This window comes from Xenia sp. Carnegie-2017, unplaced genomic scaffold, assembly GCF_021976095.1.
Source record: "Xenia sp. Carnegie-2017 unplaced genomic scaffold, XeniaSp_v1 HiC_scaffold_13, whole genome shotgun sequence".
NCBI classification, from domain to species: Eukaryota; Metazoa; Cnidaria; class Anthozoa; order Malacalcyonacea; family Xeniidae; genus Xenia; species Xenia sp. Carnegie-2017.
In genome coordinates this window covers 109,359-181,447 of record NW_025813436.1, presented here as the reverse complement: position 1 = coordinate 181,447, position 72,089 = coordinate 109,359, and the positions used below count along the sequence as shown (strand labels likewise).

The window sequence follows — 72,089 nt, the reverse complement described above, 5'->3', positions numbered from 1 at the left end:
TCTTCTACTTTGCCCGATCTTCAAAAATCTCTTCCCGAAATTCTCAGACCAATTTTGCAAGGATTAGCTTATCTTCATAGTGCCCCACATCCCATTCTTCATCGCAATTTAAAGCCTTCCAATGTTCTCCGAGACTCACGAGGCAAATTTCTCATAGCTGATTTTGGCATAAAAACCATGGCTAATGTGGGAACTGAGTTTTGGATTGCTCCTGAATCATATTGTAAAGAAGAAGATTCGTTTGATAAAGCTCGTTACAAAACAAAGTCGGATGTAATGGTGAGTGTGGGAACTTACTGCATCGTCAATTTGATTACTTTTTCTTAAGTTATTTTAGGAGTTTTGAGAAAATGAGAAAAGAGCTGATGTAATTTGAAGAACAGCCAAACTTTTATTTAACATCGTATATCGAAGACTTATTTAGGCGTTTTTGATTGGTAAATTAACTTCGGAAATAAGTAGCTACAGATCACACCAATGAGCAAAAAGTAACATTCGGCAAAAGTACCAAAATTGAAAAAAGACTAGGAAAAAGTTAGTTAGTTACCTGAAGATAAGAAATTAATCGCATGAATTTAATCTCGGACAATAGATTCTTACTGTTACATTTTTAATTGAAAAACTGAAATTGTTCTTACTAAGTTGTGCAACCGCCTGTTATTAAATATACTGAAGTTGTCGTCTCTTGAAAGCTATAATTTACGATGCAGAAATTTATTTTTGTTCAATTGAACTCCAATTATGTTAATGCATTGCAGGCTAAATTTCTAAATTTTATAAATAATTTTATGGTATGAACTTAAAATTTTGATTTATTATATCGCTTGTGTTATATAAGTCTAGCACCATCTAAGAAGTCTACAAATTAATTTAGTTACTTATTGGCTATTATGTGTTTATCCTCTTTAAACAAAGGCTTGAACTTAGGCTAACTATTTTAGAATGCAGGAATGGTGGCTTATTATGTTGCAACAAAAGGGAAACATCCTTTTGGAACTAAACCACACAGACTGATCAACATGTTGAATGGGAAACCTGTTGGCATGGATGAAATCAAGGATGAAACATTAAAAGACCTTCTGTCGTGGATGTTAAAACTACAACCAGAAGAAAGACCATCTGCCAACGAAGCCTTGAAACATCCATTTCTTATGTCGGATGACGAGAGATTTGAATTTTTATGTAAAGTTGGAAACCTACAGTCGACTAAAACAAATGATCCCCAATCTAGTATCGTCCAACATTTTAATGCTGCTGTCAGGTCAAATGATGAAGTGAAAAACTATCCAGGACTTAAGGGTAAGCATACTAGCTTGAATTTTCACATTTTTGTTACACTTCAATTATGTGATCGTTGTATAATAGCAATTTGATTGCATAATATTTTTACGTAATATTGAAATCATTTCTTTGCTTATCAGTCTTTATTTATTTTAATTCGAATTCAAAAAGATATTGCACGTTCGTAAATGTAAATCGTCCAGTTTGGTATAGTTCTGAGAAAGACTCTTTTTGTTGTTGTTGACTGACGTTTCGACAACCTTGGCGGTAGTCATCTTCAGAGTCAAAAGAAACAACAACAACAACAAAAAAAGTCCTTCTCAGGACTATACCAACCTGGATGATCTACATTTGCAAACATGTAACGATACCTCCGGGCTCAAACCATTTACTTTATTAGAAAAATATTACGCAAAAAAATATTCATTACTACCATAAATATATGTTGTAAAAATTTTTATTACAAAATAAAAATAAAATATCTAAAGCGTAGTTATTCTCTCTATAAAGAATGAGTGTTGAGATTTAATTATAAGATTCAAACGGAATATTCTATTTTTCTTAATAAAAATTTCTTACCATAGAAAAACTGAAGAGTAGTTTCAACTGGAAAGATTATTTATATAAACGCTCTATAATTATACTAAGGCACTTAAAAGGCCCGAGAAGACCTTCACTTAACCTATTCGCACGTCCTTTGACTTTTTCAATTTGAAAATATGTTCGTACTCTCTTGATTTAACCTTTTTTGTTGCAGTGAAGCAGATCCGTTACATTCACTTAACAAAAAGGCCAGCAATTTTTCAAAAAATTCACTACATAAAAGGTTAATATGACGAATTAAATCGACAACAAAAAGCAGCAGTATTTTATGGTTTTAGTTGATATATCTATCACCTTTTTTTAACAAAAAAGAACTGAAGCGACCTGCATAGCTACCATATACTTTCCTCGAAGTTGGCGGTCACTTATCGTTTCAGTTGCTATTATAATTTATATGATTTATTGTTTTGGTTTCCCTCACTTTTGACTAAATGTATAGTATTTAGTATCATGTATAAAATAAGAAACATACTCCGGGGAAAAGGTCCATTTTGACCTCATCATTTGAGAAAACAAACGAGACAGTTATTTCATGCTGCTGTATATATAATTAAATTATTGGCTGCTGTTAGCCGTTTTATCACACCTTTTGGTAATAAGATATGCGTTGCACGAAAAAATCAATGGAGTGGCTCTACTGTAAATTCACTACACTGTGGCTGTGGTTATGTACGCAATGTTCAGAGTTTCTAGGTACCACGTGACATGCAAAATATTACTAGTGTTTTTTAAACAGAGCTTCCTTGTAATTTGCAGCAAGATTGTCCTAAATGTTGTTGACCTTGCTCCATAGAAATAAGGAATGAATATTATTCACAGAATGCATGTATGTACTTAAATGAAAAAGACACAAGAAGAGCACGTTTCAAGAATAAGAGGTAGACATAGAGTAGAGTAAGGCCGTGTTTACATGAGACCAGAACAAATTCAAACCGCGGTACCAGCTTCTATCGGTCATAAAATTATTTCCAGTTGATGTTTACATAGGACCGTTACGAAAATAACTCAGAGCGGTCTGAAGTCACACTGCCTGCTGTACTCATCCAACTGAGTTCAGAACGGTATGAAATGAAACCGACATCATTGTAAACTGAAATTACTGTTCCGACCGGTCTAAAACGGCATCAACGCATGCGCACGAAAGCAAATTACGAAAGGAAAATGGCTAGCAAGCGTAAAATTAGCCTGGAAAGTAGGAATTACTCGAATGAGAATTTTTCGTAATTTCGTGCCGGTCCCATGTAAACCTGCAAAAAATTATGATTTTCATTCCGGTTTGACTTCGTTCCGGTCTCATGTGAAATGGGCCTACGTAGATAGGATGAAGGCAAATATCAGTTAAGTACATAGTAAGAAGGGTGGAGAAAAACCAAACAATAAGAGGTGTATAATTACAATGAAGGAAGACAAAGGGAACCTCTACATGTTTATTGTCATAAATGACGAAGTCTTCGCTTTAGTTAGGAAAATGCTCATTTTTTGTCAGTTTTCTTACAAACACTATATATTCATATGGTTTGCGTTAGTTATATCTTCCACTATAAATATATACTTAAGCATAAGAAATAGCTACATGCTTCAAAAACTTTAATTTCTCTACACTAAAAATAACTTTGTAAGCATTGCGTTGTTTACACGAAAGTGCTTTATTAAATTAAAAACAACATTTTTCTGTATCGCTTGCCTTTAATCTTAACAAATATATGTTTGCACGATTAATAAATTTTTGACAACTTTAATGATTGGTGCTAGGATTTTACAAAAATTTAAAGTCGTTTTCCAAATTTTAAGTGTATTTGAGTAAATTTGAGGTACCTATTCTTATGAATTTCATTAGTTTTGTTGCACTCACCTCTGAATGTAATACTTTTATGCCTTTTGAAGAATCGCAGTTGCAAGAGTGGAAATATCTTGGTCATTCAAGTCAGCATAGAAGTCTGTTGTCAGAATTGTGTTATCCCGGAGAACACATTAAATATGTGGGCAATGTACGTGTAATTTTCTCGGAGAAATTTTCCCTCGGCCAAAGAAGTAATGAAACCCGTGTTTATCTTGGACTGACAAAGGATGGTTACGGTAAAGCAGTGAAACAAATGCGTAGAGATAACTACCTCCAGCCTGCAAAGCATGAAAAAAAAATTTTAAATGAATTCAATTCAAAAAAGTCGAAATTTGTTGTGAACTATTACTTCTTTGAGGAAGATACTGAAACAGATTATGTTTATTTGATCTTAGACTTATGTGAGGAATCACTGGAGAAGTTTGTAAAATCTTCTTATTTAAGTGATCTTCAAAAAGCTCTTCCCCATATTCTTAGACAAATTTTGAATGGATTAGCTGATCTTCATAGTGGCCCAGATCCTATTCTTCATCGGGATTTGAAGCCTTCCAATGTTCTCCGTGACGTAGACGGCAAATTTCTGATAGCTGACTTTGGCATTAGTCGAATGTTGAAGAATGGATCTAAAACATACAAAAGCAACTTTAATAGGGGAACTGAATATTGGATTCCTCCTGAATCATATTGTGAAGACGAAGAATCAAATGAAGCATGTAATGAAGAATTAAATGAAGGACGTTACAAAAAAGAGTCTGATGTATATGTAAGTGTAAGAATGTTAACATTTACAAAACTCACAGCGAAATTTAATTTGTGAGAGTTTATATTTGCTGTTAACGTTACATTTCTTGTTATTTTAGAATGCAGGAATGGTTGCTTATTATGTTGCAACAAAAGGAAAACATCCTTTTGGAACCAAACGGTTTAGACTGGACAATATGTTAAATGGAAACCCTGTTGGCTTGCACGAAATTAAGGATGAAACATTAAAAGACCTTCTATCGTGGATGTTAAAACGACAACCAGAAGAAAGACCATCTGCCATTGAAGCCTTGAAACATCCATTTCTTATGTCGGATGACGAGACATTTGAATTTTTATGTAAAGTTGGAAATCTACAGTCGATTAAAACAAATGATTCCCAGTCAAGTATTGTTCAACATTTAAATAGTGAATCCTCAGATTGGAAAAGTCAAATGGACAATGATACTTATGATTATTTGGTAATTGGAAGGAAATATGGGCCTTCATAGACAGAATGCTTGAAACTTATTCGAAATATTGGCGAACATTGGTATGATCGACCACGGCCAAGACCACAACCAGAACCATTTTATAAGATTGGTGATCACAAGACATATTTTCTCAAAACATTCCCTAATCTTCCTGTTCGGGTGCACGTAGCTGTCAGGTCGAATAAAAAGCTTAAAAACAATCTTGAACTAAAGGGTAAGCATATTGGGCTGAAATTTTCACCATAGCTAGTTAAATTATGTACTTGTTATATAATACGTTAAATTAAATAATGTTTTTACATTAACACCATATGTTGGTTGATCATTTTTTATTTAAGTTGTGTTGAAAGATATTTATCCTCATTATTTCGTTAATTCTTGTCTTAAGTTGTAATTATCGCTATCTTTATGAATATCTTTGCTATATTATCAGTCATTTGTCATTCTTGTCCTTATTATTAGTTTTACTCTTATTCTTTAGATTGTATTTGTCTTGAACTGGAAATTAACACTCAGCATTGTGTATATACAGAAGAAAATCTAATTTTTATTACAATATGCTCATTATTTTAGATAAGGATGATCATGACAAAGAAAACATTAATACGTATGGGAATGAAGCGTCCGCTATTTCAGATGAAGAAACTTCTGTTATTGATGATTCACATATCGTCGAAGATATGGATGAGGCAGGGCAAGGTGAAAACAAATTTTTTTTCTTGATTTTAAGTGCTCTAAACTCTGTTTAGTTCTTACCGTCTCGTTTAACTTTTTTGGGAATTTGTTGGCCAAAATTTTTCTTAAAATGAAAAGTGTCGGAACGTCTTTTTGCATTTTTTAAGGAGTTTGTTGTTCTTTGTCCCGTTTTTTCCCCATCTATTTTGTTTTTTAAATTCCTTTAGTCAAATTGTTGTCTCTTCCCCTATTTCAACATGAGGAAGATAACTAAATGGTAAGTGGAGACCTTAGATAGCATGAACAAATTTGATTTGGCTGATTCGATTTTTAATTACAAGTGAAAACAGGTGCAATGAGGGTGAAGATTTTTCGTTTCAGTGTACAAATTCAAATATTTTACTGAGAACATTTTGAGGCTAAGTTCATATTAAATAAGCACCGTGTATTGGACAATGCTTATGTATGGACATTTTTATGTAATCATATCAACACAATTAAAACATTTTAGTTATAATATCAACATATTGATTAGTTTTAAGATTTGTCGCTGAATTGCATCTTGTCTGTGCTGCACTCAGGCCACGTTTGCACTATACCGGATTGCTATCGTAGCACGTTAAATTTTCTTTGTACTATAAGGCAGTGAAATTGTTCAACGTCAGAAACACAATCAAATAGACTAAATCTATCAACTTCATAAGTTGTTAATCTAATTTTACTGAAAGTTTGCATTGTAGGAGTAAACGATTGGGCTAGGTTTGCTACTAGCTATACTTTATATATATTTCTTAGTATTAAACTAGTACTTTGCCAAATAAAGTCATAAAGGTCAATGTCGCTTCCACAATATGAAAGTTTTGATCATATTTTTTGGGTTGAGGGAATATTATTATAAGCATGATTTTCCATTGTCCATGGCGAAAAATAAGGCACAATCACTAAGCCAAGTAAGAGTCAATCTGAAAAATGCTGGCTTCAAAGCATGAAGTCCTACTCAAATAAATTGTTTTAACGGATTTTAACAAGAACATGTCAACCAGGGACTTGGGAAGCCAAGGGCGTATGGGTCTGCAGACACCCACAGAATGTGCAAGTACTTGTTTGAACACTTCAACTTAATAAATGGACCTTTCACACTGACATGACGCAGTTTAAGAAAATACCACTGTTACAATCCATGTTTTAACAGCATCTTTTAACTGCAATTATATTTTACAGCCAACCAAAACTTCTTTGAATGTAAAGTTGGAAGGTTCAATCAAAAATTGGGATGAAGCTGTCTTAATGTATCTCGAAGAGTGTAAATCTAATACTGACAATGGGAGTTATCTTTCTGTCTTTTATAGTAGCTAAATGCATGTAGAGTGTGCCATTTACAATTTGCAATCAGTTTCCAGCAAGATCGGTCATAGAAGGCTGAGTTCTGACAGTCAGCCATAAAATTGCAAAAAAGGGATGTTTCCAGCTTTTCTCCATATCCTACCATGTTCAGCATCACAAATAATCTATTTTCTAAAGGTTTCATGATGGTATCATATTTTGTGCAATCTTGTAACAAGCTTCATTATGTAAGTAAGGTGCTGAGTAAATGTATTGTTTCCTGTCAGAAAGTTTTTATCTTGATCTCTAAATATAAGCTCTTTAAATCTTGCAACTAGTGACAGGTTAACTTAACTAGTTACACGTAACTAGTTTATAAAAAAGAAGGATATAAGTTTTTTTAGTCATTTTATAAACCATTAGTAAAATATCTGCACACAACAGTGAAAGTTATAGTAGGGTTTCATCATTTGGCATTGTCGATATGCAGTAACACTTTCATTAACAAGCTATCAAACTGTATTAACTCAGGCTTAGATATGCCACTGGAGATTAGGTATTTTTCACAATATCTGGGTTAAATGCTTTGGTAAGTGTCTCACCAAGTTCATTCACACAGACATTAGGCTACTTTAACACCCACCAACCCACACCACCACAGTAGTCTTGGGTTTTTTAAAAAGAGGCGATTTACAGTTAATTAGCACATCAACAATACATAGCATTGAAAAAAACAGGAAAGCAAAGGTATCAAGGAGCAAGACATCATGAAGTTTTTTTACATTGTTTATCATCTTTCGAGTCGTTCGTAGTCAAATACTACCAAAACAACCTTAACATTCCTAACATCCCACCTAACCACAACCATCAGTTTTCAACACCACCCAATTAAGAATTACTTTCAGATAAAACATACATAGTAGGTACTTTATATACATATTGAATATTCAGCAAATAATCTTGTATCGCTCATTAGCGTTTTCTCCATGGGGAAATCAGCATATCTGACTCCCATCTATAATAAAGATTCATGGGAACCAGCAGAGAAAAATAGACCCATTTTTTCATTGCTTCATCTTTTTATGATTTCATGATGGTATATCCAAACTATTTAGCTCTTCCAAAGATTTTTTCTTCACAATTGCTTCTGTGAGACCAGCTTCTATCTCTCCTTCATATTTCTTAGAAATCACGTACCTGAACTTTTCAAATGCCTAGGACTCCGTTCACTATGCGATGCTTTAATTGAAAAGTGTTAGGTATGGCTAAACTGGACTTCTTTCATGTTGGTTTGTGGATTGTTTAATTGAAATCGAGTTGTCGTGGATGTTGAAAGACCTACGAGTTCCCTCGTATCGACTGGAGCGCCAACAGGAAGCATTCTCGGACATTCCTCGTTATCTTTTATGTAATAAACTTATAGTATATTTAAACCTTTTGTGTAATAAACCATTAAACTGCACAAAACGCGAAATTGCACTTCGTTTTAATCCTTCCATGAGCTTCTTTTCAAGTTTATAACTTCTAAACTTCGAAGAATTTCAAAGTTTTGCAGTTTTTTGATGCATATGTAGCTACACCCATGAATATATATTGAGTTTATTGAGTTTAATGTCTACGACCACAGCTTGGTAAAATTGACTACTGATTGACGTTCTCGTCATCGATCTAACTAAGTCAGCCTATTTTTGACTTGCAATCATTCCATGCAGATAATCAGACAATGCCGTTTGCCCACGTCCATTTGTGCCCACAATAGCATTGATAAAATATTATTTAAAATAAGACCACCAATTCTTGATTTGCAACCACTCTCTTGAGATTTACCAAACAATGTTTCTCGCCAATGTCGGTTGGGGGCAATAACATTGACGAAATATCCTTTTGTATTAGACCACCAACTTCGCTGAATTGCAGGTCAAGAATATGGTGACCAAATCAAGATTTCGAGCTGTTGTTTACTCGAGTAATTAAGTGTGCTCTTTTAAAATTTCTGATTATGAATTACGGTAAGTCAACCATACACTATTAAATTTATTTTGGCGATGACGGGCAAAACATTTGCGTCACAGTATAGAGAATATATAGTAGAGCGACTCCATTGAATTTTTTCTAGCCACGCATATCTTATTACGTATGTAATAGTGGCAGCCAATCAATTGCTTTTTTGACCAATAAGAGTTATGAAATGGATAACGGCAGCCATTAATCTAATTAAATATACTGCAGCCAATTGCACACAAAGAGCACTTACTGTATATTCATATACTGTGTTCGTGTTCACTTTACATGAGTGAGTTATATCATTCAAGCTAATGTTATATGCACCAAACTAACAAATAAAGGAAATCAAAAAAATATGGTCAGAAATTTTTGCAATGGTTTTAGCTCATTGGGATGTACTGGGTAGTCTTCTCGAAATACAGCTTTACGTCTTGATGAAATGCTGTTAAAAATACAAGTTGTTTAAATCCCTCTTTAGAGGCTAAAGGAATTTTGGAACGCATGAAATTAGAACGATGATTATTGAAAACGTGCCTGAGGGAAATATATCTTGATTTAGATGATTTCCCACAAAAACAGGTATTTGTGTTGCATTTATGTACATATTTATTTTTAATGGAAACAGTTCAGTAAGGTTTCTGAGTTCACTAAGGTTCATTTTAAGGGTTTTGTGAATTTGGAAATTCAGAGCATAGAGAATTTGCTTAAGTAGGTTTTTTTGTGGTGAAGTAATTAATCTTTTCCAATTGCCAAAAAGATTTGATGCTTCGCTGAATCCCAGCTACCGGGCTTATTTGAACAGCGCTTAAGACGCTCTTCATGATTTCTGAGCATGAATACTAAATAAATGACTTTCCTTGTTCACGTTTAGCTGGCAGGCAGATTTGGTCGAGTGCTTTTAGATAAAACAAGCAACATTGTTAAACCTCCCTTGGGATTAATTTATCTGCCAGTAAAATATGAGCAAGCAAGTCATTCATGACGTAAGACAGGTTAGACAACTTAGACAGGTCTCTTCCATCACATCGAGGCTACAACAGAAACATTGAAAATGACCGTACCGGAAGTGTTTGAACTCTAATATCGTGCGAATTAATTCAACCATTGTGAAACAAATATAATGCTATTGCATCACTTTATTTTTACTTTTTCTCCTTATAAAATTTATTGCTTTGACGATCAAACTTAAATGACCAGGCAATTTGTTCGACAAAACTTTGTATAAATTATCATAAAACCATGTAATTCTTCAATGTAGATCGGGATTTCAGTTTCCATGCTGAAATTAATACAAATCATCCTATGATAAAGTTATTTCTAAGAGGAGAACAAATTTTAGTAGTTCTCATGAAAAATTAGGACATGATTTGGCCTAAACACAGTTAACACTTTTTACAAAGAATTGGTTCCTTTATATTAGTTTGATTGTTTTGCCTTCGTAATAAACTAATTAAACTTTTCCATGCCTCTTTAGAATTAGACACAACGTCAGCAATCTTTTTGAAAATGTTATCTTATATTCAATTTCTTAGTTCTATGTTATGTTTAATATTCGTTTGAATCCAGATTTTTCCCATGAATTGGATCGTTTTTGGTGTCGTGTGTATAAACTACCGGACGGTTTGTGGAACATAGAAGCTTCTATAAAAGACGGGCCCGACCAATGGATTGATCTTAATGTTGAATATAGTGGAGTTGATTGCATTCAGTTAGGTTCTCCTTTTCTTAATACGGATCTTGAGTTGAATGAGCGTGACGAGCAAGTGTTAAAAGAAAGACGTGAAAGTGGGAATGAAAGTTATGTTAAAGATTATTTAGATTTGCGGGCGAAGTATCGTGCTGATGGCTTTAGTTGTTTGGCTTTATCTCCTGATGCCAGCCTTCTTTTGGCAGGAAGTCCTGATGGCGAACTGTTCTATTTTGACGCTGACAGTTTAAAACTACTACAACGTGTTCGTGTTTACGATTATTATTCAGCAGTTAAAAATTGCTGCTACAATCCTGCATTTGGTCATGAGGAACTTGAAATATGTGATCGTTACGGGCTGTTTTGTGTGTGGTGCGTTTTAATTCTTGACGATTCTCAAAACGTCCAATTATCACTTCGAAAAAGGTTGGCTGTTCACCCAAAACATCACAATTAATTCAATTTGCATAATGATATCAGTTATTCTCCTGACGGAAAACTTATTGCTGTTACCACAGCTTGTCCAATTGATTACATTGTTATGACATTCATTATTGGCTCCCGTTCTGGTAATTTTTGTTACACGTTGGATTGCGTGGATGAACCTGATTGACAATGTCCGAAATTTGAGTGTCTGACCTCGTTCTATTGTACTTTGTGTCAAGTTTCTTCAGTTACAAGTGTGCATCCTCGCGTTTTTTTCTGGAAGTTACCTGTTGTCTACGATTTACAGACATTGTGTTTACTCACAATCAAAGCACTTATCTCTTATAATAATGTTGAAAAACTCAATATACCTATTTGCTTAAAACAAGAGTTAAAATATCTTTATTCTTAATATACTTCAGAATGTCAAACAATCTTCTGTTAGACGTTTACATTAGTGATATTGAAAAACTGGAATTCTATTGGTAATATTTCGTAAACTTGTTCACTTACTGACACAATCAGAGAATAAAAATCGCAGTTATACATTTAAATATTCTTTTTTTATACAATGTTGGTTCAACTTTTATTGTGATTAGCTAAGAGCCTACAGATAATTCCTAACGAATTTTCACCTTCAAACCAATGAAAATTATCTGTGTTTGACGTCATTTTTAACGTGACAACTGACAAAACAAAACTTATTTTGGCGGAATCTTGCTTGATATTGTCTCTTGTTTTTCAAATTATTTTTTCTTGATTTACTAAGACTAACGAAGTAAAAACTTTTGAAAAGTTTTACAAATATCAGTCAAGAGTGTTTTCATTGAAAATTTACGGGAAAAAGATGAAAGCATACTCAAAAATGATTTGATGTTGAAGCACGTAAAAAATGCTTTAGTATTTATAGCATAAAAGCTAGCTTCTGCTTTTATAAATGTATAACGAAACTTTTTCTGAATTCGGCTTTTGCACGATTTCAAGAATCATGAGAAAAATTTTTAATAACGTGCTCAACTCATCAAATAATTGTTAATTATTCAGTGATAAGCATCAGTTAACTTAAAACGGCACACTTTCATTTGCTCAGAAAGATTTTTGCGAGCCACTTCTCTCCAGTGATAGATTTTGCGCTTCGTTAGCCACGGCAGTGGGAGTGTTAATAAATGAATGTTGTAAAATTCGCAGAAAACAATTAATTTTAAATGAACAATACAACAAAGCTTTATTAGATGAGTACCCCCCGGAAATTATCGCACTGTCAGCTACCGTTGACTTTTATTTCCTTGTATAGTAGTCACTGTCACTCGTATCAGTTTGAAGATAAACAAAAATTATTGACTTCTTTAAAATGTCTTCATTATATTAATGCCAACGTTATCCCTTTTCAGGATTTATTTTGGGTATTTATACCAAGAACAAAGAACCAATGAAAAATCGCAATGATGCATTAGTGTGTTAAAAATTTTAGAGAATTTTTAGAAACTAGGCAAAATACATACTTTAAGACAATACGCTACTTTTGCAATTACCTTAAGACAGCACCGGGATTGAGTCATAAAAGTAATAAGCTAGTAAATGGGAAATGCTTTTATATTTTGAAAAAGCATTCTATTATTTCTAAATGACAAAATGTCAATCCACTTTGTTTTTCCCAAAAAAGTATGTGCTTTATTTTTAAATGCACATGAAATGCTTTTTCCAATGCCTTTTCAAAAAACAATTTTTTCAAATTTGTGAAAGTCTTCCATAATTCTTTTCAGAGCACGCTCTTTGTTCGCATTTCGATAAATTCATGAATGCCCTTCAGTCATTTTCAGTAGCAAAAATAAAAAGTCAGAAATATATTGAAACACCGAGAATTCATAATACGAAATTATTTTTTGACATGGGTATAATCAAAAAGAATATATGATGAAGACCTGTTCATACGCCGAAAAGACAGGATATCTCATGTAGATGAACGATGGGTTTTCATCCAAAGATTTTCTGTATCAAGGAATCGTCGTTAAAATAGTCAGCAAGGATCTGTCTTGTTTACTGACAAATATAAGCTGTTTATATTTGACAGCTAAAGAGAAATGAGAATGGTGCTTCTTCTAACTTCTGCTTTGGTGTAGCCATCAAAATAACGTAGGAGTTGTACTGTCATTAAAAGCATAGAATACAGGTCCCACCGTAATTCCTCACCTATCGCACCATAAGAGAAGGTTTGTCTCCAACACTCCACGTTCAAAAAACAAATTTTTCGGTCGCAGAAAACAGAAACTTTTTTGGACGCCTGGAGATTTAGGCAAAAAAGTTTTTTCTACTACATGATTTCTTAATGAAAATAATTCTGGGCGTAAAAACAGTGCTAAATCATTTTAAAAGAGAAAATATCAACACAGCTGCAACCTGAAATAACTTATTAGAAAATTGAATGCTGTAATTTTTAAAAAATTAAAAAATTAAATTGGCCAATTGCAGTTGAGAGTCTTTTTGATAATAATGGCGTATGCACAACTTCAAGGCATGCAGCATGGAAACAGAAAAATTTTTCGAGCAAATTGAAAAGTTCACGAATGTTTTTCGGCATATTATCGTCTTTTTTAAAAGCTAAGTATGAATTTATGTAGAAAAATGATCCTATTTTTTATTGATATAATTATTATTTTGAATTCATGTTTGTTTTTTAGGTATTTTTACTTTATATGAAGGTATGTGTTCGTAACTGCGAAGATAGTTGCCTATCTTTGGTAAATATATAAAATATACATAGTCAATTAATACAAAATTTGCAGCGCACGGTCTGTTACAATGGAATGGGCCGAGTTTTCGTTTGTTTATACAATTTTGTGATTTATTGGGCCGCCTATGGTTGTATCAACGATGGCTAAAACAAACTCAATTTTTGGACCGAAACAAGGATATATCACTGATATTTGCATCTTAAAATATTATATAGGCATACATATATTTATCTATAATAAGAACTGCGAATGCTTTGTTTCCTAAAGCGTAAAAACAAACAAATAAACGATGTGGAGCCTGATATGATTTTGGGAATTCGACCTATATGTTATGATAGCGTTTTGAAATAATCTGTTGAAACAAGCCTGATGAACAAGAAGAAAGCCTTCTTCTTGATAATGTTACTTTGCTATTCAGCCACTTTAAACCTACTGCGTATGCAAATTTATGCGAGATTATTATGCTTGACGTCAAAACAAGGTAAACAAAAAAAATTTGCCAAATGTTTAGTAGTTTGAACATTTATAATCATGTACTGTCCCGGTGTGGGGCTGCAACAGCGATAGTAAAAGACAAAAAAACGGAAAACATTTCTTTCATTTCCTAAACTAAAAAGCAAGGAGGAAAGCAAAAGGCTAAATATTTGGATAGTGTTTTGCAAGCATAAAAAATTTCGCCCATCAAAATGTACTTGCTTCTACTCCCTATATTTTGCCCCTGATGCATTTCTTCCCGGACATTCTCCAGACTTTTAAAATCAATTAATTTTGTCGGATTTTGTCGTAATAACTCATCAGAAGCAAAAAGATCAGCTAGTTCTCTTTCATGAAAAAAAGTGAGTACTTTATAAAAATGTGTTGTCTTTATGACCTTAAAAAAAAATAAGATACGAGCATTTAATTTGATTTTGGTTTTGTTTGAAAGAGGGAAACTAGTAAATATTTCAAGTTTTTTTTTTCAGGAGGTTAAAAGTTTAATTTCTTACGCTGTATGTATGACCGTATTAGAAAGAATCAATGTTACAAAGAAGATATGGCAACTAATTGCAAATGGGAAATTGGCACAACAGTGCAACCCAAGATTCATTTATGGGTTAACAAACAAAACGCTATTCATTATGCGTTCAGACCATTTTTGGTAGTATCCCAATGATCATGATGAAAACTAAGGCTACCCAAACTTTTGTCAGTTCTGTGTCGCTAGATAGTCTTTTCACCTGGAACAAGTCATCAACATCTACTTAAACTGATTCGATCAATAATTTTGAAAAATACGACAAAATGGAAACAAAAACAAAACTTTCTGACAGACTGTCCCGAAGAATCGACGTCTGAAAATCGTGAAAACGCTAATATCTTTGAACATCGGGACATTTTGCAAATACAGGAATTTCTTGGTGAAAGCGAAGAAGAATACTTACCATCCTCAAGTGAGGAAACAGAATCTGATAGAGAATTTAATGAGAATGATGAAAACTGCTCTACAAAAATAGTGTTAACAATTCACAAATCTTTTACAGATCAACTTAAATTCGTAATATGCGCAGAATCAATAACCAAGACGTTTTCTACTTGCTTCAAATGTTGGAGTTTGTGTATTGTAAATGATGGAAGTGTAATTGGTTGTTTTTGTAAGATTTCTATCTTCTATTCTAGAACAACAGGAAAGGACATTTTTTGGTCTGCAATGCCACTTTCAAATCGTTTACCTGTTTTAAATCTGCTTGTGACAACAAATATCCTTACCACTGGATTGGAGTGTAATAAGACATTGCGTTTTTTCAAGTCGCTGAACATATTACATTGAAAAAAATAAAATTCGCGAACATCCAAACTCTCTATGTAATCTCAGCTGTTATAAACCTTTGGAAAAAAGAGCAACAGCAAATACTTTCTGCATTTAAAGGAAAATCTATTAAAATAGCGTCAGATATGAGGGTAGACAGCCCAGGCTACGTTGATTTATTTGGAGTGGGTGGTACTCTTGATTTAGAAAGATAAAATACCAGAAAAATAAGAGAAGAACCAACCTATAATAACATTTTCAAACTTGATTTACAAAATAAGCCAAACAATCTTCCGCATATCAGAATATTCTTGTCGTAAAGACGAGGTAATTATGATCGAGGGGACTAGTCAGGTACCCTTTGGGAGTTGAGACGGTCATCAAATCGTAAAAAGGATCTTTAGTACACAAATTCATCACCCCCATTTAACTTCAATGTTGTTAGTCTTACCACATCCAAGCTTCGGTCATCTTTCAGTGATCATTGATGACGAAATTTTTATTTTTGCTGGAGAAATATTAAAAATAAAATCGTTTCTTACCAGCACTGTCTATTCGTACGGCTTTGGCAATCAGAAAATAACTTATCTGCCTTGTTTTCCATATCATGCAAGTAGCATGGCATACATGGGAAGCAGGGCTGCACTAAGGTTTCCCTGGCCCTTGGTTACTAAGGGAGTCGGGGGCCTTCCAAATAATTGCTCTGTGCTAGCGGATTTCATTCTTGGTCCACGTTTTTTTTAGGCAGTTGCAGCTGTACTTTTCTACCACTGATTCTATTTATCTAAATATCACTTGTTTTCGTATTGTATAGTTGTTTTTTTAAAGATCTCATTGTGAAAATGAAAATATTTGGGCCTAAAATAGTTTGGGGTCCAGGGGTGCACGGGATCATGCAATGGCCCATTTTTTAATGTAATACTGACGAGAAGTATTAAGTAACAAAATATTAATTAAAGAGAAAGATCAGGAAGAGAGTTGTAGTGTAATAAATAGTATATAGAGAATTAATAGAAAATTTAGTAAATAGTTTGAGCATAACAATAAGTTTAATGAGTATTATTACGTAAATACTTGTATTAGAATAATATGTCTGACGTAGTAAAATTGTATAATTACATAACGATATTCCCATAAAAAGGCAATAAACTTAGAGAAGATGGTTCAGTAGACCTAGAACTATAATAATACCTACTAAAATTTAGAAATAAAAATTATATAAAAAAAACATTACAGAAAAGTAATAGGTATATATGGACAGCAGACAACTGCATAACTAGGATACAATTATTTTGACAAAGTAGCAGCTAGAGGAGCATGATATAAGATGGAAGAGTATTTTGAGAGGTTGATGAAAGTGAAAATAGTATTTGTTTAGTTTTTGATCAAGATGTTCAATATATTATTTTTAAGAATATGGATGAGAACTTTGTAAGTATTATATTTAGTTTTAAAGAAAAACGCGAATATGCCAAGTCACGAAAAAACGTTATGGGAATAGTAAGTAAAAAACGTATACTAGACAAGGGACGCTTTGATTTCAAGAAAGAGTACTCTAAAGTACTATATATCCCGAAGTTGCTGAATGAAAATTACGAAGCTGCTGAGCCTTTGATAATGTATAATCGATATCCATGCTGCTGAAAGAGTAAATAGGGTATTGTATGAGTTTGGATTTTGTTCACCCTATATGGAGGAGGGTTAAAAAATTAGGTCGATTTGTGCATTTTGTTACGAGCGTCCCGACTAATAATAAAATGGCCGCTTTTGGTTCAATTGCTCGTAACAAAAGGAGTAAAACCTACTGGAGAAGTTGCTGGCAATTCTTAAAATATTTATTTAATATACTAATTATTTTGATATAATCGTTATAATATAAATGTTTAAATGTTCAAACCTATCTATGACAACTGCTTTCAGTGACTCTTTCGTTGATGGATTGGATATATATCTGGATTCTTTGGTTGTCTTCGTAAATAGTTCGTTTTCTTTTACATAAGTCTTTCTTCTGATGTGGACTTCTACTAAGCACCAACATGACTACAGCTTTCGATTCTCGGCTTATATGTGATTGCACAATGACGTACGATTAACCGCTTGTGCGTAAACTGTGGTCAGTTGATTACCCATTTCCTGTACGTTGTCTGTGGTCAGTATGTTGACCACGTCCTATACGTAAGCTTTTCCTGTTATTGTGGTTAACATACACATGCATGTATGAGTAAGGCATTTTACAAAGAGCACTAATTAGTTAACTAATAATATATTTAAGTATATAACAATAATAAGTATAATTTACATGATTATGGATTATCATGTAACAATTCTCTAGCCATAATTTCCTCTCCCTCCCCTATAGTGACTGCATGCAGTCTAGAGAATGTTATTCGATGTGAAAGTTACATTGTTTTAAAGATAAGCCCAAACTGCTTTTTGTTTTCCATGGTGATAGCAGACTACCAGAGAAGGTTAGACAGGAGTCCCTATGAGCTCAGATGATTACAAATTTCATAGTGATATATATAGATATCAAAAATGGGTAAAGAAGTGTGTGCAGTGTGCAGCCTGGGTGGATACTGAAATAAAATATATTAACCATTATATCATAGGTGAATCAAAGTCATATATACATAAAATATAAATATTTGCAAAAGTAACGATTTTAGAAATAATACATTAACACTTAACTATATATGATGTAATTTTGAAGGACAAGCAACTAATTATTGATAAACTGTAGGAGCAAATTTACATTATTATTTTAAAATATTTAATCTCCAAAGCGACAACTTTTTTTCAAACTGACATTGCAATATTATTTTTCAACATTAAAACAGAAAATTTTGGTATTGTAAGATTATTATAATATCTAAAATAAGATTGATGACAACAATTCTGTCGTTAAAATATAGACGGGTTCAATCATATCTCTGCTCTGCAAATAAAACACCCAAAGTTTATCAGCAAACAAAAAAGGCGCATGAATTACAACAGAACGAGCTTGATGTCTATCAGTCATCCTTTAAACTTAGCAGGTATGATTTTATCTTAATCCTGCTTCACTTGTTTACTGTTTTATCAAAATGTGCTTTCCGTATCCAAATGTGTGGACTTTGCAGATTTGGGCTATATTTATGTATTTTAGACATTGTTTTCCTTACAATTATCCCCTAAATGCAATGATTTTACTTTATTTTAAAAATTGCAGTTGCATGAGTGGAAATGTATTGATGAATCTACAAAACATAGAAAATTGTTGCTAAAGTTGATTGAATGTGGACGCAATCCGTCGAGGTTGAACATGTAGGTGATGTACGTGTAATTTTCTCAGAAAAGTTTTGTATCGGCAGAGGAAATAATGAAACCCGTGTTTTTCTCGGACTGAGAAAGGATGGTTATTGCAAAGCAGTGAAACGAATACGTCGAGATAACTGCATCGAGCTTGCACAACAAGAAAGAATTCAAACAAATTTAACGCATAAGACATGTAATATGTTGTGAATTATTCCTTCTTAATAGAGGATACTTTAATGGAATATGTTTATTTGATATTAGATTTATGTGAAGAATCGTTGGAGGATTTTGTGGATTATTGTACTTTACATGATCTTCGAAGAGCTCTTCTTGATATTCTCAAACAAATTCAAAGAGGATTAGCTAATCTTATAAGCGGTCCAAATCCTATTTTTCATCGGGATTTAAAGCCTTCCAATGTTCTCCGATACTCTCAAGGCAAATTTCTGATAGCTGACTTTGGTATTAGTTGACTATTGAAGAATGGATCAATAACATAGGAAAGCAAAGCTAATAGGGGAACTGAGTATTGGGTTGCTTCTGAGTCATAGTTTGAAGATTAAGATTCATATGATACAGCACGCTACAAAAAAGAATCTGATGTATATGTAGGTGTAGGAATGTTAACATTTGCATATCATATATATACTCAATTTTGTTAGATTTTTTTGTTTCCATTACAATTTTTATATTATTTTAGAATGCTGGAATGGTGGCTTGTTATGTTGCAATAAAAGGGAAACATCCTTTTGGAACCAAGCGGCATAGATTGGACAACATATTAAAAGGAAATCCTTCTGGCTTGAATGAAATCAAGAATGACAAATTAAAAGACCTTCAGTCGTAGATGTTAAGTCTACGACCTGAAGACAGACCACCTGCTAATGAGGCGTTAATACGTCCATTTCTTATGTCGTATGACGACACATTTGACATTTATGTAAAATTGGAAACCTACAGTCAGTTTAAACAAATGATATCCTGTCAAGTGTCGTTCAACAATTGAATAGTCGCTCATCAGATTGGAAAAGTCAAATAAATAGTGATGTGTATGATTATTTTACAACAGACGAAGCGAATGGAAAAATTCATTAGAATGCCTCTTCTTGGACTGATTGCTTAAGACTAATTCGAAATATTGTCCAGCATTGGTACGATCGTCAACGACCTCAACAGGACCATTTTATAAGATTGGTGATCACAAGGCGTATTTTCTCAAAAATTTTCCTAATCTCTCTTTTCGGGTGCACACTGCTGTCAAGTCAAACGACAAATAGAAAACCAATGCAGAACTTAAGAACTTTTTTAATTTCAACGAGAGCGAACCTTATAAATGAATAATTTAAGGCAAGCAAAACCTGGCCTGTTTGAAGGAAGGAACTTCGTATTTGAATGTGAAGTAGAAACATATTTTATGACCATATTTTCATTGTAACAGTGGCGTTCCTTAAGCCTTGATAATAGTGTGAGTAATATTTATATATACTTGTTATAATTTGCAAAGGACCATTCATTTCAAAAGAACTTAATTAAATAAGTGGTGACATGAATTTATGAAGAATATACTGCACTGCATGCTAGGTAACCACATTTCTGGTGAGTTTAAATTAACTTTATAAAATATATAATAATTAATAAATATTTTTTACTCTTTGTTGATTTTCAGGATAGATATTGATTACACAAACTTATTTTGAAGGAGTTTCAGCACGAGTTCTCTCGATAGTAAAGAACTTACGTTTTTAGAAATTTCAACGCCCAGCTGCCAGCTTTGCGTACAACTTAAAGTACTTTGCTTATTACCCTCTTACAACTTGTTCAAAGAACTTCTAGAAAGACAATTTTTATGCACCCTTTATATTGCCTGTCTACAATCATACAGTGTTAAGTAAATGCCATGAAATTACTTGATTTTACTTTGCGTTATTTAGCATATAATGTATTATTTAGGTTTATATATAACACATATAATGTATTAATGAGGTAAATAAAAATTGGTTCACAAATAATACATTTTTTGTAAAATAAGGAAACATTATTTAAGAAATAAATTACTACGCACGCCAAACGCCTAATATGAAAAATATAAAGACCATCCAAAATTATTCCACTTTGGTTTAGCATTGCAATTGCTGAAGTGACAGACGAAGTGCAAGTCAAGCAGATGCATAATGCTTTCTTTGAAGCTTAGTGTTGTATCCAATGTCGTAGCAATTTTGATAACTGGGGGTCATATTCATATTTGAATTTCATAATCAGCAAAACATAATGAATTTCAGAAAAACTTGATACGGTAAATCATGAATATATGGATATACCTTCTCCAAATTAATGAGTTTAATATTCTATGTTGTTAGTATCAGCAACATGCAAACATTCCATATTTCCTAGTGAATTCCCATTACATTTATACAGTGATCATTTAATTTATCTGTCTTGATTTTACTTTGGGGTAAAGACTGACGACGTAGGACATTTAAATATAACTTTCATATATGTAGAAATTCATGTATAGAAATTTACTGCATTCATTAAGTATATAATTAACTGTTTTACTAAATAACGTAAATGGAAGTCTTACACGATGGATTCGTCATTAACACAGATAGATCAGTATTGTCCACAATTATTGTTAGTTGAAATCAGGTTTAGCAAAAATCACTTAATATGCAGTTTTTGAAAGTAGATTGAGTTGAAAACGTCACTTCTTTGGTGCAATAAGGTCTAGCTTGCAAACTTTGTAAAATCGTGTAAAAGGGCAAAGTATTAAGAAACTGCAAACTGTAAGACTTTGTGTGCTTAGTCAAGTCACAAAAGCGCTAAGCTCGTTGTTAAGGTTGGCTTAGTTCGTGGTGCCCCAAAAATGTACTCCCTCTCGTTCCACCCACATCAAATCTTTTACAGTTACATTGCAGGAAAATCTTTGGACAAGCATCGTATCGTGAGTGATTTACATTATTCTTTCAAGTGCTGTGTACTTGTGTTTTATCGAAGGTTGGCGCAGTTAAAAAGGGAATTATTTGATATATCGATCGTATTAATCTTTGATTACACAGCAAATAATAGACACTAAAACGACCATTTGTCAGAAAACTACACAAAAGGAATGAATGATTCATATATAATTCATTCATGGACAGTCACGAACGAGAAACCACGATCTTTCACGATCATAAGAATGGAGTAACGTATTATACATATATTATGATAAGTTATTATATATTTGTATTTTTGCTGCCTCACTCACGCTCGGCACCACACTAATCGTGGGACGACTCAGCTTAGTCTTTCGCCCGACTGAGATGCTGGTGAAATCTCGATTCGTTTCTGTGTGTCTGTGGATTTTTTCAGAAGGTGGATAAAAGTACATTTAATGTGTTATTACAAGTAGACAATATATATGTATAATTTCGTAAAAGCACTATAGCCAATACACATTTAATATAAACGACAACTTTTTTGAAAATAGACATGTTTCGACATCTCATGATGTCATCTTCAGTATGAATGAAATAATAGGTGATATAGGGTTTATATAAAAGTAATATGATACATAAATTAGAACAATAAAAAGGAAATAAGATAATATAATGAGGAGCGTCCGAGCGTATTATAAACTAAATATTGTATTGAATTTAAAAACTTGAACATTGAGGTCAGGGTTAGTTTTGTTAATGTGGAGTGCTTCTTTGATTTTAAGGGTGAATGAGGTGTCGGCAGTGTCGATGATTTTGAAACAAGAGGGTGAATAGTTGGTTTTGCATGAGTGAGATTTAAGAAGGTGTCGGTAGATGTGAGAGTTTTTGTCTGTTGTGGTATGTTCCCTGATTCCGGTGGATAAATGGCGCGAAGTTTCGCCAATGTATCGGGAATTACATCCCGCGCAATTGAATTCATATACCACCATAGATTTAATTGAATCAGGGATTGGGTCTTTAAATGAAAAAAGGTTTTTGATTTTGAATGATGTGAAAATTAGTCGAATGTCAATATCTGTACAGAAGCGTTTCATAATGTTTGTATGTCTGGAAAATTTTATGACCAGACGGACGGTGTTGCGATGGGCTCTCCCTTAGCACCCATACTAGCTAACATTTTCATGGGCTCACATGAACGAAACTGGCTAAACAACTACAACGACACTAAACCACTATTTTACCGCAGATACGTTGACGATATTTTTTGTGTTTTTACTAACGAAACTGAGGCCATGAAGTTTTATAATTACATTAACACACAGCACGCAAACATTAGATTTTCTTATGAAACTGAACAACAAGATCAACTGCCATTTCTTGACATTTTACTAACAAAATCTCACGACAGCTGTACAACATCTACATACCACAAACCAACGTACACAGGACTTCTGACGAACTATTTTAGTTTCACACCACTTTCATACAAAACCGGACTTATACGCACACTAATCGACAGAGCATACAAACTTAACAATACGAACAATGGCTTTCAACGAGACATAAAAAACATCACATCCACTCTTTTACGAAACTCTTTCCCACTTCACTTTATTAACAGAACCGTAAAACGATATCTCGACAACAAACATAGCAAAAACCTCAACCTAGACACCGAAACTCCTGACACGACGATCACAACCAACACAAATGAAAATTCCAAAATAACAACTCTATACTTCAAACTACCATACATCGGACATTACTCACGACACACACAACGCAGACTTACAAACATTATGAAACGCTTCTGTACAGATATTGACATTCGACTAATTTTCACATCATTCAAAATCAAAAACCTTTTTTCATTTAAAGACCCGATCCCTGATTCAATTAAATCTATGGTGGTATATGAATTCAATTGCGCGGGATGTAATTCCCGATACATTGGCGAAACTTCGCGCCATTTATCCACCAGAATCAGGGAACATACCACAACAGACAAAAACTCTCACATCTACCGACACCTTCTCAAATCTCACTCATGCAAAACCAACTATTCACCCTCTTGTTTCAAAATCATCGACACTGCCGACACCTCATTCACCCTTAAAATCAAAGAAGCACTCCACATTAACAAAACTAACCCTGACCTCAATGTTCAAGTTTTTAAATTCAATACAATATTTAGTTTATAATACGCTCGGACGCTCCTCATTATATTATCTTATTTCATTTTTATTGTTCTAATTTATGTATCATATTACTTTTATATAAACCCTGTATCACCTATTATTTCATTCATACTGAAGATGACATCATGAGATGTCGAAACATGTCTATTTTCAAAAAAGTTGTCGTTTATATTAAATGTATATATGTATAAGCTCTCAGAAGTGATCTTGTAATCCTAGAAACAATTATTTATAATCTAGTATATCTGTTTGAGAATATCAAATGGTTTTTGGTTTATATTATGTACGTACGTGTAATGTGATGGCAAGAAATACTTGCCACGTGCGAGGCCTCTGCGCTCACGAATTTAGGCATACATTGGTGAGTCTTAATCTGAATAAAATCGTCAACAATAAGCAATATAGTCCTACCAAAGTAAGAAAATACTACATTTGCGCGGCCTGTGTACCTAAAATTAGCTATCACCACAGTGCAATGGTGACTCTTGCACTTAGGACACAGGACGTACGGTTACACATTGTATGGATTGTATTAGAACCGATAAAGATTCTCTAATTACGTAACTGTCACTTCCGCTTGTAAAAACTATATAAAAGTTTCGCAGCCTGCATTGTAAACTATTAGTCTGATGATGTCTTTGGAATATAGACGAAATATTACACCATCTTTTGTTTTTAAACTCTTGTATTATCTTAAATATCAAGAAAACGAGATGTCCGTTTTCGGAATTTGTTTTATTTGCATTATATATTGTAAGGAAGAAGAAAATTCACGAAAATTATAATTTCATCCCGAAAAAACCTGTTTTGTAAGTTCTCACTCTTCCGAGGCACCTTAGCTATTTTATGTTGTTTTAAATACCTCGTTTAGATAGTAAAATGAGTTTTTTGGCTTAATTGGACAAAGCCAAAAAATATTTTCATTGAATCCTATTTGTGAAAAAGCTCGGGAATGTTATAGGAATTGTAAAGGATTTCGCAGGAAAATTCAGGAATTTTATCTTTAGTTCAAAAACATTAAAATTCATTTCTGGAAACCCCCTGCTCATTTTTGCATACATTTCCAATGGCAGCATATAAGAGCAAGTTGTAAAAGTCCGTGTGGGCTATCTAGCTCTGAAAATATTGGGAATTTTTGGACAAATTATGTCATTCGAAAGACCAGTGGATAGACGTGGGAAAGTTTGTTTAGCAAATGGTGAATTCTTTACCATACAACAGACGCCTGAGTTGCGTGTCAAAGTATGTAAAGCATTGAGACATCGTAGCTACATAATTGCGCGTGTTTTCAATGAGAAAAAATATAGTTTGTACAGGGTATTCCAAAAAATATCTCCCCTATACAAATTACTCGACTTTTGTTGGACGTGTGTTATTATACCTGCGACAAATTCATTGTAAAATGGATTTGGTTGCTTGCATCATCGCGATAAATTTGATACTTAAACGAATTATTTCCTGTTAATTTACTACTTACACCATTCATGTGCAAATCAATTCAACTCCCAGAGGTACAATAACGGTCAAGAATAATTTGTATAGAATATGTTAGTTGACCTATTTGAATTTTCTCGCTTAATAGTTTATATTTTACTTTCTAATATGAAGGATTATTGGCTAAGTAATACATTGTGGTCATTTCAAGAATTTTAAATAAAAATAAACAAGACAAGACACTGCAGTATGTACATAAGAGATCAAGGTTTTCATCAGATTACTCCTGATCAAGACACTAGACTGCAGTACCTATATAAGGAATAAAGTTTTAACATTATATCAATCCTGATGATGAAGACACTAGACTGGAGTAAATAAGAACTCAAGTTTCAACCTCAGATCTTTCCTGATGAAGACATTTGAATGAAGTATATAAAGACTTAAGACTCAACAACAGATCACTTCTGAGGAAGACATTAGACTGGAGGGTGTAAAAATTATCAAATAATTCAACATCTGATTGCAATCAAGACTTTGAGAAATCAACTAGGTTTCTTTCCAATTAAGAATTTTTTTAACAAATGCCTCAATTTTTTGTTTTATTGCATGAATAACTTGCATATCTTTTGAAAACAGGATGTATGCATTGAAATTTGCAAGAAATTGGACATTGCTTCTATGGCTTTACATTTCTTCACACTTATGACAACAGACTGTGAACACTGCCTTGACATCGAATGCCAGATAACAGAAAAATGTGACAGACAAAAGATCATTATTATAATCCGAACATATATTGGAAGACATTCCCAATCAGGTCTTTTCTTTCGGCTTGCATTTAGAGCTGTTGCTGGTTCCTATTTAAAAGCTGTGAATGTTGCTACATTTGAATACTTTGTCATGCAGGTAACAACTGTAATTTTGTGTATGTATTTTCAAAAATAACACTCTTTGCTTGCCTTTGTGCTGGTTTGAGGTCATTTGCTGGCTTACCTCAATTTGTAAGTGTTATTGATTTTGGTCACCTTTCTTATTAGCATATATCATCAAATTGTAAGTGACTTTATGTTCTTTGTTGAGTTATTTAATGACAAATGCATAATGATTATCACTAACCTACAGTGTCGATGGGATTACATCAAGCAAAGAGTGGACAACTTGTCCTGGAAAGATCATCTCACTTTGCTAGTTCTTGAGTCAATAATCCAAGCTCACGAAAAAAACATAACTGCCAAAGAAGTTCTTGACAAACCGTAAGTGGTACATGGTTATTTTATTTTCATGTAACTAGTTGAGGTTGTTGAGAGCTTTCTTTAGAAATTGGATCCACTTTTGAAATGTACTCATACATTATGAACTGTTTGTTTTGTTGTTTTTTGAATGGCCATCAGGGCTAGCAATGCTGGTGTATAAACTCATTCAGACGTGAATGGGGTTGAGCTGTAAAGAAATACTTTTATCTATAAAGTATATATTTGTAGGAAATGCCATGGTATTGCTCATTTGTTTGTGAGTAAAGACTACAAGCCAAAAAAAATACGATCTCATTTGAAGACACAACTCCAACAGTTCAAAACTGAACAAGCAAATGCAGACAACGCGAAAATCTCGTTTTTGTATGTTCTTGAGCGTGTTCCTGATTTTGGTGTTATGAATATTCTTGTGAAAATGGTATCATCTTACTAATACTATTTCCTGCTCTTAAAACTATTTTGAATATGTCTATAATTATTGTTTGTTTCAGTTTTATTACCAAGCTCCTTCGGAAGATAAAGTCTTGCCTGTAGAATGTGAGATTCTGATATCACCAAATGGCGTTAAAAAAAGACGTACTTACCAGAAAGATAAGGTACGTGCCAATACACTGAATATAGGATATTCTGTAATGTGTATATTTACCATTTTTTCACCAAAGGTGGTCTGTCAAAAAACATTTCAAATAATATAGTTGATCGATAGAAAACTTTTGTACTTTAAGAGATGATTGGTTCAAAATATGCAAAATGTTGGGATTTTTAATCATGGCCGGGAGAAAAGAGTCTGAGTACGAAAGCGCTTTTTACGTCATACAAGGCACTGAAGTTAATTGATCACCATTACTATAGATTTGTATTGTATGCAGTTTTGATTTTTTTCAGCGTGACGAAAACGAAAAATGCCCGTCACATATTAGGTAAATTGGTGCAGCCACAAAGAAAATCATTAGGAAGCTTTATATTTTATACGTATCAAACACTTTTTGCAATCATTAATATTTAGCTTTAAAAAACATTAAAACATACGTAAAACATTATTACGAATATCATTGTTTATTGGCAAAAACTAATAAGCTCTGTTTATAATTTTACGTAAAATCCCTTAGTAGCTATTCCAAGGAGAAACACATAAAGTAGCTATAGTATTTATCCAGTTGAATTATACTCTCTTTGAGCAGAATTAAAAGAAAGGCTATCTGTAGTTACAAAATAAGTTAATTAGTTAGCAGTTCTGTCTCCAGAGTCAGCCCACTATCGCAGGAATCCACCATGAAACAGTGTAAGCAATGAATTACCGCAATTGTATTTTTGAAAACATACTGCATAATTGTGACAAGGGATATACCGGGCGGAAAGCGAACTTTAAATATAAATATCAAAGCCTAGCAAAGTGCTTTTAAAAGAGCCATTTAATGCATAAAAAGAAATATTTATTTAAAAGTGTAACGTTTCGTCATGACTCTCAAGACATCATCAGACAATATTGAATTACAAGTATAGAGGGATATATATATATAATAGCTATTTACATAATATTAAATTACAAAGTGGGATGAAAACGTGTTGGTAAATATTGAATAAGATGGTATGACGTGGGATAAATAGAAACACGAAAGAAACAAAAAAAAAACACAAACAATCATCATAAAGTATACAGACATGAGGACGGACGAAATTAGATTAAAGCAACTGAAGGACAATGGGGTTTCCTTGGACATTAGGAGATGGTTTCATTTTGTTGATTAAGAGGCTTTCGTGAATAAGAAGTTCTTGTGAGTCTGAGCATGAAGAAAGTATTTTAAATCCTTGAAGGTGTCGGTGTGTCCTGTGGATTTAAGGTGTGATAGTATGGAGGAATGACAGGGATGTTTAAAAGGTTTACCAGTCAAAGGGGTAATGCACAAATGCTCTGAAATTCGAGCGTGTATTTGATTTTTGTCATTGTTTAGTACGGCAGTAATTATGAATCCAGTAAAGTTGAAGAGATCATCTGCGATCATAAAGATATTGTAAGCCTCGACATAAATCAATCCCAGTCTGGAGAAGTCAGCATCCGCATAATTAGAAAGAACTTGTCTCCCGAGGTAAAGCTATTACTGTTGCTTCAATAATAATGTATTACCCTTACTCTTTTCGTGCTTTATGGTGTAGCAACTACTCATAGCGATGTTTGATCTTGAATGTGACATAACTCTTGTGAGTTTTTATTTGATTGTAGGTCGTTTTCGTCGACGATTCTATGATAAAAGCGAAAAGTCTTATGACATTGATTGATGGCTTTTATCGTTTGCTTGTGAACCCATACAAAACCTTAATGAAATGTACGTAATTACATTGTTTAGAGCCCGTGACAATCAATAACGTACATTTGCATCAATGAGCAGTGGTCTTTAGACAATAATCAGTTTTGTAAATTTTCTTTAAAATATGGCGAGCGATTTTGTTTGGTTCAAGTTTAATCGATTGGATTTTTTGTCTTAGGTGGATCTGGTCATAATAAATCATATGGAGAACTCCATCAGCAATTTGGGATCCATGGACCGATTGAGTAAGTACTAGTTAACAAAAAACTGCTTTGTTAAAATGTGCGTGAATACATTCCTATTTTCGAAATAATATACGTGAAATAGATTTCCATTTCTATTATAAGTACGTTATCTATGATTGATTTGTGGCGATGAAAAATCGTGAAATTGAAGTGCGGTACAGAGGCGTAGAAAGCTCGATAATTGGGGGCAATATTCATATATTCGTGTTTGGCCGTATTAAGTTACTTTCAAATCGATTGTTTTCTGTGGATTGTAACATATATATGTATATACCCCCATTATCTATTCTGGCTTAGCCAATGCCTGGTATGGTAGACATTTTCTTAAGCATTGATTTTGCATAGTAAGTCCGTGTTATATTCTCCACCACAGTATCACTCGTCAACATTCCTTGTCATCTCAATTTTTTCTGAATTGTGGTAATATCCAGCATTTGCCTCACTTATCATCATTATTTTTTTGCATTGCTCTACCATTTACGAAAATATTTTTACAGGCAAAAGATGGTTGATAATCTCTTAAAGGCGGTAAAAACAGAAAACAGCAATCCATCTGGCGTTTATATGATACGCCAAAGTCCCAAACATTTTGACAGTTATATCCTATCACTCATTCACGGCAATGAAATAAAGAATTACGAAATATTAGTCGACAATGGCAAGTACTGCCTAAAGAATGGGCCCATGTTTGACAGTATGGTAAAACTTGTGGAGTTTTATAAGACTGAACAGGTTCGTTTTGTTTGCATGGAAGAACGGTGTATTTCATTGATATGGCATGACACGTTTGTGTTCGTGGCAAGACATGTTTTTGTAGAGACAAACACGTTTTTTTGCATGCACTTAGCCTATTTGTCGCAGGACAAAGTTGATTAATGGAGATTAATGACATGGTTAAGGTTAACTTGAGATAGTGCAAATTGAAGAGTTGTAACATTTGACTGGAAATGAGAGATACTTGTTATGTTGCAATTAAGTTTACACTTTGTTTACGTTTCAAATTGTCATTTGAAAATAATCAAAAAGGCAAAATGAATCTTTTTCATTAATCGTTGTGGGTTCCTTTTTTAGCACATTGTAAGCCTGAGCTTTCTACTCTACTTTAAATTGGCTCTATGCCTTTAAACTGTTGGATTACGAGTGAAATTTTATTCACTATAGAAGTATATCAAATTTCGTTTTCTCTAGATCGGTTTTCCGACTGTACTAACGAAATATTGTCCAGTCCCAACGGAAGGTAAAGTTTATGTTTGAATAATAGTGTCTATATTTTGTTGTAAAATAAGAAACTTTTCTAAGTGCATGGCTTGTGAAAAGATGGAAAATTGTGGTGATTTTAGTTTTAAAATGTTGTTCTGCGATTGTCTTACTCACTAGTTACAATCTTTATTATTAGCAATCTTTATTATTAGCTAACAGTGAAAGTTTTGTAGTAAAAATTACAGAAAAAAATTTGTTTTTAAAAGATAGCTATTTTGTTATATCTTCTCCCACAAAATAAATAACCTTAGACACAAGAAAAATGCTCTTAAAATATATTGAAAAGCAATACGTTATGCACAACAGAAAAGTTACAACGAAAACGTCTTTTTGTGATTTAATTTTTTATATCACCCAATGTCATTATATTTGAATCATTTGATTGCATATCTGAGTAATTAATGTTATGTTTAATTGTTGTTATGATGCCCATTTTTTTCCCAAAAAGTGCACTGCATGTATGTATTGCATTGGTTAAAGTGGGCAACACTTATGCTTCAGATTATTTTCGTTTCACTCACCTCTAAAAGTAATACTTTTATGTCATTTTAAGAATTGCAGTTTCGTGAGTGGAAATGCATCGACAAATCTACAAAACATAGAAATTTGTTACTAAAGTTGATTCAATATGGACGCAATCGGAATACCGAGGTTAAACTGGTTGGTGATGTACGTGTGATTTTTTCCGACGAGTTTTGCATTGGCAAAGGAAGCAACGAAACCCGTGTTTTTCTGGGACTGAGAAAGGATGGTTACTGCAAAGCAGTAAAACGAATACTTAGAGATAATTGTATTAAGAGTGCGCAACAAGAAAAGAAAATTTTGAATGAATTCAACGCAAAGAAGTCAAAATATGTTGTGAATTATTCCTACTTAGATGAGGATACTGGAACGGAATATGTCTATTTAATATTAGACTTATGCGAAGAATCATTGGAGAGTTTTGTGAAGTTTTCTACTTTGCCTGATCTTCAAAAAGCTCTTCCAGAAATTCTTACACAAATTTTAAAAGGATTAGCTGATCTTCACAGCGGCCCAAATCCTATTCTTCATCGGGATTTGAAGCCTTCCAATGTTCTCCGAGATTCACAAGGTAAGTTTCTGATAGCTGATTTTGGGATTAGTCGAATATTAAAGAATGGCTTGAGGACATATGAAAGCAGGGCTAACAGGGGAACTGAGTATTGGATTGCACCTGAATCATATTGTGAAGATGAAGATACAGTTGATAAAGGACGTTACAAGAAAGAGTCTGATGTAATGGTTGGTATAGGGATATGACTATTTACAAGGTACAAATAAATTTCATTTTGCATTTTACATTGTTTATCATTTTAGAATGCTGGAATGGTGGCTTATTATGTTGCCTCGAAAGGTAAACATCCTTTGGAACTAAACGGCATATACTGGACAATATGTTGAATGGAAACCCTGTTGGCTTAGATCAAATCAAGGATGAAGCATTGAAAGACCTTTTGTTCTGGATGTTAAATCTACGACCTGAAGATCGGCCATCTGCCAACGAAGCGTTGAAACACCCATTTCTTATGTCAGATGACGAGAAGTTTGACTTTTTATGTAAAGTTGGAAACCAACAGCCAATAAAACGAGCGACACCGATTCAAGTGTCGTCAAACAATTAAATACCAAGTATTCAAATTGGAAAAGTTTTATGGACACTGATGTATATGATTTTTTTAGAACAGACAAGGTAAATGGAAAAATGTATAAGTATGGGCCTTCATTGACAGAATGCCTGAGACTAATTCGAAATATTGGCCAACATTGGTACGACGGACCTCTACCTCAACCAGAGCCATTTTATAAAATTGGCAATCACAAGGCGTATTTTCTAAAAACATTCCCCCATCTCCCTGTTCTGGTGCATGCAGCGATTAGGTCAAATGACGAATTGAAACATTGTTCAGATCTCAAAAACTTTTTCAATTTCAATGAAAGCGAATCCAGTGAGTGAACAATTTAAAGAGAAAAGAACCTGTTTGAAGGAAAGGCAATGATCAGTATTTGTATGAATGTACATTAAAAACGTTTTTACTTCCAAGTTCCATACGTTGTAAGAGTGGTGTAGCTAAGCTAGCTTCAATATTGACGAAGAGGGAAAGTCATGCATACTTTATCATAATTTGCAAACAACAATTGATTTCAAAGGATTTTCATAAGACAGTATCCACTTGCAGCCGACAATTTGATATGTAAAGTAAAATAAATTCCAAATATTATATGTATCTTAACTCGATATTTGAGATGAAATAGAGAAGACAATAATATTATTGATAAAGTAAATGGTTTGAACACGCGGGAATAACGTCACATGTTTGTAGATGTAGATCGTCTAGGTTAGTAGAGTCCTAAGAAGGACTTTTTTGTTGTTGTCGACTGACGTTTCGACAACCTTAGCGGTAGACATCTTCAGAGTCAACTTGTACTTGTGATAATATTAATTTGTTTATCGATAAGGGAATGTACATTTCAATAATGTTTTAGTTTGATTGTGAAAATCCACCTTTTTCAAGATTAAAGTCATCTAAATCTTTATATAAAGGTAAGAAATCAACGAATATCAATGCATGTCAATTACAGTATGATCCTTTCTAAGTCTTTCTTTATTGGTATCAATGTTAGTTTCATTACAATAATTGCATGATTTACAGTTTTGATTTAAATAAAATCATAGTTATATTGCGTGGCAACATAAATGTTTGTGCTTATCCTGCATGCTGTGTAATGTCTGTGACTCAGAATGCAAATGGTTTTGTGGGTAGCCACTGCGCATGTGCGGCTAACCACTAGGTTACTGTAATATTCCGTGTGTTGGTGTCATGCACTGATCTCGAAATAAGACTGGATCAAGCATCTAACACAAAAGTTCGTAATAGAAGCAATCTTTCCACACTAGAAAGACATTTTGTTTCTTATAATATACATTTTACGAATAGTTTTCAAATTTGAAAATGACGTGAAGATATGAGCATACATCACGTTTTTTATTCTCTTAAATAAAAGATCTCCTAAAATTTTAATGGATTTTCTTGTAACACCTTTACAAGCTTACTTCTGAAATTATTAAAGTTTTTGTGACATGTAAGTTTCAGTCTTTAAGTAGAGTTTATATAATTTTCAACTGTGTTAGCTGATATTATATGGTGTTAAACAGTTTTTAAGTAGGGATTATGAATCTCCAACATATTTAAGCTGAGGTTATGTTATGTTAAACAGTCTATAGGTACAGATTATCTATAAGTCTTGAACATGCTAAAGCTGAGATTAATTGATATTAAACAATGTTTATATTATCTAGGTTCTACGTATAGATATAAAAACAATACATGCAGGAAGTGTTTCCACTACTGACGATACTGTCCTAAGATTGTGCTACTCTCCTATGGCGTTAAATCAACTTTTGGTTGTTACTGCTGGTTGTAGGCTGTTGAAATTTGATGCTCATAGTGGGCAGTTATTGAGCGAGGTAGATAATAATGATGGAGAGGATGGTTTTATGATACCTAGAAAGAGTCTGTTGATAGTTACTGATGGATGTAGGCTGTTAAAACTTGATGTAACTTAATTGACAATTATTGAGCGAAGTAAATAATAATAATAAGAAGAGGGAGGATTTTCATGCTACATTTAAAGAATTTGTTTGCAGTTACTGCTTGATGTAGGTTGTTAAAACTTGATGTACTTATTGGACAGTTATTGAGCAAAGTAGATAATTAAGATTAAGAGGGAGGGGGGAGGGTCGTTGATGCGACATAGAGAGCTTGTTATGATGAAAATTTCACACCGACAGGAATTATATGAAATATGTTTTATTGCTTAGGTTTCCAACGTTCATCGATCTAGCTGTTCGAGTCTTGATCCTTTCCAAACTGGGCATTTTCTTGCAACTGCTGGTGATAAACTTATCAAGATATGGGACTATCACATGAGAATGGACTTGAATTTCCAGGTAAGATAGCCTTCATAATGAAGACATTTACTACGCTCTAACTTCTTCAACATCTAACAACGCACGTTGTAAATTTTTATAATATTTATTTACTTATGTCAAAAACACAACGAAAACTTTTCATGACTGACTTTACTGTCAATGATACATATAATGGTAGTGTGTTGTTAATTAGAAATACTCTTTATTTTTTACGAAAAACTGTCTTATCAATGAATTATTCTGTATAGTTCTGCATGCAAAATGCTTATCTGAAATTCCTTAAGTATACAAAACCTTTCATATCTTACATTACATTTATATTTAGGAAGAATTGAGATCTAAAAATTATATTTACTTATCTTTATTAAATAAGAAAGGAAATATGTTTACAGGCTAACGCAAGCACAACTGACCAATCAGCGCACGCAAACACAACTCTACACCAATCAGCGCACGCAAGCACAACTCTACACCAATCAGCGCACGCGTTGTATTGTTTTATTTTATGATACATCTTAACCGATTCTATACAGGTATTTATTGGCCATTCAAATAATATCTCCAAAGTTCGTTTTACCCCAGACCTCCAAGCTTTGGTCAGTATTGGAGAGGCGATATTTATTTGGGATTTCCTTGCATATGGCCGCGTTCCTTTGGAGCCTGGGTACGTAAACACACTTTTTTTATATTGTTTGTTTTTTTATTTACTGACATTCGCAACAGAGATTTCACGATATTTGTGCACTTCCAAAACTGCTGGTATAAACATTTTTTATGTAGGATAACATTTTTTGACTGATGTTATTCAGTGAGTTATTCAGATCATTGAAGTCGTAGATCACATAGATCATTGAAGTCATAGATCACATAGATCATTGAAGTCATAGGTCACAAAGATCATTGAAGTCATAGATCACATAGATCATTGAAGTCATAGATCACATAGATTATTGAAGTCATAGATCACATAGATCATTGAAGTCATAGATCACATAGGTCATTGAAGTCTTAGATTACATTGATCATTGATGTCATAGATCACATAGATCATTGAAGTCATAGATCACATAGATCATTGAAGTCATAGATCACAGATCATTGAAGTCATAGATCACATAGATCATTGAAGTCATAGATCACACAGATCATTGAAGTCATAGATCACATAGATCATTGAAGTCATAGATCACATAGATCATTGAAGTCATAGAGCACATCGATCATTGAAGTCATAGATCACATAGATCATTGAAGTCATAGATCACATAGATCATTGAAGTCATAGATCACATTGATCATTGAAGTCATTGATCACATAGATCATTGAAGTCATAGATCACATAGATCATTGAAGTCATAGATCACATTGATTATTGAAGTCATTGATCACATAGATCATTGAAGTCATAGATCACATAGATCATTGAAGTCATAGATCACATAGATTATTGAAGTCATAGATCATCGATCATTGAAGTCATACATCACATAGATCATTGAAGTCATCGATCACATAGATCATTGAAGCCATAGATCACATTGATCATTGAAGTCATTGATCACATAGATCATTGAAGTCATAGATCACATCGATCATTGAAGTCATAGATCACATAGATCATTGAAGTCATAGATCACATAGATCATTGAAGTCATAGATCACATAGATCATTGAAGTCATAGATCACATCGATCATTGAAGTCATAGATCACATAGATCATTGAAGTCATAGATCACATAGATCATTGAAGTCATAGATCACATAGATCATTGAAGTCATAGATCACATAGATCATTGAAGTCATAGATCACATAGATCATTGAAGTCATAGATCACATAGATCATTGAAGTCATAGATCACATAGATCATTGAAATCATAGATCACATAGATCATTGATGTCGTAGATCACATAGATCATTGAAGTCATAGATCACATAGATCATTCAAGTCATAGATCACATAGATCATTGAAGTCATAGATCACATAGATCATTGAAGTCGTAGATCACATAGATCATTGAAGTCATAGATCACATAGATCATTCAAGTCATAGATCACATAGATCATTGAAGTCATAGATCACATAGATCATTGAAGTCATAGATCACATAGATTATTGAAGTCATAGATCACATCGATCATTGAAGTCATACATCACATAGATCATTGAAGTCATCGATCACATAGATCATTGAAGCCATAGATCACATTGATCATTGAAGTCATTGATCACATAGATCATTGAAGTCATAGATCACATCGATCATTGAAGTCATAGATCACATAGATCATTGAAGTCATAGATCACATAGATCATTGAAGTCATAGATCACATAGATCATTGAAGTCATAGATCACATCGATCATTGAAGTCATAGATCACATAGATCATTGAAGTCATAGATCACATAGATCATTGAAGTCATAGATCACATAGATCATTGAAGTCATAGATCACATAGATCATTGAAGTCATAGATCACATAGATCATTGAAGTCATAGATCACATAGATCATTGAAGTCATAGATCACATAGATCATTGAATCATAGATCACATAGATCATTGATGTCATAGATCACATAGATCATTGAAGTCATAGATCACATAGATCATTCAAGTCATAGATCACATAGATCATTGAAGACATAGATCACATAGATCATTGAAGTCATAGATCACATAGGTCATTGAAGTTATAGATCACATAGATCATTGATGTCATAGATCACATAGATCATTGATGTCATAGATCACATAGATCATTGATGTCATAGATCACTTTACTTTGAAGATGACTACCGCTAAGGAAGTCAAAACGTCAGTCAACATCAACAACAATAGTTCTTCTCAGAACTCTACTAATCTGGATGATCAACATCCACAAACATGACATGAATATTACCGAAACGCTCCCTTAAAATTTGGAGCCTACGATTCAACTGCTTACTTAAATGGTATAACCAGTTATTTGGCCTTCGGTAATCTCGGGATTTCATCCAATCACCACTCATCTCCAGATTGTAAAAACGTTCATTACGACCATATGACGACCATTGATCTCGAAAAAAGACTGGATCAAGCAAATCTATATTTGTAGTAAACAAATTTTGAAGCCACCGTCGCCATTAGTAAGGGACTGACACATCGAAAGATTTTTAACAAAACTGTGGAAAACATAGCAACACATAGCCAAATTATACTTTAAAATAACGCAGAAGATGAAAACAACCTTTATGGCGATAGTAAAGCGAGTCAGAAAGAATAATCGGCCGTATAAAACAAAACGCATACACGTTTCTCTCCGAATCACTCGCAAAAAGGCTATTTTTAAGGACTGATCAGTTTATGATAGTAAATTACATTATTTAATCACTTTGTACTTCTGAACTACGATTTCAACAATTCTAGGTATTTCCATGCAGTTGTGGGCTATTTTCCATAGTTTTTCCATACCAAAGTAGACTTACCGATGACAAAAATCGCTGCATTTTGATCATATTTCATCGTATTTTTAGCTTATCTATAAACTGATTTATCTCTTAGTTATTTTCATGTAGTTGTATGTTGAAAATTCTTCATTATTCTCGTATAAATCCACAATACATTTGCTCCTTATTTTCGAAAGTTGGCTCCTTAGTAATGGCGGCACTCCTTATTTTTTGTCTTCAACTTTTGTGCTAGATGCTGGATCTAGTCTTATTTCGAGATCAGTGATTACGACTCGCTATAATTTTTTTCATTTCTTCGCCATTTTTCTTAGTGGAAGAGAAGAAGGATTGATTACAACAAAATGAATCGGGTGTGTTTTATGCTTTCATATATATAAAATTATATGTTAAATATTTTCATAAACTTTCACAATCTTACATCTAACTGTAACCAACAGTCTTTATGTCACGAAAGCTCGTGATTCCACATAATGCCTTAAGTTTACTGCGTCTTGTAGAACCTTCTATAACGATTTTAAGGTTGCCTGTGAGAAGTTCTCTTTCCAGCTCAGCTTGTACTACTTCCATGCACTATTCTATGGCGTTCTTGCTGAAAAATTCTTTCCTCTAATTTTCACTATTCATTCAGCGGATCTTTAAGGATATCAAGTTGCAACATTTCAAATAAATTTTGCGTTTTTAATTCAGATAAAACTGCACATGTTTTTGATGGAGCTGGCTCACCAACACAAGATGACATTGGAGAATCTGATCTCAAACCCAGACCTCCAATTATGGCGACCGAATTACCTCTGCAGCCTCTCCCCAGTTCTCCCGACAAACGGGACGAGATTGTCGTAAACTCTCCATCTAAGAAAGATGTGAAAGTCATCGATAGTTTCAATCCTATTGTGACTAGAAGTTTAAAAGTTCCGAACAACACTCCAGAAATATCGAAGTCGGTGGGTCTCGTTTAAAGATGATGTAATGTTTTTATTTCATTGAAGATATTTTGCTCAGTCTATCGGGAAGCGATTTCTCGGAATGAATATTTGTGTTCGATAAACTGTTTTTATACGTCCCTTGTACTTTAGGAATAGGATATTTGTTTTAAAGATCGCGACGTTTCGTTTTCACTCATTCGAAAAAGATTATGTCCAAACGATTTATACGTGTCATCATGTTTTTTAAAAATATGATGTGTAACTATTAATATGCCTGTCGAAAAATGAATTTTCAGTGTTACTTTAATTTCCCAACAAATAACTTTTTATCTAGCCATCGATGAAATATCTGTTGATCATAGCATTTCATTTTTAACTTAAGACATCAGGCTAGTTATGAATTATATAGGAAGTTTAAAAACACAAACATTAATTGTAAGACATTAACAGTGTGTTAGATTACAAAATGTGATGATAACAATGTGGTGGATTGTGTGCATTAGGTGATAAAGTGGGATCGAGTGGAAGTAGATTTAGTGGGATGGAACTGCCCTGGATGTTAAGATTGGGGTTAAGGCTAGAGATGAGAAGATTTTCGTGGATAGACTGTTCATATTTGTCAGAAAAGGATGACAAAATTTTGAAGGCGTCAAACAGTATAAAATAGATAGTTACATGGTTGCAGATGTAGATCGTCCAGGTTTGTTGAGTCCTGAGAAGGACGTTTGACGTTGTATGGATTGATGTTTCGTCAACCTTAGCGGTAGTCATCTTCAGAGACAAGATTGTCGAAACATCAGTCAACATCAACAACAACAACAACAGCAGTCCTTCTCAAGACTTTGCCAACCAGGACGATCTACATCTACAAACATGTAACGATACTCCCGGGCTCGAAATAGATAATATTTTTGAGAATATATAGAAAGACATAAAAGAGTGAAATGTTTGAACGCGGTAGTATTGCGAATAGTACTCTTTAACGAATCGATCGGTTTTTTCACGCGTCTTTTAGTTCTGGTATCCTGTCTGTAACCCTCTAAATAACATTTTGAAAATTTTCAGATCAAGACCCAGACCCCAATCCGCATTTCGCTTTCCTCAGATACAGGTCACCCATTCCCTGGTGTGCTAAAACATTACAAGAAACGTAAGAGTTCCACTGCGCTGCCTGAAAGAAAATACACGGCACCCAGAAGTCAGGCTGGACTTGCTTTGCTGGCTATTCTTGATTACAACGGAGATGGCCGGAACAATATGTGTTGGCATCCTGAAACAGGTTAGCGGGCTCAATCTGCTTTCTGATTTGTTACTTTAGATAGTAAGAAACATCACCGGTCACCTTCATATTCCTTTAAACTTTGGTGGAAAAGATTTTTTCTACATAAAATGAAATACTCAGGATCTCTTATGTATTTGTTACTTAGTAAAAAGTGGAAGTACGATGCACTTTGTTGAAATACGGATTCAAACAATGGCTTTGCTTAGTAGAAGAGGGGTTGGTTTCACGTCTTCCCTTTGTTTAAATTTTGAACGGACTGGCTTTAAAATGCGAAATCCTCGTTTCAAAATGAAATCTCCTCTTCCCAAATTGAATTTTGAAGGATTGGCTTTCAAACGCAAAATCCTGGCGAATACACTAGTTTCAATCAGTGTTCGATTCAGGAATACAGAAAATGCGTTTATGAATAGATGCTCCCTACTATCGAGTTTGATACGCTTCTGTATTAAACAACAAACCAGAACGTTAATATATTGAGATCAGTTACAATTGTCCCTATTCAGGTTTGTTCGTTTACACCAGTGGCTGCATCGTTATCATCGAAGATCTTCATGATGGAAAACAAAAACATCTCATGCAACATTTTGAAGAGATTTCCACAATAGCTGTTCAACACGATGTTCAGGTTCTTGCCTCGGCATCCGGGTCTTCAAAGACGGTGGCGTCATGCATTTGTATCTGGGATATTGCATCTGGTGATTATAAAAAGGTAAAGGCAGTGGCGCAGACAGCTCGCAAGCTTGTTCATGCTATGTAATTATTTAGGTGTAGAGGCAGGGGCGTAGCCAGCTCGCAAGACATAAATTAGAGCATTTATATTTGTATTCAGATGCTGACATATCACTCCCATGAGATTGTTGGCCTTCATTTCTCAAGAGACGATCGTTTTCTGATGACATGCTATGTAATTATTTAGGTGTAGAGACAGTGGCGTATCGAGCCCGCAAGCTTGTTCATTCTATGTAATTATTTAGGTGTAGAGTCAGTGATGTAGCCAGCCCGCAAGCTTGTTCATGCTATGTAATTATTTAGGTGTAGAGGCAGTGGTGTAGCCAGCCCGCAAGCTTGTTCATTCTATGTAATTATTTAGGTGTAGAGGCAGTGATGTAGCCAGCCCGCAAGCTTGTTCATTCTATGTAGTTATTTAGGTGCAGAGGCAGTGGTGTAACCAGAACGCAAGCTTGTTCATTTTATGTAATTATTTAGGTGTAGAGGCAGTGGTGTAGCCAGCCCGCTAGCTTGTTCATGCTATGTAATTATTTAGTTGTTCACTCGCTGTAAAAAACAATAATGCCAATGATCTGAAATTTTTATAGCTCGACCTAAATTCCTGGTCTGTCTTCGCTAATGGGTAGATGGATATTTCTTCGTTTTATGGTGTCTATGACACATATTTTTTACTGCCGTAGATAAAAGATCTTGTGAATCTGTAATATTTGAGTTTTTCTTGATTTATCGAAAATTTTTATTATATGTTAATCTGAGCATGAATATTGTTGCCAGCAGTGTGCCAGGCGGGAATCCTATTCTCAAGATAAAGATCAGAGCTCAACAGTACGTTTTCAAAAAAGCCATTAGCGGTTTGTTTTTTTAATGCTCATTAAAGAAACCTTTCGTCTTGACTCAACACATAATCTGAGTTCAGACTAATTGCAGACATTAACGAAATCAAACACATCTTCAGATTTCTTCGGACTATCATAAATCAAACCACTTATGTCTTTCTTTTAAACGATCTGTTGGTCTCTAATCTTTACATTGAGACATAAATTAGAGCATTTATATTTATATTCAGATGCTGACATATCACTCCTATGAGATTGTTGGCCTTCATTTCTCAAGAGACGATCGTTTTCTGATCTCAGTCGGAGATTACAGGGAGTGTTCCGTGGTAATATGGGGTACTAAGGACTACAATGTACTCACATCGTCCTATACTAAAACTCCAATCCATGACATCGCATGGGATACTTATACGATGAACGAGTTTGTGTCGGTCGGACAAGATGGTCACGTGCTGTTTTGGTTACTGGAAGAATCTCGTGGATCTTTCAACTTGAATGTAAGTACTCATGAGGTAACATAGGGTGGATAGTGTATGTCTTGGTGCGTATATTGATATATATTTTATCAATTGATGTTTCAATTTATAAAAGTTTGAATGACTATAATTTTTGATATGCGTTTTCTACATTCCAGTTTTAAGATTTAGGATTTTAGTACTAAATTCCAAGATTCCAGATTTTTGAAAATACTTTAATGATTTCATAATTTGATCTCCAGATTTAAGACTCCACATTTTTTATTCAGATTTATGAAGGATGACCCTTCGTTTTTTAGGTTTGTGAAGGGAAAGTTCCCGAAGATTTGTTATACACTTCAAAGCAGGTTTTCTTCGCTATTTATCTGAAACTTGCTTCGTTATAAGTTCTCTTTCTTTGTGATATTTTGCTGTTTTTTCTTCGACAGAATGACTCCATGGTACATTTTACAAGTGTCCGCTATGCTGGTGATAATGTGCTTTATGTAGGCAATAATGCTGGTATGCTTGAAACTATAAAGTTTGGTTTATTGCAAATTTCCTGTCCACTTCATCTTCTATGGACCCAATAGATTTGTTTTCAAGCGTTAAAGATCAATGGCTTATCCTTAGGTTTTGATGTTTTGTTCTTAAGGAGACTATAAATGTCTGTAGCTACCAAAGATTTTCTTTGCTCTTTTAGCTTGACTTAAATGTTAATACAAAATCACAGGAGGTTTTGTTTCTTTTTGATTGTATATTGTGTGGCAACTCGCACCAGTCCTTGTTAAAACTCACGCCTAATTCTACTCACATTTCATTAATATTACATGAAGTAAACGATCATGTTTTTAATGATTCAAAATGTTTGTTGACTTTACGTGTCTCTTTCTTGAAAATCAATTTTCTTTTTTCTGATTTTTTTTGATTTTCAAGGAATTATATCTGCTTGGGATACAAGACAAAACAAGTGTTTTATGCACTGGCTTTCTGACGATTCTGAAATCGGTAAGAAAATGTATTTATATTATCTGTTTTCTTTGTCATATTATTCATGGTTTCAACTCAGTTTGTCATGCGGATATAAATTTTATGACATTCATTTTGAATTATGTTCTACAGTCGTTATTTGCTTTCTTCGTAGATGTAATTGTTTGTCATCGTGGCTCGCTGACTACCGGAAGCTCATCGGGGCATCTTCGTCTTTGGTCTGTTGTAGGCGTTGGAGAGATGAGATTGCCCGGAGAGAATGATGTGTAGGTTTCTTTTCAGTTATTTTTTTTTCATGATGATTATCACCCAGACACTAAGGGGAAAGTTTTCAATTTAGGATTGCTGAAATAGTTCAATTGTGTTGTGATAACTTTGCGTTAGCGGGGTTAATGAAGTTTTTAATCTCACGAGAAAGCGCGTTCTAGATTTCATTTTTTGCGAAAGCTGATCCCATATTTTATCAGATTGAATCAAAATGGTTTGGTTATCGAAGACGAAATGTCTTTGGACGCCGGAGTGATTTCTGCTTCATTCGACACATCCTTGGAAATGGTAAGACTTCGTCAGTGGGAAGATGAAAGAATGGTGAATAAAAGGGAAGAAATTGACGAATCTGTTTTCCTTTTGAAAACTAGGTTTTCGATATTTTCTAAAATATGTTTTCCCTGTGAATTGCTTGCCTCCAGGTGTGTGGTGTGTACTTTAGGGTATTGTTGGTACAGTTGGAGGTACGTTATGGTACATAAACTGGACAGAGAGGACGTCTATTCGTCTTGTCAGCAGTCATACAGAGAAGGTAACTCACTGTGTTAATCTCCCTGTGAAAATATTGTATTCCATCTTCAACCACGTGATTGTTTTAGATAAATTCACTGGTGGCCAGCGGTCCTGATGACAAATTCTTTGCGACTTGCTCCGATGATGGTAGCTTAAGAGTCTGGACTTCTGATGACCTCGAACAAACGCTGCAATTTCAAGTTGTCGATCAGGTGAATTGAAGCATGTTTCTCGTCGTCATTAAAACTCATGTTCTTCATACGTCACAGATACAGCGATCTCTTTGAACTTCCTCAGGTTCTTCATACGTCACAGATAGAGAGATCTCTTTGAACCTCCTCAGGTTCTTCATACGTCACAGATAGAGAGATCTCTTTGAACCTCCTCAGGTTCTTCATACGTCACAGATAGAGAGATCTCTTTGAACCTCGTCAGGTTCTTCATACGTCACAGATAGAGAGATCTCTTTGAACCTCCTCAGGTTCTTCAAATGTCACAGATAGACAGATCTTTTTGAACCTGCTAAGGCTCTTCATATATCACAGATAGATAGACCTCTCTTAACCTCCTCAGGTTCTTCATATGTCACAAATAAAGAGATCTCTTTGAACCTGCTCAGGATCTTTATACGTCACAGATAAAGAGATCTTTTGCGCGCTTGTATATGTTATAAATAAAAGCTTTCACTTACACGGGACCAAAACGTAACTCATCTCTAAAAATTTCGTCGATGTTGACTATCAGTTGTTTAAAATTTCTTTCCCTCCATAGCGCTGTAATTGTGTTTCATTCTGTCCAACACCTCCACGTGAACCAACACATAATGTCTTACAAGATGGTGAAGTGATAGCCACAGTACATCCTAACATTGAACCAGTGGAGAAACCATTAAGACCATCACATTGCGTGGCTGGTTTTGATGATGGAACCGTAAGACTCTTTGATCTTGGAAGAGTTGAAATGATTATGAAAATACATCCTCATTCTGGGGGCGTTACTGTTATCAATTTTTCTGCCTGTGGTAAGGACCAGTCGCTGCTTGATACATGCAGAATCTACATATAGTATATAGTATTTTATGTGGTATCTACCTATAATATGCTGTGGTATATGTTGTATCTACCTATAGTATACAGTGATATATGTGATATCTTTCTATAGTATATGGTGATATATGTGGTATCTATCTATAGTATACAGTGATATATGTGATATCTACCTATAGTATACAGTGATATATGTGGAATCTATCTATAGTATACACTGATATATGTGATATCTATGTATAGTATACACTGATATATGTTGTATCTATCTATAGTATACACTGATATATGTTGTATTTACCTATAGTATACAATGTTATATGTGGTATCCACCTATAATATACAGTGATATTTTTAGTATCTAACTATAGTATACTGTGATGTATGCGATATCTACTGTGGAGGACAGTGATATGAGTGGTATAGTATACAGTGGTATGTGTGGTATCTACCTTATAGTTGGTTCTTCATCTCCCCCCTCTTGTCCTCTTGTTAAGGATAACTTTGGAGCTTATGAATAACATGGGATTTTTAAGTTTAAAATGTTATGGCTGAGGATGACTTGGTGTGGTGAAGAATATTGGAATGTGTGAGGATACGATGGGATTGTGGATGTTGACTTGGGTTGTTTTACCACTTGGGATTGTTAAGTATAACTTGGTATGGCAGATTATTTGATTATTTGGTTATGAAAATCATCGAGTCCAATTGTAGTTCAACTCTAGTGGTCAAACTGAACAATGACAATTTTGACGTACCTTAGAAATAAATTTGTTGTATAGGTCGTGTTTTTATGAGTGGTAGTACAGATGGTGTGGTAGCCATAAGTAGTCCTGCTACTGGCCTCACTGTCCGTTTGATCCAAGATCATAAGGGAGCACCAATCACTGATATGGACATTGCTTCACATAAGGTACAATGAAAAACACTCTGCAAAAAATAGAACTGAGTATGAAATAAAAGATTTTCACTGTGTTTGTACGAGCTTATGCAAACGGAAGAGTCCTTTGGGAGAACTTGAGAGCAGATTAGTGCACCTGTTTGAGAGTTCTCATGAGCCTCTCCAAGGTTTGCATAAGCCTGTGCCAACACAAAAACATCTTTTATTTCTTATCTTAAATAGCAATAATGCGAAAGTTTCAGAGAATTGTTTTTATTTTTCCTTTAACATGTATTCATGATTGATATGCAAATTCTCTTTGATTGATTAATTAATTGAGCTCAGACCAGTTCACGCAAACTAATACAAACTCAGCTATGGACCAATCAGTGCAAACGTTTATTGATATTGTTTTATGAATAAAAAGTCTTAACCTACTTCAAAATATTTTTTAAGCACTTTCGCAATATTTACCAAACTTAACATCTTACTGGTTATTTTGATGATGATTATTATATGGCAAGTGTCACTTCCGGCTAAAAGTGAAAATCAACTCGTAAAAACCGCAAGGACGAGAAGGCAAGCTTCGTTTCAGGTCAAATAATGCCATCTAATAATCTATTTAATAAACTCGCTTTCTCGGTCTTTACTGAGAAATATCAGACCTCTGTCTTTTTTGTACAACCTCGCCCTACGGGATCGGTCTGTACAAAAAAACTTCGGTCCATTGTTTCTCTGTAAACACGTCGCGCTCGGTCATTAAGGGCTTTTTAATAATCAAAACCTTGTTTTTAGAACGATCATCCATCATTCAATTCGCCCAGATTGTGGCTTATTGCGAACGCTGATCGTAGGGTTAGCGTATGGAAGGCCGATTGGTCGAAGGATTTCTGCGAGCTTGTTGATTGGTTAACTTTTCCCGCTCCAAATATAACACCTGAAGGAATTGCTTTGAAAAAAGACGATGCGGTGAGAAATTGTAGTTTGTTTCTTGTCTTGATTGTAGTTGCTCAAGATAATGAAAGATAAATAAATTATTATGGAAAACTGTTTTAATAAGTTTGAAATAAGCATGTTTTCTCCCTTTGAAGTCTGCGTATTTGCATCTACCGCCAAGTTTGGCAAGATTCTCGCCAACAGAGCCCGATGTTATTGTGTACAGTGGTTATGGTCTGAGAAAACTGATACAATTCTACAGCTTGTCCCAGAGAAAGGTCAGTATTTGTAAGAGGTCTGTGCTTGGAGCAGACAAAATGTCCATCATTGATGGAAATGTGTTCATTGTCAGGTTTTTCGAACTATTTTGTTGACACAATGGGCTTCTTGCTTGGAAATATCGCCTAAGGGTCATTTAATTGCTGTTGGAACCAAAGGTATAAATTAGGAAGTTTTTTACAACGTTCTGCAAAACAACACTGAATGATTTGAAAATCCTTTCTATATCTTGAAAGATAATAGTTTGAAATCGTTAAAGTTTCTTTATCTACTCCAACTTATGTCAATTTTTCTCATCTAGTTTTCTTCCATTAGTAAAACTGGATTATCGATGGTTTTCTGAGAAGAAACTTAAGATCACAATTTAGGGTTACGTATCCCACATGGTTTAAGTCTAAAAAAACGTCCCAAATCGACGTAGCTACGTCGGAAATACGAATCAAAAAAGCACTAGGTGAAATTCTCATTAAAAAGTTTTTTATTTCTTTTCAGTGCTTCTTTTATTTCCTCGAGAATTAATGACACTGGAAGCTTTAGTTTACAATCACTTAATTAGGTATTTTTGCTGTCTGTAATTTTCTTTTTGTTTTAGATCGACTAGTGAAAGTAATTGATTATGATAAAGGTAGCTTTCAAGATTTCGATATGCATTGTGACTCTATTAGCCATGTGACATTTTCTCCGACCGGAGATAAACTGTTTTCCGTTGGTTTTTCGGATGTTGCTTTGTGGAAGGTGTTGATATAGAGATACGTCCTTATTACACAATCTTGGCAAAACAATATAAAGTCGAAGGCTGGTGCGCTATAGTCTATGACCCGTCAATTTAAAAACTCGACATTTTATAGGCTTATTGAGAGCAATAGAGAGATATGCGTAAAATGTATAATACATTCTTATTTATGAAAGGAAAGTAAAACCAGCAAAATTTTGTTTTGTTTGTTAAAGAGCAAAAGATTCTTGTTGCAAGAAAGAAGCATGGAATTCATAGCTTGAGAGAGACAGCAATATAATAGATTATTTTTGCCAATATAAAAAGCTTCCATACAAACAATGTTTTTTAAATGAAAGAGAACTATTTCAGTGCAGCCCTTGAAAAAATACTTTAATTGCTGGCGGGAGGGGGTGGGAGGCTAGTGCTAATCTGACTGAGCCCAAGTTAATAACAAGATTTCTGATCGAGAACATGGACGCAGAATTGTGATAAGGAAATGAATTTGGTCCTTACTTGGCATATAATGGTAATACCCATCATTACGCAATACGCGAATATAAAACGACGACATTTTTCCATGTTTTTTTAACACGTCTTCATTAAGGCTCCGTTTACAATATACCGGATTGCTATCGCAGCAGGTTGAATATTCTTTATATTAAAAGGCAGTAAAATTGTTCAGCGTCAGAAACACGATCAAATAGACTAAATCTATCCGCTTAATAAGCTTTTACTCCGAACAGTTACCCCTTTTAAAGCAAATGAAGACGTCGTGATGAGCAAATCCGGTATAGTGTAAACGCAGCCAAAACGTTATTTTTTAAGTAGTAATAAATTTAAATACTCAGGTATACGAAGAATGAATTCATATTAACTTCGTCTACGCTGTTTTAACCTCAGAAGAACTTTTATAACGGTTCTCCTGAACGCCATACTTTCTGTAAATATCAACCCTTTTACAAAATTTCCTAGAGGCAGAAAACTGGAGCAGCCGGAGAAAAATGCAAGCAAAGCTCACAAACTCATCTCACATTCGCAAGCTAATTTTATTTTGACCAGGGAACGAACTCGCAAAACAGCTGTAGAATGCATTGAGTTTGACCTTAGTGCCACTGTAGGTGCTCACTCCGATGAAGATTGAGATAGATTCAGTTTAATGTTTTGTCAATCTTTACTGCTGACAAGGTCATTGAATTGTTTAATTAGGCGTAGAAAGTGTGTAATTCAGATAATATATTAATTGATAAGAATGAATGCACGCAACGCACAGAACATGAATGGACCAGAAATTGACTAGAAGCACAAATATCAATGCAGTTAGATATAGTTATAAGACCGTCAACGAGCAGATATAAGCTAAGATCAAGACTTAACTACGGATTTTACAAGAATTATCAAAGTTTGCCAATATCAAATTTTTATACCCTTAAGTGCTAATGACATCGGCCTATACGGAACGTCCATTGTCCCCAATAATCCGTTTCTACAGCAATGGACTTGGGTTTACATTAATGAAGTTTCACTTAACTTCGTTTTTGACCGTGATATAGAGTGGTTTTGTATAAAATATAATAAACTAAAATCTTACTGCATATTTCAACGATATATAAGGGATACTAAAACTTATATCAGGAAGTATATGGGTATTTTCCATAATCACACTGGTAATTGAATTTTAAATATTAATGCTGACTTCTGGGATACATGTTAGTGGAAAGAATAGATTCAGACGTCAGACCTTTTCTACCTCGTGGTCGTTAAATTCATTTAGTTTCATGTCGTCTTCATTGAAACGTGCTCTGACAATATTTATTCTGGTAAGTGTGAATTTTAGCTGTTTTCATCGTGTTAAAGGGAAGTATAGCAAAGCTAAAACAATCAATACAACACAACAGCCTATTTTATTTTCGAGATAACTTAAAATGACGCTTGTTCGTTGACAAATTTCTAGAGAATATTTTACCAATTGGATTTTAAACTATTCACCATTTCAAATGCTTTTATTTTAATGTGGAATGGGTGACTTGCGTAACGTTGAACGGGGGAATATTTTGCACTAAAAGTTTCCGCTTATTGACTTGTTTTATCTCCAAAACTCTGGAAAATTAGCTTCAGTTAAATAGTTGAGGGTAAAACGTCGAGCGCCAGGTATCTAAGAACGTAGCTTGACGATTTTCCGATTTTAAAGTAAACCATATCGCTGTCTATTCGTGAATAAGAAAACAAAACGGAAAATTTGTCTTTTCACCATTCAATTCTCTATATTTGCCAGATATTTGCTTATTTTAAAACAAAATGGCGGACACCAGGAAATTTTACTTCCTGTGTCCAAACTCTTTCGCAAAATCATTCTTCCGAGAGGAGAATAGCAGCGATTTCGAAATAAAATCGATTTTTTCTAGGTTTTGAAAAAGAGTTGCGCGATGTCTTCCAATTCATCTGATGATGAATCTGATCGTTCGTCATCTTCCAGCTTTCCTGAATATGAGATATGTATGAGCGAGGTATAAATAATAAAATATTTAAAGTGTTGATCTTCTGGTGAGTTTTCACATTAAGGTTAAAACATCTCTTTTTCATTTAGAAATTAGACGGTATTCCACCATCGCATGTTGTCAACATTGAAACAAATATGGCGATACGTTGTTTGTGTTATTTTCATCAATGAAAAGTTTCTTGTACAGCTACAAGAGCGATACACTAGGACTTATAAGTGAAGATTTTAAATCTGATGTCAAGAAATTCATTGATATAAAATTTGAAAACAGCTCGAAAAATATGTGTTAGGTCTTAACCCTCATACAAAATGGGCCGTCTCTTGGGACGGTTCTTTAATAGCTGCAAGTGCAGCGTTCTTTGTCGTCCGTCACACAATATTATCGGTTTTGCTTTGATTGTTTTGCCTTACCTGAGCATCAGGTCGGAAAGTTACCTAAACCGGTATATTGCATAAACTGTCTTCATGCTCGCACTTCTCAACTTAAGTTCTTCCCAGATGGAAAGAGAATTGCCGTAACTATTTGTTTGGATCCTGATTTTCCCATGACTTGGATCGTTTTGGTGTCGTGTGTATAAACTACCAGACGGTTTGTGGAACGTAGAAGAATCTATAAAGACGGACCCGACCAATGGATTGATCTTAAAGTTGAATTTAGGGAGTTGATTGCATTCAGTTAGGTTGTCCTTTTCTTAAAACGGATCTTGAGGCAAATGAGCGTGACGAGCAAGTGTTAAAAGAAAGACGTGAAAGTGGGAATGAAAGTGATGTTGAAGATTATTTAAATTTGCGGGCGGAGTATCGTGCTGATGGCTTTAGTTGTTTGGCTCTATCTCCTGATGCCAGCCGTCTTTGGCAGGAAGCACTGATGGCGAACTGTTCATTTTGATGCTGACAGTTTAAAACTACTACAACGCGTTCGTGTTTACGATTATTATACAGCAGTTGAAAAATGCTGCTATAATCCTGCATTTGGTCATGAGGAACTTGCAATATGTGATCGTTACGGGCTGTTTTGTGTGTGGCGCGTTTTAAATCTTTCTGACAATTCTGAAAATTTCCAACTAGCCCATCGAACAAGATTGGCTGTTCACCCAAAACATCACAATTACTTTTTTTTGCATAATGATATCTGTTACTCTCCTGATGGAAAACTTATTGCTGTTACCATAGCTTGTCCGTTTGATTACATTGTTAAGACGTTCATTATTGGCTCACGTTCTGGTGAAATTTGTTATACGTTGGATTGCGTGGATGAACCTGATCGAGAGTGTCCGAAATCTGATTGTCTGACCTCGTTTTTTGGTAATTTGTGTCAAGTTGCTTCAGTCACAGGTGTTCATTCTCGCGTTTTTTTCTGGAAGTTACCTGTTGTCTACGATTTACAAACATTGTGTTTACTCAAAATCAAAGCGTTTATCTCTTATAATAACGTTGAAAAACTCAACATACCTTTTTGTTTAAAAAAAGAGTTGAAGTATATTTATTCTTACTGTACTTGAGAATGTCATTTAATAACTATCGTCCGTTGGGCGTTCTATCACAACAGTGATGCTTAAAACCTGGACTTCTATTGGTTATGATTTGTAAACATGTGCACTTGAATCTATGTTGGATAATTCATAATACGTGAGTGTATTCGAAAATTGGACTTCTTTTGTTAAAACTATGCAAATTTGGATATATAAATGAAATATTTATTCAAAGACGTTTAGCTACCTCATCAAATTACGTTAATTTCCACCTGGGGCATATGAAGTAGAAATTTTCAAAGTGATATAAAGTACATAAAAGTGATTTATAAAACACTTAAATACGTAAACACTTAATAACTGATATTTTAAGCACTTAGTATCCGAATGCGATGTCTTTACAGAGAAATATCGGACCGAGGTCTTTGTGTCAGGTCTGATATTTCTCAGTAAAGTCCGAGAAAGTGAGGTTATTAAAAGATTTATTAAATGGCATTTATTTACTTGAAACGAAGCTTGCTTTTTTTCTCGTCTTTTCTTTATTTTCACAGGTTGGCTTTCATTTTTCATGTTTTTGTCCATAAAAAATAAATCGTTTCAAATTGTATCGTCTGGATATTTAGTTAAACAGTTTTTTAAGTGTTTTTTCTTGAATTCACATTCGTAAATAGTTTTTTATTTGCGTTTCGTTTGCGTTTTACTGTTTGCATTACAAAGTTTGTTCACATTTGAGTGTAAAATTCTGCGTTTTGGACCGTGGTCTATTACAGGAATATAATGGATCTCCAAAAATGTTTCTAAGCTTATCAAATCGTACCATTTAGCCGGAAGTCACGCTTGCCATGAAGTGACAAATATTTATATATTAAAAATTAAATATTTTTGATAAACAAAAGCACTAAAATACAAATGAAAGATACTCTTTTATGACTAGACATAGTGTATATAAGTTTTATTCATTAACAGAAATGTAATATTCCTTTACTAATGTTTAATTTTCTTTATCAATCATTTTGAGCTGCAATTCTTGTTTTAAAGGAAGAAAAGGGATTTGCTCTCTCTAACATTAGTTCAAAAGGAATGCTTCATTATAAGACTTTTAGAACGTGAGTGCAGTAGAGAAAAATAACTTGCAATATTCCGTAGATTTTAGATAGTTATCTCATCACCAAGTTTTGTCACAAAACATCGATCACCAATCGTAAAACTTTATTGACAATGCAAAAATACCAAGGATTGATGTTTATAAATAATTGTAGTTGTAGATCGTCCGTGTATATGAAGATCAGAGGACTGTTGGTGTTAACGTTGTTTGTCAAAACATGGCTCAAAACATTCACTTTATTACGATGTTATTAAATTATAAAGAGTGTATCAGGAAAAACTTAAAAAAAAAGACTTGCTTTAAACATTTCTAATAGTCAAAGCCTTATCAAAAAAACAAAAAAAAAGAAAAATTAATTTTTCTCTACAAATGTCTATGTATCCTATATTTCTCTTTACATTTCTGACATCGTAACAGGCCTTCTTCTAACATTAAGTCTTGTACACAAGAAAATGGAAATTTTTTATTTTTACTCTGTGGCTGTAATTTTTATTTCGATGGTTACACAACTGCATGTTACAAGTCCAAGTTCTGCGTAACATAAAGTTTTGACGTTATAATTCGTTGTCTGACGAAAAAGCTTATCGCGATGTACATCAAACGAATGGAAGATGCATAGTTATTGATTATAAACATAGCATGCACGCGTGCCTGAATGTATCAATTAGCGGTCGCAATTTGAAATGATCTCAAAATTTGATAATTTAAAAACAAGACACCTCTCTTTTGCGTCTTGGTTTCGGCGATAAAACTACATGTTTTTCCTTACTTAAGAAAAGTTTGTCAAACTCAAAGCTGTCAGCTCAAAGTAATAAATTTTGAATGATAAACGTCCGTACTAATTTAACTTTTTAAAACATTGGTTAAAATGCGCAGTTAACGAAGGAGTGAGAGGACAGTATCTTGAAAATGGTTGTAAAAGAAATCCTTTAACTGATAACAGGAAATATAAGAATATTTTCCATGAATAGCAATGAATTATGGGATGGAATAGACTCAGATCACTTCCTCTGTTCTTCTCCCTCATGGTCGTTGATTAAACTTTAAATTCAGTTGCCTTTGAGCCATTGTGGTTGAATGTCGCCTTCATTGAAACGTTCTCTGACAACATTTTTTCGGGTAAGTGTGAATTTTTGTTGTTCAGTTTATCATTTTAAAGAGAAATGGAGAAGCCTAAATAATCACTTAATACCACCATCCTATTTTATATTCGAGACACCTTAAAAAAATCTGTTTGTTCGTCAGAAATTTCTAAAGAAGATAATTCAATAGGATTTGTATATGGCACTTTAATGCGTATAATGAGTTATTTGCGTTGAATAGTGGAATATTTTGCACAATATTTTTTGCTTATTGACTTATTTCAACTTTACAACGCTGGGAAACTATCTTCAGATGTAATCGTCGAGTGTCGAGGGTAAAAGTCAAGTATCAGGCATGAAAGATCGTTCCTTAATTGTCCGTTTGTAATTTTCCCTTTTCTGGAGTAAACTAACTTTTCGTAATTGTACATTGTGAATGTTTATGAAATAGACACTGTGTACTTAAAGCAGGCGGTTAGGTAAACTAATGTTTATATTCTGCGGTGAAGCGAAATTATAAGCCAGCTTCTACCATGGTCCATAGGAATATGTTTCAATGATGGTATTAACATTGTTGGAAAAGCAGAATTATGCAGTGTGTTCTAAAGAAAAACAGATTTCGCACCAATGATTATGTGTGCATAAAATGAAATCTGCATGAGATGATTTAGCCTTCTCTAGCTATTTGTTCCGCCTGATTAAAGTTGCACGTGCTTGTCTATCTTTGTTTGCAAGTTATGAAAAATATAGTAACGTTTTTACGGCTGTTATAACTTATTTAATGTTGCTTTACCTTTATAGAGCAGTGACGGAATAAATTTGAGATATAAATCAGTGAATGATAATACTTTTATCTTGTTTTGCTTTAAGACTGTCGAAACCTTTAAACACTATTAAATCCCAGAAGTGTATAATTGTCCCGTTTATTAAACTTTTGTAAATGCTAATTACTTGATTATGCATAATAATTGCAGCAACTACATAATTAAAAACAAATACAAATGTCAATTGTCATTTATTGGATTTAAAATCGCGAAATGAACAGAGCTCGCTTGCAGTAAAACAGATTTCCATAATAAAAGCTCGCGCAATGATAAAGTCAGAACAGAGGATCCTGAACCAATTTTTTGCCAAAATAAGTGCATTGTAATTCACCGGATATGTTTAAAAGAACCTTCACTTTGATTGCAGATTTTTTTTGTTCAAACAACGTTCAAATTATAACTCATCACGCCTTAGTCAATAGAAGTCTTAAATGACGAAGGGAATTCGTTTAAAACGCATGCATGCAAAAATAAAGCACTAAAATGTGTTATTTGGTAAGCAATTTCGCCTTTTAAATAACTGAAGATATAGAAATAAGGCAATATAAAGAAGAAAAAAATATAGTTGTGTATCCAAGAGTGGAGTCAATACATCGACTTTGTTGATCCAGAATGCATTTTAAACTTAAGTTGAAATAAAACAAAAAATACAAAGGGCTGTTTTGCGTGTGGCACATTATAAATCTTTCTGATAATTCTGATAATTTTCAATTAGCCCATAGCATAAGATTGACTGTTCATCCACAACATCACGATTACTATAGTTGGCTGAATTGTATAAGTTATTCTCCTGGCGGGAAACTTATTGCTGTTACCAAAGCATGTTCGATTGATTATATTGTTAAGACGTTAATTATTGGCTCGCGTTCTGGTGAAATTTGTTATACGTTGGATTGCGTTGATGAACCTGATCGACAGTGTTCGAAAACTAAGTGTCTGACCTCACCGGTCACCTTCATATTCCTTTAAACTTTAGCGGAAAAAGATTTTTCTACATAAAATGAAATACTCAGGATCTCTTATGTATTTGTTACTTAGTAAAAAGTGGAAGTACGATGCACTTTGTTGAAATACGGATTCAAAAAATTGCTTTGCTTAGTAGAAGAGGGGTTGGTTGCACGTCTTCCCTTTTGTTTAAATTTTGAACGGACTGGTTTAAAATGCGAAATCCTCACGTAAAATGGGCTTGGTGGAAAGCTCTCCTCTTCCCAAATTGAATTTTGAATGGATTGGCTTTCAAACGCAAATTCCTTGCGAATACACTTGTTTCAATCAGTTTTCGTTTCAGGAATACAGAAAATTCGTTAATGAATAGGTGCTCCCCAACTATCGAGTTTGATACGCTTCTATGTTAAACAACAAACCAGAATGTTAATATATTGAGATCAGTTACAATTGTCCCTATTCAGGTTTGTTCGTTTATACCAGTGGCTGCATCGTTATCATCGAAGATCTTCATGATGGCAAACAAAAACATCTCATGCAACATTTTGAAGAGATTTCCACGATAGCTCTTCAACACGATGTTCAGGTTCTTGCCTCGGCATGGGGGTCCTCGAAGACGGTGGCGTCATGCATTTGTATCTGGGATATTGCATCTGGTGATTGTAAAAAGGTAGAGGCAGTGGCATAGTCAGCTCGCAAGCTTGTTCATGCTATGTAATTATTTAGGTGTAGAGGCAGTGGTGTAGCCAGCTTGCAAGTTTGGTCGTGCTATAAAATTATTTAGGTGTAGAGGCAGTGGTGTAGCCAGACCGCAAGCTTGTTCATACTATGTAATTATTTAGGTGTAGAGGCAGGGGCGTAGCCAGCTCGCAAGCTTGTTCATGCTATGTAATTATTTAGGTGTAGAGGCAGGGGCGTAGCCAGCCCGCAAGCTTGTTCATGCTATGTAATTATTTAGGTGTAGAGGCAGTGGTATAGCCAGCCCGCAAGCTTGTTCATGCTATGTAATTATTTAGGTGTAGAGGCAGGGGCGTAGCCAGCTCGCAAGCTTGTTCATGCTATGTAAGTATTTAGGTGTAGAGTTAAATATCCATCTTCCCTAATGGGTAGATGGATATTTAAACGTTTTATGGTGTCTATGACACATATTTTTTACTGCCGTAGATAAAAGATCTTGTAAATCTGTAATTTTTGAATTTTTCTTGATTTATCGAAAACTTTTATTATATGTTAATCTGAGCATGAATATTGTTGCCAGCGAGTGTGCCAGGCGGGAATCCTATTCTCAAGATTATGATCAGAGCTCAACAGTACGTTTTCAAAAAAGCCATTAGCGGTTTGATTTTTTAATGCTCATTAAAGAAACCTTTCGTCTTGACTCAACACATAATCTGAGTTCAGACTAATTGCAGACATTAACGAAATCAGACACATCTTCAGATTTCTTCGGACTATCATAAATTAAACCACTTATGGTTTTCTTTAAGACGATCTGTTGGTCTCTAATCTTTACATTTAGACATAAATTAGAGCATTCATATTTATATTCAGATGCTGACATATCACTCCTATGAGATTGTTGGCCTTCATTTCTCAAGAGACGATCGTTTTCTGATCTCAGTCGGAGATTACAGGGAGTGTTCCGTGGTAATATGGGGTACTAAGGACTACAATGTACTCACATCGTCCTATACTAAAACTCCAATCCATGACATCGCATGGGATCCTTGTACGATGAACGAGTTTGTGTCGGTCGGACAAGATGGTCACGTGCTGTTTTGGTTACTGGAAGAATCTCGTGGATCTTTCAACTTGAATGTGAGTACTCATGAGGTAACATAGGGTGGATAGTGTATGTTTGGTGCGTATATTGATATATATTTTATCAATTGACGTTTCAATTTATAAAAGTTTGAATGATTCTAATTTTTGATATGCGTTTTCTTCATTCCAGTTTTAAGATTTAAGATTTTAGTACTAAATTCCAAGATTGCAGATTTTTGAAAATACTTTTATGATTTCATAATTTGATCTCCAGTTTTGGGATTCCACATTTTTTCTTCAGATTTATGAAGGATGACCCTTCGTTTTTTAGGTTTGCGAAGGGAAAGTTCCCGATGATTTGTTATACACTTCAAAGCAGGTTTTCTTCGCTTTTTATCTGAAACTTGCTTCATTATAATTTCTGAGTCTTTGTGATATTTTTCTGTTTTTTCGTCGACAGAATGACTCCATGGTACATTTTACAAGTGTCGGCTATGCTGGTGATAATATGCTATATATAGGCAATAATGCTGGTATGTTTGAAACAATAATGGTTTGGTTTATTGCAAATTTCCAGTCCACTCCATCATCTATGGACCCAATAGATTTGTTTTCAAGCATAAAAGATCAATGGCTTATCGCCTTATCCTTTGGTTTTGATGTTTTGTTCTTAAGGAGACTATAAAAGACTGTAGCTACCAAAGATTTTCCTTGCTCTTTTAGCTTGACTTAAATGTTAATACAAAGTCACAGGAGGTTTCGTTTCTTCTTTATTGCTTATTGTGTGGCAACTCGCACCAGTCCTTGTCAAAACTCACGCCCAATTATACTCACATCTCATTAATATTACATGAAGTAAACAATCATGTTTGTAATGATTGAAAATATTTGTTGACTTTACGTGTCTCTTTCTTGAAAATCATTTTTCTTTTTTCTGATTTTTTTTGATTTTCTAGGAATTATATCCGCTTGGGATACAAGACAAAACAAGTGTTTTATGCACTGGCTTTCTGACGATTCTGAAATCGGTAGGAAAATGTATTTATATTATCTGTTTTCTTTGTCATATTATTCATGGTTTCAACTCAGTTTGTCATGCTGATATAAATTTTAGGAAATTCATTTTGAATTTATGTTCTACAGTCGTTATCTGCTTTCTTCGTAGATGTAATTGTTTGTCATCGTGGCTCGCTGATTACCGGAAGCTCATCGGGGCATCTTCGTCTTTGGTCTGTTGTAGGCGTTGGAGAGATGAGATTGCCCGGAGAGAATGATGTGTATGTTTCTTTTCAGTTATTTTTTTTTCATGATAATTATCACGCAGACACTAAGGGGAAAGTTTTCAACTTAGAATTGCCGAAATAGTTCAATTGTGTTGTGATAACTTTGCGTTAGCGGGGTTGATGAAGCGCGTTCTAGATTTCAGTTTTTGCAAAAGTTGATCCCATATTTTATCAGATTGAATCAAGATGGTTTGGTTATCGAAGACAAAATGTCTTTGGACGCCGGAGTGATTTCTGCTTCATTCGACACATCCTTGGAAATGGTAACACTTCGTCAGTGGGAAGATTAAAGAATGGTGAATAAAAGGGAAGAAATTGAAGAATCTATTTTCCTTTTGAAAACTAGGTTTTCGATATTTTCTAAAATATGTTTTCCATGTGAATTGCTTGCCTCGAGCTGTGTGGTGTGTACTTTAGGGTATTGTTGGTACAGTTGGAGGTACGTTATGGTACATTAACTGGACAGAGAGGACGTCTATTCGTCTTGTCAGCAGTCATACAGAGAAGGTAACTTACTGTGTTAATCTCCCAGTGAAAATATTGGGATTTAAACCATCTTCAACCACGTGATTGTTTTAGATAAATTCACTGGTGGCCAGCGGTCCTGATGACAAATTCTTTGCGACTTGCTCCGATGATGGTAGCTTGAGAGTCTGGACTTCTGATGACCTCGAACAAACGCTCCAATTTCAAGTTGTTGATCAGGTGAATTGAAGCATGTTTCTCGTCGTCATTCAAAATTAAATATGCTATTTATATAAAACTATTGTCGGGAAATACGAGCTCTTAAATCGCTCTGTTTTACAAAATAAATTCTGATATTTTTATGTTAGTGTAAGCCTTACACTGTAAGGTCTTAAGCATAGTTGAGAATTCAAGGCGAGCTTCCTCCAGTAATTAATAAGGTGAGAGTTGACACAACTTTCAAAACTGGGGCCGGTTGTAAGAAGCCCGTATAGCGTAATCCATTGGATAGTAAATTTTGTAATCTTGGAAGCAATATTTTATTTCAGTGATTGCTCACTACAAATCTTATATTCTTCTTTTTCAAGAGATTTTTAAACAGTCAGGAAAATTTTTTAAACAGTTTTACTTTTCGTGCAAATGACCCATAATAAAGCTTCATTGACAAGGTCTTTACTCAGAAAGAGTGGACCTAGTTTTTTGTAGTTAAAGGTTTACATCTGTCAATTTTCTCTATCACAAGGACACACAACACTACTAGTTAGTGCTTTTGAGTTATATAGGTTGAATATATTATCATTGTTATTATTAATGTTGTTGGTAAGTTAGAAACAATATTACGGCTTAAAAGATGCAAACTAAAATGGACGTCTTGAAATGCAACTATCCATAAACGCTTAGCTAAATCATGATATTTTGCTATGATCTCAAGGCTTTGAAATAATATAATTTACAGAGTTGTGTTCACCACCAAACTATCATTTTGAGCGTCTCTTTGAATCTGCTCAGGCTCTTCATATGTCACAGATAAAGGCATCTCTCTAAACCTCCTCAGTCTCTTCATATGTCACAGATAAAGAGACCTCTCTGAACCTCGTCAGGCTCTTCAAGCGTCACAAATAAAGAGATCTCTTTAAACCTGCTCAGGTTCTTCATACGTCCCAATAATAAGATTTCTTTGAACCTCCTCAAGCTCTTCATATGTCACAGATAAAGATATCTCTTTGAACCTACTCAGGATCTTCATATGTCCCAATAATAAGATTTCTTTGAACCTCCTCAAGCTCTTCATATGTCACAGATAAAGATATCTCTTTGAACCTCCTCAAGCTCTTCATATGTCACAGATAAAGATATCTCTTTGAACCTGCTCAGGCGCTTTATACATCACAGATAAAGAGATCTCTTTAAACCAACTCAGCATCTTCATATGTCACAGATAAAGAGATTTCTTTGAACCTGCTCAGGTTCTTCATGTGTCACAGATAAAGATATCTCTTAGAACCTCCTCAAGCTCTTCATATGTCACATATAAAGAGATCTCTTTGAACCCGCTCAGGCTCTTCATATGTCACAAATAAAGATTTCTCTTTGAACCCGCTCAGGCTCTTCATATATCACAGATAAAGAGATCGTTTGCCCGCTTGTATATGTTATAAATAAAAGCTTTCGCTTACACGGGACCAAAACGTAACTCATCTCTAAAAATTTCGTTGATGTTGACTATCAGTTGTTTAAAAATTCATTTCCTCCATAGCGCTGTAAGCGTGTTTCATTCTGTCCAACTCCTCCACGTGAACCAACACATAATGTCTTACAAGATGGTGAAGTGATAGCCACAGTACATCCTCACATGGAACCAGTGGAGAAACCATTAAGACCATCACATTGCGTGGCTGGTTTTGGTGATGGAACCGTAAGACTCTTTGATCTTGGAAGAGTTGAAATGATTATGAAAATAGATCCTCATTCTGGGGGCGTTACTGTTATCAATTTTTCTTCCTGTGGTAAGGACCAGTCGCTGCTTGATACACGCAGAATCTACCTATAGTATGTAGTAATTCATGTGGTATCTACCTATAATATGCAGTGGTATATGTTGTATCTACTTATAGTATACAGTGATTTATGTGGTATCTATCTATAGTATACAGTGATATATGTGGTATCTATCTGTAGTATTCAGTGATATATGTGGTATCTATATGTAATATACAGTGATATATGTGATATCTATCTATAGTATACAGTGATGTATTTTGTATCTACCTATAGTATACAGTGCTATATGTTGTATCTACCTATCGTATACAGTGCTATATGTGGTATCTACCTATATATGTGATATTTACCTATAGTATACAACGGTATATGTGGTATCCACCTGTATATGTGATATCTATCTATAGTATACAGTGATATAAGTGGTATAGTATACAGTGGTATATGTGTTATCCACCTATAATATACAGTGATATTTCTAGTATCTAACTATAGTATACTGTGATGTATGCGATATCTACCTGTAGAGCACAGTGTTATAAGTGGTTTAGTATACAGTGGTATGTGTGGTATCTACCTTATGGTTGGTTCTTCATCTTCCCCCTGTTGTCCTCTTGTTAAGGATAACTTTGGAGCTTATAAATAACTTGGGATTTTTAAGTATAAAATGTCATGGCTGAGGATGACTTGGTGTGCTTAAGAATATTGGAATGTTTGAGGATAAGATGGGTTTGTGGATGTTGACTTGTGTTGTTTTTATAACTTGGGTTTGTTAAGTATAACTTAGGATGGTAGATTATTTGATTATTTGGTTATGAAAATCATCGAGTCTAATTGTAGTTCAACTCTAGTGGTCAAACTGAACATTGACAATTTTGACGTACCTTAGAAATGAATTTGTTGTATAGGTCGTGTTTTTATGAGTGGTAGTACAGATGGTGTGGTAGCCATAAGTAGTCCTGCTACTGGCCTCACTGTCCGTTTGATCCAAGATCATAAGGGAGCACCAATCACTGATATGGACATTGCTTCACATAAGGTACAATGACAAACACTCTGCAACAAATAGAACAGAGTAAGAAATAAAAGATTTTTACTGTGTTTGTACGAGCTTATGCAAACGGAAGAGTCCTTTGGGAGAACTTGAGATCAGATCAGTGCACCTGTTTGAGAGTTCTCATGAGCCTCTCCAAGATTTGCATAAGCCTGTGCCAACACAAAAACATCTTTTATTTCTTATCTAAAATAGCAATAATGCGAAAGTTTCAGAGAATTGTTTTTATTTTTCCTTTAACATGTATTCATGATTGATATGCAAATCCTCTTTGATTGATTAATTAATTGAGCTCAGATCAGTTCACAAAAACTAATAACTCAGCTATAGACCAATCAGTGCAAACGTTTATTTATGTTGTTTTATGAATAAAAAGTCTTAACCTACTTCAAAATATTTTTTAAGCACTTTTGCAATATTTACCAAACTTAACATCTTACTGGTTATTGATGATGATTATTATACGGCAAGTGTCACTTCCGGCTAAATGATGCGCTTTGATTGGCTCAGAAACATTTTTGCCTGTCCATTATTTTCCCGTAATCGACCACGGTCCAAAACGCGTAATTTTACTGTCAAATGTAAACAAACATCTTAAAGCAAACAGCAAAACGCGAACTAAACGAAACAAAAAACCATTTACGAATGTAATTCGAAGAAAAAACACTTGGAAAACTATCTAAACGATACAATTATGAAACGAGTTTACTTTTTATGGACGAAAACTAGAAAAGGGAAAATCAACTCGTGAAAACCGCAAGGACGAGAAGGCAAGCTTCGTTTCAGGTCAAATAATGCCATCTAATAATCTATTTAATAACCTCGCTTTCTCGGTCTTTACTGAGAAATATCAGACCTCTGTCTTTTTTGTACAACCTCGCCTTACGGGATCGGTCTGTACAAAAAAACTTCTGTCCATTGTTTCTCTGTAAAGACGTCGCGCTGGGTCATTAAGGGCTTTTTAATAATCAAAACCTTGTTTTTAGAACGATCATCTATCATTCAATTCTCCCAGATTGTGGCTTATTGCGAGCGCTGATCGTAGGGTTAGCGTATGGAAGGCGGATTGGTCGAAGGATTTCTGCGAGCTTGTTGATTGGTTAACTTTTCCCGCTCCAAATATAACACCTGAAGGAATTGCTTTGAAAAAAGACGATGCGGTGAGAAATTGTAGTTTGTTTCTTGTCTTGATTGTAGTTGCTCAAGATAATGAAAGATAAATAAATTATTATGGAAAACTGTTTTAATAAGTTTGAAATAAGCATGTTTTCTCCCTTTGAAGTCTGCGTATTTGCATCTACCGCCAAGTTTGGCAAGATTCTCGCCAACAGAGCCCGATGTTATTGTGTACAGTGGTTATGGTCTGAGAAAACTGATACAATTCTACAGCTTGTCCCAGAGAAAGGTCAGTATTTGTAAGAGGTCTGTGCTTGGAGCAGACAAAATGTCCATCATTGATGGAAATGTGTTCATTGTCAGGTTTTTCGAACTATTTTGTTGACACAATGGGCTTCTTGCTTGGAAATATCGCCTAAGGGTCATTTAATTGCTGTTGGAACCAAAGGTATAAATTAAAAGTTTTTACAACGTTCTGCAAAACAACACTGAATGATTTGAAAATCCTTTCTATATCTTGAAAGATAATAGTTTGAAATCGTTAAAGTTTTTTATCTACTCCAACTTATGTCAATTTTTCTCATCTAGTTTTCTTCCATTAGTAAAACTGGATTATCGATGGTTTTCTGAGAAGAAAATTAAGATCACAATTTAGGGTTACGTATCCCACATAGTTTAAGTCTAAAAACGTCCCAAATCGACGTAGCTACGTCGGAAATATGAATCAAAAAGCACTAGGTGAAATTCTCATTAAAAGTTTTTATTTCTTTTCAGCGCTTCTTTTATTTCCTCGAGAATTAATGACACCCAATGCTTTAGTTTACAATCACTTAATTAGGTATTTTTGCTGTCTGTAATTTTCTTTTTGTTTTAGATCGACTAGTGAAAGTAATTGATTATGATAAAGGTAGCTTTCAAGATTTCGATATGCATTGTGACTCTATTAGCCATGTGACATTTTCTCCGACCGGAGATAAACTGTTTTCCGTTGGTTTTTCGGATGTTGCTTTGTGGAAGGTGTTGATATAGAGAGACGTCCTTATTACACAATCTTGGCAAAACAATATAAAGTCGACGGCTGGTGCGCTATAGTCTATGACCCGTCAATTTAAAAACTCGACATTTTATCGGCTTATTGAGAGCAATAGAGAGATATGCGTAAAATATAAAATATATATACATTCTTATTTATGAAAGGAAAGTAAAACCAGCAAAATTTTGTTTTGTTTGTTAAAGAGCAAAAGATTCTTGTTGCAAGAAAGAAGCATGGAATTCATGGCTTGAGAGAGACAGCAATATAATAGATGATTTTTGCCAATATAAAAAAGCTTCCATACAAACAATGTTTTTTAAATGAAAGAGAACTATTTCAGTGCAGCCCTTGAAAAACTTTAATTGCTGGCGGAGGGTGGGAGGCTAGTCCTTACTTGGCACATAATGGTAATACCCATCATTACGCAATACGCGAATATAAAACGACGACATTTTTCCATGCTTTTTTTTGACACGTCTTCATTAAGGCTCCGTTTACAATATACCGGATTGCTATCGCAGCAGGTTGAATATTCTTTATATTAAAAGGCAGTAAAATTGTTCAGCGTCAGAAACACGATCAAATAGACTAAATCTATCCGCTTAATAAGCTTTTACTCCGAACAGTTATCCTTTTAAAGCAAATGAAGATGTCGTGATGAGCAAATCCGGTATAGTGTAAACGCAGCCAAAACGTTATTTTTTAAGGAGTAATAAATTTAAATACTCCGGTATACGAACAATGAATTCATATTAACCTCGTCTACGCTGTTTTAACCTCAGAAGAACCTTTTATAACGGTTCTCCTGAACGCCATACTTTCTGTAAATATCAACCCTTTTACAAAATTTCCCAGAGGAAGAAAACTGGAGCAGCCGGAGAAAAATGCAAGCAAAGCTCATAAACTCATCTCACATTCGCAAGCTAATTTTATTTTGACCAGGGAACGAACTCGCAAAACAGCTGTAGAATGCATTGAGTTTGACTTAGTGCCACTGTAGATGAAGTTGAGATAGATTCAGTTTATTGTTTTGTCAATCTTTACTGCTGACAAGGTCATTGAATTGTTTAATTAGGCGTAGAAAGTGAATGGGGTGGGGTGTGTAATTCGGATAATATATTAATTGATAAGAATGAATGCACGCAACGCAAAGAACATGAATGGACCAGAAATACAAAATATCAATGCTGTTAGATATAGTTATAAGACCGTCAACGAGCAGATATAAGCTAAGATCAAGACTTAACTACGGATTTTACAAGAATTATCAAAATTTGCCAATATCAAATTTTTTATACCCTTAAGTGCTAATGACATCGGCCTATACGGAACGTCCATTGTCCCCAATAATCCGTTTCTACAGCAATGGACTTGAGTTTACATTAATGAAGTTTCATTTAACTTCGTTTTTGACCGTGATATAGAGTGGTTTTTGTATAAAATATAATAAACTAAAATCTTACTGCATATTTCAAGGATATATAAGGGAATACTAAAACTTATATCATGAAGTATATGGGTATTTTCCATAATCACACTGGTAATTGAATTTTAAATATTAATGATGACTTCTGGGATACATGTTAGTGGAAAGAATAGATTCAGACGTCAGACCTTTTCGACCTCGTGGTCGTTAAATTCATTTAGTTTCATGTCGTCTTCATTGAAACGTGCTCTGACAATATTTATTCTGGTAAGTGTGAATATTAGCTGTTTTCATCGTGTTAAAGGGAAGTATAGCAAAGCTAAAACAATCAATACAACACAACAGCCTATTTTATTTTCGAGATAACTTAAAAATGACGCTTGTTCGTTGACAACTTCTAGAGAATATTTTACCAATTGGATTTTAAACTATTCACTATTTCAAATGCTTTTGTTTTAATGTGTAATGGTGACTTGCGAAACGTTGAACGGGGGAATATTTTGCACTAAAAGCTCCGCTTATTGACTTGTTTTATCTCCAGAACTCTGGAAAATTAGCTTCAGTTAAATAGTTGAGGGTAAAAGGTCGAGCGCCAGTTATCTAAGAACGTAGCTTGATGATTTTCCGATTTTGAAGTAAACCATATCGCTGTCTATTCATGAATAAGAAAACAAAACGGAAAATTTGTCTTTTCACCATTCAATTCTCTATATTTGCTAGATATTTGCTTATTTTTATAACAAAAAATGGCGGACACTAGACAATTTTACTTCCTGTGTCCAAACTCTTTCGCAAAATCATGCTTCCGAGAGGAGAATGGTAGCGATTTTGAAATAGAATCGATTTTTTCTAGGTTTTGAAAAAGAGTTGCGCGATGTCTTCCAATTCATCTGATGAAGAATCTGAACGTTCGTCATCTCCCAGCCTTCCTGAATATGAGATATGTATGAGCGAGGTATAAATAATAAAATATTTCAAGTATTGATCTTCTGGTGAGCTTTTCACATTACGATTAAAACATTCCTTTTTTTATTTAGAAACTAGACGGTATTCCACCATCACATGTTGTTAACATTGAAACACATATGGCGATACGTTGTTTGTGTTATTTACCATCAATGAAAAGTTTTTTGTACAGCTTCAAGAGCGATACACTAGGACTTATAAGTGAAGATTTCAAATCTGATGTCAAGAAATTCATGGATATAAAATTTGAAAAGAGCTCGAAAAAAAAAGTGTTAGGTTTTAACCCTGATACAAAATGGGCCGTCTCTTGGGACGGTTCTTTAATAGCTGCAAGTGCAGCGTTCTTTTGTCGTCCGCCACGTTATATTATCAATTTTGTTTTGATTGTTTTTGCCACTCCAGCTAATGAGGTCGGCAAGTTACCTAAACCGGTATATTGCCTAAACTGTGTTTATGCTCGCACTTCTCAACTTATGTTCTTCCCAGATGGAAGGAGAATTGCCGTAACTATTTGTTTGGATCCTGAATTTCCCCTTTACTTGTACCGCTTTTGGTGTCGTGTGTATAAACTACCGGACGGTTTGTGGAACGTAGAAGATTCTATAAAAGACGGACCCGACCAATGGATTGATCTTAAAGTTGAATATAGTGGAGTTGATTGCATTCAGTTAGGTTGTCCTATACTTAATACGGATCTTGAGTTGAATGACCGTGACGAGCAAGTGTTAAAAGAAAGACGTGAAAGTGGGAATGAAAGTGCTGTTGAAGATTATTTACATTTGCGGGCGCAGTATCGTGCTGATGGCTTTAGTTGTTTGGCTCTATCTCCTGATGCCAGCCGTCTTTTGGCAGGAAGCACTGATGGTGAACTGTTCTATTTTGACGCTGACAGTTTAAAACTACTACAATGTGTTCGTGTTTACGATTATTATTCAGCAGTTAAAAAATGCTGCTACAATCCTGCATTTGGCCGTGGGGAATTTGCAATATGTGATCGTTACGGGCTGTTTTGTGTGTGGCGCGTTTTAAATCTTTCCGACAATTCTGAAAATTTCCAATTTGCCTATCGAAAAAGGTTAGCTGTTCACCCAAAACATCACAATTACTATTATTTGCTTAGTGATATCAGTTATTCTCCTGACGGAAAACTTATTGCTGTTACCACAGCTTGTCCGTTTGATTACATTGTTAAGACGTTTATTATTGGCTCACGTTCTGGTGAAATTTGTTTTACGTTGGATTGCGTTGATGATCCTGATCGACAGTGTCCGAAATCTGAGTGTCTTACCTCGTTCTTTGGTAATTTGTGTCAAGTTGCTTCAGTTACAAGTGTTCATCCTCGCGTTTTTTTCTGGAAGTTACCTGTTGTCTACGATTTACAGACATTGTGTTTACTTACAATCAAAGCACTTATCTCTTATAATAATATTGAAAACTCAACATACCTTTTGTTTAAAAAGAGTTGAAGTATATTTATTCTTACTGTACTTGAGAATGTCATTTAATAACTATCGCCCGTTGGGCGTTCTATCACAACAATGATGCTTAAAACCTGGACTTCTATTGGTTATAACTTGTAAACATGTGCATTTGAATCTATGTTGGCTAATTCATAACACGTGTGTGTATTCGAAAACTGGACTTCTTTTGTTAAAATTATGCAAATTTGGATAGATTAATGAAATATTTATTCAAAGACGTTTAGCTACCTCATCAAATTACGTTAATTTCCACCAGGGGCATATGAAGTAGAAATTTTCAAAATGATAAAGTACACAAAAGTAATTTATAAAACATTTAAATACGTAAACACTTTATAACTAAATTATTAAGAGCTTAATATCCGAATGCGAGGTCTTTACAGAGAAATATCGGACCGACGTCTTTTGTATCAGGTCTGATATTTCTCATTAAAGTACGAGAAAGTGAGGTTATTAAAAGCTTTATTATATGGCATTATTTAACTTGAAACGAAGCTTGCATTTTTTCTCGTCTTTGCTGTATTTTTACCGGTTGGCTTTCAATTTTCATGTTTTGTCCATAAAAATAAATCGTTTCAAATTGTATCGTCTGGATATTTAGTTTAACAGTTTTTAAGTGTTTTTTCTTCGAGTCACATTCGTAAATAGTTTTTTATTTGCGTTTGGTTTGGGTTTTGCTGTTTTCATTACAAAGTTTGTTCACATTTGAGTGTAAAATTCTGCGTTTTGGACCGTGGTCTATTACAGGAATATAATGGATCTCCAAAAATGTTTCTAAGCTTATCAAATCGTACCATTTAGCCGTAAGTCACGCTTGCCATGAAGCGACAAATATTTATATATTAAAATTAAATATTTTGATAAACAAAAGCACTAAAATACAAATGAAAGATACTCTTTTATGACTAGACATAGTGTATATAAGTTTAAATCATTAGCAGAAATGTAATATTCCTGTACTAATGTTTAATTTTCTTTATCAATCATTTTGAGCTGCAATTCTTGTTTTAAAGGTAGAAAAAAGATTTGCTCTCTCTAACATTAGTTCAAAAGGAATGCTTCATTATAAGACTTTTAGAACGTTAGTCTAGTAGACAAAGATAACTTTCAATATTCCGTAGATTTTAGATAATTTTCAATATGAACATAATAGCCCAACAAAAGACTTTTAAAAAAGCCATCACAATAATAAAATAGAGAAGGATTTATTATTAACGTTTCGTCTTTAACTTAAATAAGACATCTTCAGATTATTTGAGTTAATTTATATACACGAGGTTTTAAATACAAGCATATATTACAGGGTGTTAAATTAGATGTGAGGGGAGTAGGAAGTTTAGATGACGGAATTAAATGAGAATGGCGGTGTATTGAAGAAGGTGAAGGGGGATCGAGTTGCCTTGGGTGTTAAGAGAGGGTTTAAGTTTGGATATAAGAAGGCTTTCATGAATCATAAGGTCGTAATGGTCGGAGGAGGAAGAGAGATTTGAGAAATCATTAAAATCGGCAGAGTGAGATGTATTTCTTATATGAGAAAGAGCTGCAGAAGGTGGTGGACATAAGGAAGGCTTCCCTGTTAAGGGAGAGATTCCCCAGTGTTCTGATATTCTGGTGTGTAAGTGATGCGTGGTTTGGCCCACATACGATGCAGAGCAGCATCGACACTTAAATGAGTATACAACACCAGATCTCGGGAGCTTGGGAACCCTATCTTTAAAAGGAAAGAAAGAGGAGAGACGCATGGAAGAACGAAAAACAACGCGAACGTTGATATGAGGAAAGGCAGCATTGCAGAGTCGAGTGATTTGAGTGCGAATCTGAAGACAGTGTAGGCCAGTGAAAGGGAGACAGAAGTACATGATTTTCTTAATAGCAGTGTGAATAAGATCTTTGGGCTCAAATATAATGTTGAGGAAGCGGTGATCATAATTGTTAAATATGTATGAAGGGAATTTGTTTAAGGTGAACAATTTTCTAAAAACTTCTAGTGCGGTATGAACGTGTTCATAGCTGGAACAGAGGTTGAAAATTGTGTGAAGTAAAGAGGAGATCAAGGAGCGTTTGTATTGAATGGGAATGAAACTATGGAAATTGGTGAAGAGACCAGTAAAAGTGGGTTTACGATACACGGAGGTGGAAAACTTGCCGTTTGAGCGAGTTATTTTTACGTCAATAAAGGGGAGCGTGTTGTCTTTTTCCAGTTCAGATGTAAAGGAGATGTTAGGATGTTGGTGGTTGAGATAGGTAAGGAAAAGAGGTATGTGATCCAATGATCAGAAGAGTAGAAAGCAATCATCAACGTAACGTTGGTAAAGAAGGTGTTTAAAGGTGGAGGGACAATTGTGAAGCCATGAATTCTCATTGAAGGCCATAAATATGTTCGCAAATACTGGGCCTAGGAGGCAGCCCATAGCCACACCTTCAATCTGTTGATAAACTTGTCCGTTAAAGAAGAAATGACAGTTTTTGACGGAGAGGGAGAGAAGTTGAGTGAATTATGAACGGTCAAGGCCTTGAAAGGACGTGTTATTGGAGAAGATGTGATTAGTTATTATGGCGATTGTTTTATCAACTGGGATGTTGGTGAACAATGATTTAACATCAAAGCTCGCCATCACAACGTTATTGGCGTTAATGTCACTTTGTAAAAGATCTTGGACAAAAGAGAAAGAGTCCTTGATAACATGGGAGCTGGCTGAGATTGGTGTAAGGAAAGGAATAAAGAATTTGGCTAGCTTGTAGGAGTAGTAGTCAATACTAGATAAGATTGGTCTTAGAGGGATGGAGGAATTATGAATTTTAGGGAGTCCGTATAGTATGCCGATACGTGTACCAGTGGGATAAAGTTCGTTGTATGTTCTTTCATTTATGCATTTTTCTGCCTTTAGTTTTCTCAGCGACGTCTTTACTTGATTCTCGCGTTTCATTGTAATTTTGATGGCATCATCACTTAGAAGTTCGAATTTCGATGTGTCCGCTAGAATTTCCATCATCTTTTATTCAGAATAACAACTCCGTTACCTTTATAAGGCTTTTTTTAAAAGTCTTATGTTGGGCTATTATGATCATATTGAAAATTCGCTTTCCGCCTGGCAAATCTCTGGCCACGATTTTAAATAAACGCTACAAAAACGGAGCACTCGAAGCGTTCAGGAAATTCCTGCGTCTTGAACTCAAGCATGGAAAAGCCAAACTCGACCTAGAGTTCCTTATTACGTGTAAAAAGCCCTTGATAATACCAAGATTCCTATGGTTTAAGGTTGCTAATCGCAGATTGCCATCCTCTAGCGCCTATTGACAATGTCAACACAAATTGTTACAAGAAGAAATAAACACAAAGCACGCTCGGATATGAGTACTGTCATCACAAGCTACGACCGCACATTCAAGACTGGCATCTTTGGTTTCAAACCTTGACTTCATTCACCTAAAACATGTTTCTGATCGTGAGAACTCAAAAAAACTAAGCCATCAACAACGCACCCAAGACCGCAAGATATTTCGCCTTAGCACTGGACAGATTAACACAAACCCAATCAACCCTGACGACGTTGTTTTCAATTTCTCAAATTGTTTCATCACCCAAAAAGAAAAAGAAATCCTTTCGAAGGGCCTCAACTTTGCTGTTCCACCTTACAATCGCCTTGAACAAGAACTCGTGCACACACCCTCTGGCTTTTTTCCTGACTCAATTAAAGCTAAACTAAAGGACATAGCTTACTCGGGTTTTTGCAGTTACAGCCGACCGAATGCCTTATACACGGAGAATGAACTAAACGCGTTAAATGATCTGAGAAATGACAACAACATAG

The 72,089-nt window shown here is 34.4% G+C and overlaps 4 protein-coding genes and 2 long non-coding RNA genes across 11 annotated transcripts; all 6 read left to right on the top strand.

Annotated features, from left to right (window-relative positions):
- Window positions 1–25,051: 25,051 nt before the first annotated feature.
- LOC124457415 (tyrosine-protein kinase Lyn-like) lies at window positions 25,052–32,794 on the top strand. Of its 6 annotated transcripts, none has more exons than XM_047007702.1 (13): window positions 25,052–25,244; window positions 26,282–26,345; window positions 26,445–26,492; window positions 26,562–26,692; window positions 26,921–27,110; window positions 27,184–27,288; window positions 28,645–28,779; window positions 28,914–29,016; window positions 29,177–29,243; window positions 29,741–29,975; window positions 30,432–30,480; window positions 31,057–31,766; window positions 31,842–32,794. In XM_047007702.1, exons 1-13 carry the CDS (start codon window positions 25,198–25,200, stop codon window positions 31,923–31,925), a joined length of 1,968 nt encoding a protein of 655 aa, XP_046863658.1. In that variant the 5' UTR covers window positions 25,052–25,197; the 3' UTR covers window positions 31,926–32,794. The 6 variants fall into 6 exon arrangements, with proteins under 6 accessions (XP_046863658.1, XP_046863639.1, XP_046863634.1 ...); XM_047007683.1 differs by having other exon boundaries at window positions 26,076–26,345; window positions 29,741–29,942; XM_047007678.1 differs by having other exon boundaries at window positions 26,076–26,345.
- LOC124454267 (WD repeat-containing protein 90-like) lies at window positions 31,988–48,003 on the top strand. The gene is made up of 22 exons (XM_047005091.1): window positions 31,988–32,067; window positions 32,205–32,214; window positions 33,823–33,990; window positions 34,345–34,473; window positions 34,989–35,119; window positions 38,541–38,853; window positions 39,901–40,114; window positions 40,621–40,826; window positions 41,913–42,179; window positions 42,458–42,505; window positions 42,587–42,659; window positions 43,074–43,145; window positions 43,282–43,393; window positions 43,595–43,682; window positions 43,837–43,926; window positions 43,994–44,119; window positions 44,679–44,928; window positions 45,736–45,866; window positions 46,629–46,802; window positions 46,925–47,047; window positions 47,122–47,206; window positions 47,641–48,003. The coding sequence occupies exons 1-22, from the start codon at window positions 31,988–31,990 to the stop codon at window positions 47,793–47,795; spliced, it is 3,045 nt and encodes a 1,014-aa protein (XP_046861047.1). The 3' UTR covers window positions 47,796–48,003.
- A 1,525-nt stretch (window positions 48,004–49,528) lies between these two features.
- LOC124459597 lies at window positions 49,529–50,421 on the top strand. Its single transcript, XR_006953705.1, has 3 exons — window positions 49,529–49,580; window positions 50,166–50,267; window positions 50,348–50,421. It is a non-coding gene; the product is annotated as an uncharacterized LOC124459597 (long non-coding RNA).
- A 5,502-nt stretch (window positions 50,422–55,923) lies between these two features.
- On the top strand, window positions 55,924–58,844 carry LOC124454259 (WD repeat-containing protein 90-like). Its single transcript, XM_047005083.1, has 7 exons — window positions 55,924–56,008; window positions 56,153–56,358; window positions 57,240–57,506; window positions 57,784–57,831; window positions 57,913–57,985; window positions 58,409–58,480; window positions 58,618–58,844. Exons 1-7 carry the CDS (start codon window positions 55,924–55,926, stop codon window positions 58,815–58,817), a joined length of 951 nt encoding a protein of 316 aa, XP_046861039.1. The 3' UTR covers window positions 58,818–58,844.
- A 101-nt stretch (window positions 58,845–58,945) lies between these two features.
- On the top strand, window positions 58,946–59,433 carry LOC124459548. The gene is made up of 3 exons (XR_006953694.1): window positions 58,946–58,998; window positions 59,153–59,242; window positions 59,315–59,433. It is a non-coding gene; the product is annotated as an uncharacterized LOC124459548 (long non-coding RNA).
- A 577-nt stretch (window positions 59,434–60,010) lies between these two features.
- LOC124454252 (WD repeat-containing protein 90-like) lies at window positions 60,011–64,711 on the top strand. Its single transcript, XM_047005072.1, has 7 exons — window positions 60,011–60,019; window positions 60,957–61,206; window positions 62,110–62,240; window positions 63,242–63,415; window positions 63,538–63,660; window positions 63,735–63,819; window positions 64,246–64,711. The coding sequence occupies exons 1-7, from the start codon at window positions 60,011–60,013 to the stop codon at window positions 64,398–64,400; spliced, it is 927 nt and encodes a 308-aa protein (XP_046861028.1). The 3' UTR covers window positions 64,401–64,711.
- The last annotated feature ends 7,378 nt before the right edge of the window (window positions 64,712–72,089 follow it).

Bases quoted from the DNA above. Each gene is read 5' to 3' on its own strand.
- LOC124457415 (XM_047007678.1), top strand. From the start codon at position 25,149: ATGTCATTCGAAAGACCAGTGGATAGACGTGGGAAAGTTTGTTTAGCA. The intron at 25,245-26,075 runs GTATGTAAAGCA...TTTTGAAAACAG, and splicing joins CGCCTGAGTTGCGTGTCAAA to GATGTATGCATTGAAATTTG. The intron at 27,289-28,644 runs GTACGTGCCAAT...GTCATTGTTTAG, and splicing joins GTACTTACCAGAAAGATAAG to TACGGCAGTAATTATGAATC.
- LOC124454252 (XM_047005072.1), top strand. The intron at 62,241-63,241 runs GTACAATGACAA...CCTTGTTTTTAG, and splicing joins TGGACATTGCTTCACATAAG to AACGATCATCTATCATTCAA. The intron at 63,416-63,537 runs GTGAGAAATTGT...CTCCCTTTGAAG, and splicing joins CTTTGAAAAAAGACGATGCG to TCTGCGTATTTGCATCTACC.
- LOC124454267 (XM_047005091.1), top strand. From the start codon at position 31,988: ATGTTAAATCTACGACCTGAAGATCGGCCATCTGCCAACGAAGCGTTG. The intron at 43,927-43,993 runs GTAACTCACTGT...TGATTGTTTTAG, and splicing joins TCAGCAGTCATACAGAGAAG to ATAAATTCACTGGTGGCCAG. The intron at 46,803-46,924 runs GTGAGAAATTGT...CTCCCTTTGAAG, and splicing joins CTTTGAAAAAAGACGATGCG to TCTGCGTATTTGCATCTACC.
- LOC124454259 (XM_047005083.1), top strand. From the start codon at position 55,924: ATGGGCTTGGTGGAAAGCTCTCCTCTTCCCAAATTGAATTTTGAATGG. The intron at 56,009-56,152 runs GTTTCAATCAGT...GTCCCTATTCAG, and splicing joins AATTCCTTGCGAATACACTT to GTTTGTTCGTTTATACCAGT. The intron at 57,986-58,408 runs GTATGTTTGAAA...TTGATTTTCTAG, and splicing joins ATATATAGGCAATAATGCTG to GAATTATATCCGCTTGGGAT.